The following is a 72,089-nucleotide window of genomic DNA, read 5'->3' as shown; positions in this document are numbered from 1 at the left end:
GTGCTCCAGATGTGTTTAATGAGTGGGGACCATTTTCAACACAAAGTTTATCTGGCAAAGGCTTGATGTGGGTATATGCACACACCACAGTCCCAATTAATAGTGAGTTATTGGGCAATTGCTAACCGCCCATTGCCGTCCACGCTTTTGTTCTAGGGGGACCTGGTCAGCTGCGGGACGCATGTGCAGGTCCCAGAGTGGACTCAGGTGGTGCTGAGGCTGCGAGGCGTTTGAACATGGTCCTGGTGGAGGGTCTGTGGGAGGGCTCTCACCAGTTACCCACCTGCCAGTGCCTCAGTTTCTCTTTCTGTAAACTGGAGATGATGGCAGACTCTACTTCTCAGGCTGTTGTGAAGAGCTGATACATAGATAAGAGTTTGCCCAAAAAATCCCCCACAAAAAACCTGGGTGGAAATACATCTACATCATCAGTGCTCATGTCTGGAATATATTTGTCAAGGTTCCCCAGGAAACAGAACCAATAGGATGCATAAATATAAAGAGATTTATTATGAGGAGTTGGGTGATGTGATTATGGAGGCTGAGGCGTCCCACCGTCTGCCGTCTGCGAGCTGGAGACCAGGAGAGCTGACGTCGTTGTTCCAGCTTGAGTCCAAAGGCCTGTGAACTAGGGGAGAAGATGATGTGAGTCCCGCTCCTAGTTTGAGGCAGAAGACTCTGACCTTGGTTCTATTCCTGCCGCCAACAGACTGGACACTGCTGCCCACATTCGGCAGGGCCACCTGCTTTCCTGAGTCCACCAATCCCAATGGCAGCCTCATCTGGGAACACCCCCACAGGCACACCCAGAGTAATATTTAGCCAAATATCAGGGCCCCTCCAAGACCCCGTCAAGTTGACACACAAAATTAACCATCACGATGAGGTTGCAGGATTACTTTTTCTTCTCTGTTTTCCAAAATTTTAATGATTCTATAATATTTTTCTTTTATAATAATGATAAATCCTAACTTTTAAAATTATGCTTTCCCCAAGTAAAAAATGTCTAATGAAGCCATTCGTGGTATGTGGCCACCCCAGTTCGATCGAGCTCGTCACGAGGAGGACACATGGAGCCATCTCTTGACACCTTGGAAAGTGACCTTCTGTCTCTGGGCCGCCGCTTCCTCTTCTGTGAAGCCGGGAGTGGCGAATCCTGGGGCAGCCGCCTGCAGTTCTCAGGAGAGAGGCAGGGGCAGAAGCAACTGAGGGGCTGCGAGGGAGCGTGCGAAATTACACATGGCGGGAGACGTCTTCTCAGAGGACTGCAAAGTTCACGCAAAACCTGATTAAGAAGGGTTCATGGAAATAGCAATCATGTCTGTAGGATGTTTACTTTGATGCTACATATGCTAAGTGGCATTACGAACGCAACAAAATATATGAAATAAACTATATAGCAGGACTCTCACACACATGAAATAGCAACAGTACGTACATTGATAATAAAGATCCAAATTAAATAGTAGAAGGTGACTGAAATGATACTGGACAATACACAGTATTAAAAGGAATAGCCTTTGATATAATAGCATAAGTGTAGAGGAAAGGTAAGCCCAGAGGAAATAACTTTGTGAAAAAGAAAATAATCTGAGTTATTTAAAAGTAACCTGATTACAAGTCAACCTTCATTTTTTTCCGATGCCCTGAAGTGCGTCTATAAAAGAAGAAGGGCTCACGCTCACGGTCCAGCGTTACGGTCTTCATGGGGTTAACCTGTGAGCATAACAGACAGCTTCTTGCACATGCCCGTATTGGAGTCCTCTAAAGTCTGCAGACATCACTGCTTCTCCTTGCCAGGGCCACCTGCCCCAACTCCTGTGTGGACGTGAGCACCTGCACTTGAGGATGTGCAGGAGGTCACTGTTCAGAAGGGAAGTCCCAACACTGGCTGTGGGCTGGGGATCTTGAGAAGGCTGTTACCTTAAGTGACAAATTGAAATTCAAATTCCAATCCTGCTGGTTACTGACTTGGACCTGGTAAACGTTTTGTGCCTGTGTTTCCTACCTGTGTAATGGGGCTGTTAACCATCTCGGGCCTAACCTCACGGAGGAGACCTGACGTGCAGAGAGAACATCTTCAGAGCTCTTCGTCCTTCAAAACAGGCACTGAACAAGTTGTAGCAGCATCTTCCTGCCAATCAACTTATAATTAGCTCTTCACAAGGGGCTGACTTCTCCAAATGGGTCTTGAGTGGCGTTCAAGAGATGCAAGACTCATCTCAGCTTTTGAAAACACCAAAGGAAACCTTTCTGGATGATTCTTGGAAGGATACTGTCCCAAATCCACAGAGCTGGGGACAAACCGGAGGTAACTCTGGGCACCAGCACTTGGAAGGAACAATTCGACTCATCTACAGAAATGGTTACGGAACGTCAAAACAGAATTCTTCTTGAATAACAGTTTTGTTTTCTGAATAATGCCCAGGTGTCCTCTTGAAATAAAGGAGTTATATCTGAAACATATTAATTATTCAACACATTGGTTGCATGTCTGCCCTGGCCTCAGTTCTCTCAACGTCATTATTGTCTGTGTTTTGAGTGTAGGCCGTCCTTCTCCAACAAGATAACTAAGCTGTCTCCAGAGGAAAAGACCCCGAGACCAAGTGTAGACACTACACTACACTGACACCTTTGTCTAGATGCCTCTACAAAGGATGCAGGGAGGATGAAATAGCAAAGATTCTCCTCCGTGAATGTAAACAGAAGTCTGCATCTTATTCCGCAGCAGGTGCTATGGGAAACAGCTCTGGGGAAAGATTTCAGGGTGCTGGAGACTGAAGGTCAGGACTCCCGTGACAATTGATGACCAGATTTGGAATGAAGACAAGAAGAGAGAAATGAGTGAGTCTGTCAAGATAGTTGGTCTGACAGCTAATTATTGAAATCACTGAGTGGCTGCATTTCACAGCTGGTTACAGGACACCGGCCACTCTGTCTGTTCATCTCTGGCTCTGAGCTGCATCTCTGGAGGTCCGTGGAGAAGGGCAGAGGCTTCTGGAGCGGCATGGACCCGCCGGCAGCTGTGGGTTCAGGAGGACTAGGCAGGGCTGGAATGAGAAGGAGAAATGTGGAACCTGCCCCCGGCCCTGGCCCTCTCAGACAGTGATGGACATAGCAATACTTGCACACATGTTTTCAGGGTCACACTCTCTGGTCATCATTTCCTTGATACAAATTCAGATAACTTGCTTCATTTCTCTCTCCCAAAGCCTACCAATCCTGTCCCCCCAACTGACTCTTCCCACACTCCCCCCGCTCATTCATCCAGGGACCCTCTGCTCATGATTTAGGACGACTACAGTGCCTGGTGTGACAGGAGTCAGGGATGCTTCGGATGGCTGGTCTCTGCACTGACCTCGTGACTGACTGTCGAGGGGACTCAGACAGAGCCCTGGGCACTTAGGGGGCCATGGAGCACGGTGCTGCCCCAGCGATTTCATGGGTCAGCAGGAGTCTCGACTGCGGCCCCGTGACAGCCGCTCTCCCGTGGCCGTGGCTGTGGCCCGGGCAGGACCCTGCTCCCGGGCTGCGCACGCTGGGCCCTCACGGGGAGCCCTGGGCAGCCTCTTCCTCGTGGCTGCTTTCGGCCTGGCCAGAGCAGCAGCTGTCTCAGGAGAGGGCAGGGATGGAGAAGGCAACGCAGGAGGAGAGAGGCGAGGAGAAGAGGGCAGGAAGCTGAATGCGCTGCTCGAGCTTTTCAGAGGCAGTGGTGTTCCATGCAGCAATCAGACATCAGCTCTGCCAACAATACGTACGAGACATTTTCCATTAGCTTAATCCTGCACTTTGCTGCATTATCTTTCCAGACACCTTCAATCTCTCTGGGTTGTTTTCACGGTGAAAGTTGTGTGCATGTTCTTGGTGTGTGTTACAAAATGACACCCAAACACACGGCGGTAATGAGCGACCTATGCTGGACGTGCTGTCAAGTACGCCATCTTAGAAAAGAACAAAGAAAGTGCAGACGTGGGGGTGTTCTTGCAGCTGTGGGAGTCGGTTCTATCATGAGCCGAGCCTTGGATGGGCAGGTAATTGGGGAACTGGTTTCTTTCTGGCAGAAGATATTAAGGAAACTTTCTCTAATTTAAGCAATTATGAAATAATTACCAGAACTTCTAGTTTGTATAGGCACTCTTGAGATCCCCCTGCCTCCCGAAAAAAAAAAAAAAGAAAGTTTACTCATTCAAAGTTGTTGAATTTAATTCCTAGCGACTGATCTGAGTTGCCTGTGATATAAAACACACACACGCGGGCACGTGAACACACAGGAGGCACTCAGCGATTAGAAATGTCCAACACCTGGCATGCTGGTTGGTGGTTGGTTGCAAGAGAGGGAAAGGAAGATAAAAACTTAAAAAATACAAAAAATATAAGTGAGAAGAGGCTGTGGGCCCACATTCATGCTGCAGTAGAGGCTTGTGCGGGGAGGGAACTCTGCCTCTTTGGGATGAAGGAGCTGAGCCCCTTTGTGGCACACACGAGTCATGAAACCCTCTGGCCTGGACCAGCCGCTCCTCCTGCCATCTCTCAGGTCTCCCCACCCACCTGAACCTGCAGCTTCCATCCTCCTTCTGGCTGTTCGGGAAACTCCTTTGTCTCTGCAATTTATTATTTTATTGATTCTAAAATAAGGCATACACAGTCTAGAAAATTTCCAGAATACAGAGACGCGCAACGAGTGGAGTTGTTGTTAATTATAATTCCCCTGCCCCACCAGTCTGCTGGTGACATTTTGTTGACTATCTTTGCAGTCTTCTCTATTTATAGATGTAGAAATGGATGACAATACATAGAAATAGACGTGTAGGTACAGCTCTCTCTCTATGCACTCATTTTTTTTGTAAGTTGAGATATGCAGCACACCCTCTTGCAATCTGAGTTTTAAAACATGGAAGGCACATGCTCTCCGTGGTGTTATGTTCTTCATTGGCATGATTCAACGTGAGTGCATGAATTCCACTGAACGCCTATATCATCAGTTAACTAATTAGTGTCCTAGGATTATAACGTTTTAGTATTTAAACATTTTTGCCGCTGTTTGTAATTCTGCTGTGCATGTTCTCTTAGATTCATCTTTGCCCACACCCTCAGCATTTATCATTTCCCTCCCTCTCGGCATGTGAGCCCACATGTAGAAGCCAGCAAGGATGAGGGTTGCTCCGAGAATGCAAATTCTCTTCTTATTTGAATCCCGCCCACCCCAAGATCTCTGCTGTCTCCTTCTGTGTGTTCACTTTTGATTCCAGAGCCATTGCATTGACTCTTTCTCTGATAAGTAGGCTCAACACTCCCACCTTGTAAGTGCTGTCCGGGATTCTATTCCCCTATAGCCACTGGTTGTCATCTTCCTCTCACAGCTGACCCTGCAGGGCGGCGTCTCTGTCCCTAGTCCTCATGTGGACCTGCATCTCAACACCTATCGTGTCGTATTCCATTTACCTGTTTGCACGTCTGTGTTCCCCACACACCTAGGTCATTCTTTGGAGCTGGGACTCCTTCTTACTTCTCATAAAATCTCATATCCAAGCATAGATTATTCAGTAACCATTTCTTAGATGAGGGACAGACACCAAGACCAGTCCCAATGAAGACAGTCTCTCCCATTAGCAACAACTTCTACTCGCCTCGGGAGCACTGCCAGGACAGGCGTCCTCTTCGCAGATCTTATCCGTGCTTTTAAAAATGAGTATTTACCTGTTCCAAGGGTGAAACGTTATTTGGAATTTATGCCGATGCCCTGGGGAGTCCTGGAACATTGGTTGTGTATTGCAGAATCTATATTTAGACCCTGCAACTTTGGAAAACCCACAGCAGCCTTGTCTTTTAGAAGCGTGGAACAACACACTTTCCGGACACTGGCAGGTTTCCTTTGTTTTAAAGCAGATGCATGAACGGCTTTGCCCTCAGCTCGGGTCTGGGTATTAGAGTGGGGTATTTTAGCTTGACCCCTGCGCCGTTCAGGTTTCAGGTATCGCCCTGTCTTCACTGATCTGCTCACTTTACATCCCGATGTGGCAGAGGAACCATTCAGCCAGGGCCAACGCTGAGGATGCTCATGCGGGCGGCTTGCTGGTGGCCCTGGACCAAACGCAGCCGTGTGCTCCCCGCTTTGCCCTGTGCGCTCCTGGTCACCCGCAGGTGTGGACGGCTTCGCAGAACGCATCCCTGTAGCCATCTCCTTTAAAGAAATTAGAATTTTTCCCTAATTTTCTTTTAAGCACTGGTTTGTTTAAAGCAGACAAGCATTAACTATTTACACAGTTGGTTCTCATCTCTACTCCAATCTTAGGTCGTCCAGATGAACTGGTATTATCGTTATCAGTGGAGACCATGGATGTCATCCGAGGGGAGCTGAATGATTCATTATAAACAGCAACTTGTCACACAGGTGGCTGAGCTGTATCTTAGACGTTTTATGTCACCTGCACAAGGTGACAAGTAGAAGGCAAAATGGAAACGCAAAGCCAGGGCCGCCTGACCCTGGCATCCACAGCGGGGACCTCGTCCAGGTTGCCCGTGGCATATTCACAGTTCCTCTTAGTCCAGAATCCTTCCCGTCTCCTGGCACAGCTAACTTCCTGCCTCCGAGAAGCCCCTCTCTTGGCTACAGGATGGCTATGCCCACTGGTCATCGCGTTTTGTCCCCACCAGCCTGGTGGGTTGGTCTAACGGATGAGAGCTCAGCTCTGTCAATGAGACTCTTTTATTTTATTTTTAAAATATGATGAAGCAAGGCCAGCACATTTTTCTTTCATTTATTTGTCCTTTCTGGTTACTTAGAGAGACAATATAAATCCCCACAGAGGCAGCCAGTTCGCTGCTACATGGAGAAGGCCCATTGGTCCTAGGATGGAAGACACCAGCGGGCAGAGAAAAGAGACGATGATGGATAAAGAGGGAGGAAAAACATGGCAGACCACTCAGAAACAGCTAGAAGGGAGGGAGGGACTGCTGGACCCCCACTGGACACTGATCCTGCTCTGCTCAGGGTTTGTCATGAGAACAATTGTGTACGTGAATCCGCCCGCTTTTATTCCTGAGTGAGTCTCAGGTGGGTTTCCGTCTGTTATAACTCAAAGCTTTGTGGAGGCTCTCAGTCCACAGCTAGAAACCCAGCCAGGTCTGCCCAGCATCCGTACTTGTCAAGACGAGTGACTGACACTGGCTCCATCGCTGTGGGACTGTTGGCCGTTGATAAAGGTGGGGATGGGGCTGGTTGCTGCCCTTGCTGCTGTGTTTCTTTCTGTCTCTCTGAGGAACAGCTGGAGCCTCAAAGCTTCCCACACTACACAGATTCACACCGCCAGGCATCCGTAGACCCAAAGTTCACCTACTTTCAGCAAATCTTTCCTCTTTTGGAAAGAAAGTAGACCTGCTTGGTCCTCAACTTTCGGACAAGCTGGTGCTCACTGCTGGCTCCTCACCCTCTCAGAGTCTGCAGAAAACGCGTGCTGCGCCTTCAGCCAGCGGCCTCACCTCGACGCCTCAGCAGCTGCGACTGCCTGCCTGGAAGTTCCTCAGACTCACCTGGATCCCTCAAGGGTGGGGAAATTACACATGCAGGGAGAGATATTGGCCAAAGAAAAAAGCATTCCTGGCTAATGGGAAGCAACTTGTAAGCATTTCTAAAACGAACCAAAAATGTTCCCTGGAAGAGCGTCCAGACCTCTTCAACAGGCGGAAAAGAACGGGCCAACTGAGAGCGCTCAGCAGCTGTGGTCTCCCTGTTTCGCAGGTGAGTGCAGGACACCCCGTCCAGGCCGGCGACTCACGAGTCTGGAGGAAACCAAAAATACCCTGAAACTGCAAATGCCACAGAAATCACATGGAGCCCACTTCCCTGGGATCCACCAGCGTGAAACCTGGAACCTCACTTCTGACAAGGCGATTAAAAGTTAGTATATTACACACCATGATTACTGGTAATAATAGTATTAATACTTTACATTTACACAGCGTTTTCCTCTTTTCAGGCTGTTTTTATGAGAGTGATGTAATGTCGTGGGTACATCGTAATTCATCAAATGTTCTTATTTTATAAAGTGAGAAAATTCAAACAGAAGTTAGCTACTCTGTGAATGCCATGAAATAAGATGGTGAAGGTATTAATTATTTTAAGGCCGCTGTGCAGAGAAACTGCTTAAACATACATAAAGAAATACATCTTAATAGATTGTTTCAGTAATTTCCATAATAACTCCTGCAAGTATACAGAAATTAAAACCGGAGTTGGATTAATAGCTGTATAGTAACATGCTCTGGGGCTTTTAATCTTGATTTTCTTTTTTCTTCTCTGTAATTATACTGCGACATGAAGATAAAATATACTAATTTTGGTTATGATTATCTACCTCAAATGAAGCAAATATAATTATCTTTCAAAGTGTAATTTTCTACTTTCTAAAATGATTTCTACTACAGAAAGTTTCATAATGCGATGCCTTTAACTACTCAGCGTTCCTAACTGCTAAAACTGTTCAGGAACTCTGGAGGGCGCGCCCAATAGTGAAATACGTATATTTAAAGTATGACGTTTCTGAATCAGTTCAACCCTCAAACCCTTCTTTATAGGCACTTATCATAAAAAGCAAGTTTCTTGACAATTGGCTCCCAGTGAAACCTTGCTGGGTAAGGCGTCTGTCCCAGGCACTCCCCTGCAGCCGTGTCCCCCGACTCCAGCGCTGCAGCCCGGACATGGAGAGCCTGATGGCCCCGCGGAGCCGGGTAGGTGGTGATGGCCGTTGACGTTTAAGACGCGTGGGAGCGCTGATCGAGCAGAGTCTCACCTCGATAAATCGATCAATCGGTGCCGGAGGAAAGGTGAGCCAGGGGCCCTTGGTGCCCCAGAGGTCACAGAGCACATGGGAGCAAGAAGGAAGCCTTAAAGAGGCGGGTGCTTCTGAGTTTCCTTTTCAGTCACCTTTTTACTGGTAGGTTTGTCTTGCTCGTTTTCCGACGGAGATTTAAATGTTAGGAAGACAATTTGGGACGGGGCTGGTGGAATGTCTCCCCTTGAACCGCACGGAAAGCCAGGGCTCGCCAGCCAGCGGCCACAGCTCCTGGAGCCCGAGGGGGCTTTTTATAGCAACCGACTCCACTGCAGGCTCATCCCGTGTGGTAAAAATAACTCCTGGAAACACGCGTTGGGACCGGTTGTTTTTGTTGGTGGAGTGTGAACATGCTATTTGAAGACTGATAATCTCTTAAAGATGTGGGAACCTCAGTTGCACCGTCGCGGACAGCGATTACAGCCGCGTCTGGTCGTCCGCGGCCACGGAGGCAGGTTGCAGGGCTGGCCCCTGGCCGTGCTCGTCTCTCTCCTTCTTTCCTCGCTCCCTGGCACCTGGTCAGCACAGAAGTCAGTCTTTAATTGTTGAAAATGAGTTGACTGTAACCTCAATTCTCATTTAATCCATGTTCCTTCATAAACCGTCACGCATTTTAGTGCTAAAATGGCAATTCAACTCTTAGTGGTACTTTTTCTGGCATTCAAAACCACTTTTTTTCTCTTTTGAATGTATTCTTTCTAAATAAAAGAACAAATTTGGTGAATTAAAAGTCGGTAAGCTTGTGTTTTTGTTGCTTTGCCTCTCTTTTCCTAGTGTGTTTTAGCTTCTGAACACTCAGAAGACGGTTGTACGTATAATCCAGTGTACGAGTTTATGCTAAGCTGACTGGCAAATACAAAGAATTCATGGGTTTTTTTCCTAAGGAGTATTTGATTGTGTGAAAAATATTCAGAATAGTTGATAACGTTGTTGGAGATCAATAAGGCCATGTAGACGCCTGGTTTTCGGAAGAGTTTTCCCTTATCCAAACAATAAATACATTTTCACAGCAACCATGATTGAACTGGTGAGTTGTTTCTCTTCTCTAATTTACAGTTTAATTCACTCCGGGGGTCTTACTCTGTGGGCGAGGGTGGCCTGGGAATCCTGAGTTGGGGACGCACCACCCGGCATGACTTCCTTGGGTGCTGGTGGCCCTGCAGCCTCCGCTTTAGTGCCGGGCGTGCCCAGGGCTCGGCTCTGGGGAGGCCGACCTGGCAGGGTGAGAGGGCTTTCTCGAGGAGGCAGGGGAGCTGGCTGCTGTGGGTGCCACTGAGCTGGCCCATCCGAGTGAGGGCGGCCTCCAGACCCCTCGGAGGTGGCCCCCTGTGCTCAGGGTGGGCCGGGACCAGCGAGCAGGCGCCTTGCTCTGTGAGGAGGAGCTCACAGAGGACCTCCGGGGACCTGCGAAAGCAGAAGCTGGGTTCCAGGCATGGAGGGGTCACGGGGAGCCTCAGAAGGGCTGCACCTCCACAAGAAGCTTCCCCCAGAGGCGGGCAGTGTGAGAACAGCTCGGACCTGATTCCTCCGCCGTCTGTGAGCGGCTGTCGGGGAGGAATCCACCTGAGACCAGGCAGGATTTACTGGGAATGAAAGCTGATTACTGGGCTTCAAACACTTTGGTGGACGGATGTCAGACTGAACAAGAAAAATGGAGAGGAGAAGGTACAACCGAAAGAATTCCACCAGTTCACAGAAGAAAGGGATAAAGGTGTGAAACTTGGGAGAGGAAATGGAATTATCCAGAGGGCTAAGGACTGAGGAGATGCACTCTGTGGATGAAGAGAAATCCGGAAAGAGAGAATAGAACAGATGGATGGAAAATTACAGAGATAATGAAGAACCTTTAAGAACACAGCCCAGGGGCTGGCCCGTGGCGGGGTGGTTGAGTTTGACACGCTCTGCTTTGGCAGCCTGGGTTTGCAGGTTTGGATCCCAGGTGTAGACCTACAACACTCATTAGCCGTGCTGTGGCTGTGACACACATATAAAATAGAGGAAGACTGGCACAGACGTTAGCTCAGGGCCAATCTTCCTCACCAAGGAAAAAATTACAGAATTCAGCCTGGAACAAGAGGAAGATGCTTGAGGCTTCAAATGGGTCCTGGCTTCTTGCTTGCCAGCTGCTACAGTCCTGCCTCCTTGATTACCAACCAAGCTGCCTCCAACGGGTACACCCCAACCACCATCTCCCTGTCATGGAAACCCCTGCTCATCATGTAGGCCTTAGATTCTGGGTCACGTCTTCCAGGAAGCATGCTCCCTTATGCCCCCTGCTAGACCACCCAAGTCCCAGCAAAAGCATTTGTCGGGTTGGACGAGGTGACATTGATTGTTGGAGACCACATTTGTTGAAGGGTTGAGTATCGACGGTTTCCTGTGTTATTGGATTTCCCTCTAGAACACACTGTTAGATTCCAAAGTCATCATGTGCTGTTGGGTTTCCCTCTAGAGTCCATATATAAACTCCAGGGGACTGTGGGACCAACTTAGATTGTCCTCTGATGTGTCCCAATCACCCAGAATTCTCTCTGGGCTAGCTAAGTATTTGTCAAATGAATGGATATTTATTATGAACATTCTTGAAATGGCCTGCAAGGGACCACAGAACACTTCCCATTGAAGTGGGACCAATTTCTGCCCAACGGAATGAGGAGAAGTTCACAAATCCTATGACCAGGCCCGGCCTGTAAACCTTCCTCCCGTAGGTCCCCCTACTCTCTCTGCTCATCACCAGCCGGAGGTCGAGGCCCCCGCAGCCTGGGCGGCTCGTGAGCTGCACCGGCAGAGCCTCTGTCAGTCTGGGCTTTGCACGGCAGGTGCCTGCACCCTGCACCTCGTTCTTCCAAAGTCAGTTTGGTTACTTGTAGCTTTCTAGGAATTTTTCTATTTCTTCTAATTTATCTAATTTGTTGGCATAAAGAACTTGCAGTACCCCCTTTATAAACCCTTTACATTTCTGCGCGGTCGCTGGCCGTGTGCCCTCGTTCATTCCTCGTTTTGGGCATTTGTGAATTTGTGTTCTCTCTGTTCTCTCTTCATCATCATAACTCAAGATGGTAAACTTCTTAAGAAAACAACTTTTACTTTCCTTGATTTTCTTTATTTTTTTCTGTTTTCTATTTGGCTGATTTCCACTCTACTCTTTATTACTTTCTTCCTTTTGCTTGCTTTGGTTTAATTTGTTCTTTAATTTTCTAATTTCATAAGATGGAAGCTTAGGTTACTGATTTGGTTTTTTGTTTTTTTTTCCAACTACAGACTTTTAGAGCTAGACTTTTCCCTCTAAACACTGTCTTAGCTGCATCCCGTAAGTTTTGATATGTTGTTTTCGTTTTTATTCGTTTACAAATATTTTCTAAATTCTTTGGCAATTACTCGTTTGATTCATGAGTTATTTAAAAGTCTGTTGTTTAATTTCCAAATATTTTTGCATTTCTTAAATTTCTTTTGGCTGTTGATTTCCAATGGAATTTCCTAAATTTCTTTTGGCTGTTGATTTCCAATGGAATTTCTTAAATTTCTTTTGGCTGTTGATTTCCAATGGAATTTCCTAAATTTCTTTTGGCTGTTGATTTCCAATGGAATTCCTAATTTCATTGTGGTCGGAGAACAAACCCATATTAATGCTTCCACATTTATTGACATTGTTTTACAGCTTGGGCTGTGGTCTCCACTGAAGACTGCACTATGCGCACGTGGAAAGAGCATGCCTTCTTCTGCTCTGGAGGGGGTCCCCAGCTGTCAGCTGGGTCAGTTTGGTTGATAGTACTATTCAATACCCTGGATGACTTTCTGTCTGGTTTTCTATCAGGTATCCAGAGTGAGGTTATGAAAGTGCTCAACCATTATGGTAGAATTATCTATTCCTCTTTTCAATCTTGTTAGTTTTGCTTCACGTATTTTGGGGCTGTGTCATTAGGTGTGTATGTGTTTAACACTGTTTTATCTTTTTGGTGTATTGACGTTTTTATCATCCTAACCCATCTTTGTCTTTAGTAATGCGTTCTGTCTAAAGTCCACTTTGTCTGACGTAACTATGGCTACTCTGGTTCTCACGTGGCTCCTGTTTGGGGTATATTTTTTCATCAACTACTCCCTTTTTGTGTCTTTGAATCAAAAGTGGGTTTCCTATAGAGAAAATAACATTGGATCTTGTTTTTCTTGTTATTTTGTTTTTAATCCAGTGAAATAACTTCTGGCTTCTGACTAGAGTGTTTAATCTATTTATATTTAGTGGATTTATTAATACGGTTGATTTATTGCTGCCATTTTTATTCTTTGCTTACTTTATGTTCATGTCTTTTTTGTTCCCCCACTCTTCCATTAATACTTTCTTTTGTGTTAAATAGCAATTTTCTGGGGGCTGGCCCTGTGGCCGAGTGGTTAAGTCCACATGCTCCACTTCTGTGGCCCAGGGTTTGCCAGTTCGGATCCTGGGTGAAGACAAATGCAGTGCTCATAAAGCCATGCTGTGGTGGCGTCCCACTGAGAAGAACTAGGGTCCCTTATGACTAGGATACACAACGATGCACTGGGGCTTTGAGGAGTTAAAAAAAAAGAGGGAGATTGGCAACAGCTGTTAGCTCAGAACCAATCTTCCTCAATTAAAAAAAAAGAAGAGCTTTCAACAACTAGACCTACAAAAATAGCAATTTTCTAATGTACCATTTCCATTCCTTTTTAGAGACCTTTTCTCAGGGAAGTACTGGTGTGGGGATGACAGTACACATATTTACTTGTCAAGGTTTGCTTCAGGTTAACACTAACTTAATTTTGGCAAAATGTAGACACTTTGCTTCAACATAGCTTCATTCTCTTCCCCTCTTGTGCTATCGTTGTCCTATGTCTTACATTCATATATGTTATAAGCCCAACAATACAGCTTTCTAACTGTTGCCTTGTCATTATATTTTAAATAACTTCAGAGAACAATAGAAAAATATATTTCTATTGTCTTTATATTTACTTACCCAAGAACTTTAAAGGTTTCTATACTTCTTCACGTGCATTTGACTTATCACCGGGTGTCATTGTTTTCCATCTGAATGACTTCCTTTAGTATGTGTTGTAAGACAGGTGTGCTAAGCAGCAAATTCTCTCAATGTCTGTTTACCTGGGAAAGACTTTGTTAACTTTTGAAGGCTATTTTTGATAATTATAGGATTCTTGGTTGGCAAGTTTTCTTTTCTATTGGCATTTTAAATATTTTACCCCAATACCTTCTTGTGTACATTCTGCTTTAAGGGAAGTCAGCTGTTAACTCATTACAGTTTTCTCATACATGGCAAGTTGTTTTCTCTTATTCTTTTAAAATTTTCTCTTTGTTTTTGGTTTTCTACACTTTGACTATGATGAGTCCAAGTGTGGATCTCATCGTGTTTATCTTTTTTAGAATTTGTTGAGTTTCTGGAGCATGCAGATTTTTCATCAAATTTAGAATTTTTTCAGCTATTATTTCTTCATGCATTCTTCTGCCAGTTTTGACTGAGACTCAAATTAAACATGTATTAGTATATTTAATTTTTAATTTTTTGAGGAACCTCCATGCTGTTTTCCATAGCGGTTGCACTAGTTTGCATTCCAACAAGCAGTGCAAGTGTTCTCTTTTCCCCACATCCTCACCAACACTTGATATTACTCATTTTTTTGATGATAGCCATCCTAACAGGTGTGAGGTGACATCTCATTGTGGTTTTGATTTGCATTTGTCTGATAGTTAGTGATTTTGAGCATCTTTTCATGTATTTGTTGGGCATTTCCATGTCTTCTTTGAAAAAAATGTCTATTTAGATCTTCTGCCCATTTTTAAATTGAATTGTTTGTTTTCTTGCCATTGAGTGGTAAAAGCTCTTCATATATTTTGGACTGTAACCTCTTATCAGATAAATGACTTGGAAATATTTTCTCCCATTCAGTATGTTGCCTTTTCTTTTTGTTGATGGTTTCCCTTCCTGTAAAGAAGCTTTTTACTTTGATGTAGTCTCGCTTGTTTACTTTTGCTTTTATTGCCTTTGATTTTCATGTCAAATCCAAAATATCATCTCCAAGACTGAGGTCAAGGAGCTTATCACCTATGTTTTCTTCCAGGTGTTTTATGATTTCCAGTCTTATGTTCAACTTTTTGATCCATTTTGGGTTAATTTTTGTGTATGGTATAAGATAGTGGTCCATTTCATTCTTTTGCATGTGGCTGTAAAATTTTCCCAACACCATTTATTGAAGAGGGTTCTTTTCCCATTGTGTATTCTTGGCTCCCTTGTCATAAATTAATTAAACATATATGCTTGGCTTTATTTCTGGGCTCTGTATTCTGCTCTATTGATCTGTGTGTCTGTTTTTATGCCAATACCATACTGTTTTGATGGCTATAGCTTTGTAATATAATTTGAGGTCAGGGAGCATAATGCCTCCAACTTTGTTCTTTCTCATGATTGCTTTGGCTATTCAGGGCTCTTTCATGGTTCTATACAAATTTTAAGATTGTTCGTTCTATTTCTGTGGTAAATGCCATTGGAATTTTGAGAGGGATTAAGTTTGTTGATTCTTTATTTGGTCAGTCCAAACACCCTGTTGAGTGAATTTTTCATTTTGATTATTGTGCTTTTCCACTCCATATTATTTTTCGTTATTTCTCTTTTTAATCATTTCTCTGTCCTTGTTGGTAAGTCATTGTCATTATATTTTCCTTTAACTCTTTGAATATGGCTTCCTCAATTCTTTGAATGTATTTATAATAGCTGCTTTCATGTTTTTGTCTGTTAGTTTGAACATCTGGGAGTTTCTCAGAGAGAGTTTCTATTGACTGCTTTATCCCCCTATGTGAGGATCATGTGTTCTTGCTTCATTTCACATCTTGAAATGTTTGTTAAAAATCTGTTATGTTAGGTCATGTATTATGGTAACTAAGGACTATTATTTCCTCTTTCCTTCGAGTTTGTTGTCATTGCTGTTTTTGTTTGTTGTTCTGTTTAGTGGCTTGTCTAGACCAATTATGTAAATTCTGTTTCCCCTGATGTGTATGTCCACTGATATCTCTGTTCAGTTTTCTTTTAGTTCTCGTTTTTATACTCAAGCCTGGTTTTGTAGGGATCACCTCTGGTCATCATAGCCTAGTAGTCAGACAAAGATTGGTCAGAGATTGTGATAAAACACCCTGAGCTAATAAATTTTCCATCCTTTGCCAATGAATCTGTGTGTGAATTGGGTAACTCATTTAAACATTGGGCACTTTATACGACTTGCCTCAATGTTTGCCTTCTGGTATTTTGTTTTGCCCCAGAGATCACTGTTCCATTCAATACCACATGCTGCATGCCACTCCAATTAAGTCACCCACCTCTGGAAGCCAAGCTACTTGTTTCCACTCCCCACCCAGCATGGGGAGAACCATGGACCACCACACTGCGGAAGCTGGGGGTTGGGACAGCTCCAGTAAAAACACTGTGTACCCCAACGTTTTCACCCTAAGTTTGGTAGTGTTCCTTGAATATGTGCTTCTCAATTTTTGATATGCTTTTAATTGATTTCCAGAGTCTTGAAATAATGTTTTTGATAATGTTGTCCAGTTTTGTCACTGCTTTTTTGGGAGATTTGTCTAGTGTCTCACTCCATCATACCAGAAGTCCTACTCATTTAGGATAAAACTAAAGATTAAAAATACGTGTTGGTATTTCCTGGTTGATATTGCCACCACAGCAGAGAGTTGCACAGAAATATTGATGCATTATTGTTTATTCTGAACCATCTTATGACTTTTTGATGATATTTCTCTAGGGAGTCCAATTTTATTCACACTTGTTCTGGAAATGTGATATCATGTTTTAAATCACCAAGACACAGAATATGCACAGTTCAGAATTCCTCAGGTATCGGTACTATTTCTTGGAGAATGTGGCATTATTAGAAGTGTTGCCCTGGAAACAAGACATGAAGCAGAAGTTTTTATCACCCATCTCCAACATTCTCAAGACATGTGCTAAGCATCCCACAGCATTATTTCAAAACAGGATGACCTCAGTGCTGCTAAGACTATTCTTGCCTGGAAGAGCTGCTACTGCATCTTCTGCGACTGCTGGATTTGCCTACAGGTGATACACACCTGTCATTTAATCATCCGTGTGCTGGATGCATAATTCATTGTTGCATTCAAAGTTATGCACAAATGCATTCTCCAGACCTACAGGTGGAGAGCTGAGAGGATGGAATCAATTGTTCATCTCGTCAGGGTACAATCTCAAGTCCTTAGATTGTTAGGAGGGTCATTCCAGTTCAGATTATTCAGCAATCAAACCTCAGCCTTCTTTCCACTGACACACAGAGCTGGAAGAGGAGGCTTTTTTAAAACAGAAGCATGGTAGAAGTAGGATTCTCTTTATTGATTTTATATCTGAATTCAAAAGTTGTGGACAAGCAACCCCTTTCTACAGTTATTCTTTAATACTTAGAGATAGAAAAACAAGTGTTAATGTTTTCATTGACAACTAAATCTTTGTGTATATTTTCATCTTCCTTATTTCAGAAATATGCCCTCAATATAAAAGATTCTGAAATTATAAGCGAACAAAGATGAAACTCAAAATCCGTCCTAATGTCACCACTCAGAGGTAATTCCTGGTAAAATGTTGATGCATTTCCTTGATATTCTATGATGATGTGGTAAATACATTTCTTCTGTCATTCAGATCCATCTTAAACTTGGTGCACAGCATTATATTCTCTCTCAAGAATCTATCACAATCTTCTACTGTTTGCAGTTTTACTCCTGTACATTCTGTTTCAATAACACCTTAGTCCATGATAATTTTCAGGACTTTTGAACATTTTTCAGACTGGATACCTAAACATGGGAGTTTCTTGGTGCAAAGACAGTAACATCAAGGATTCTGAAAGGTGTTGTCCTATTGCCTTCCTGCGGGGCTGTCCCCACCTGCACTTCCAACATATCTATTTGTGGCAGCATAGTTAGTGCTGATTGTTTATTTTTATTTTTCTTGCTGAGGAAGAGTTACCCTGAGAGAACATCTGTTGCCAATCTTCCTCTTTTCTTCCTTGAGGAAAATTAGCCCTGGGCTAACATCTGTGTCAATCTTCCTCTATTTTATATGTAGGTTGACACCACAACACAGTTGACGAGTGGTGTAGGTCTGCACCCAGGATCTGAACCTGCGAACCCAGGCCTGCATGCCAAAAATAAGCACTACACCATAGGCCCTCCTAGAGCTAATCATTTTTAAAATAAACTTTCTTTCTGGAACGGGTTAGATTTACAGAAAAATTGTGAAGTTGGTACAGAAAGCCCCCTATAGCCTACACCCAGTTTCTCCCATTATTAATATTTTCTATTAGAATAGCATACCTGTTACACTTAGTGAACCAATATTGACACATTATTGTTAAGTAAAGTCTGTATTTTATTCAGATTTCCTTAGTTTTTACCTAACATCCTTTTTTCTGTTCCTGGATCCCATCCAGCACCCCATGATGCATTTACTCAGCACATCTCAGCTCTGTGACACCTCACGAGGGATGAGTAAAGCATCACCAACAGATGAAGAGCTTAAGGAAAGTTTTGGCAAAAATCTCATGAACACATTTTTAGAAAATCACTGCCATGTTAAATAAGACGTCTATGGTAGGTTTCCATCAGAGATGGGGCGCTCAGTCCAGTTTCCAGCATCTTTCGTGTGTGCCGAGTGACCATTTTGCTGGCATCTACGTCTGTGATGCTGGTGCTTCAGAATCTCTCCTGTCCGAGGTCTTGAGGTGACAAGGATGCCCGGCTGTTATCTCACAGCTCCCGAGAAGGCTGGTGAGAGGTGACACGTGCAGTGGAACGTGGAGTGACCTGAAGCCTCGGCATCAGGCCAGAAGACCTGCTCTGCAGGCGGCTGCTGGACTGTGCTTGGAAAGCCACCTCGCCTCTCAGAGGCTCACTCTCCTTTCTAGAAGATCAGAGTGCTGGGCACCGTGTTCTTTAAGACCCACGTTCTGTGTTTCTATGTTCTGTCTTCATTCTCACACCAAACCCAAATTCTTGGGCACTGGCCTTTTATACTGACTTACTTTTCAAAACTTTCCAAATGAAATAAGGGCTATGAGCAAACAGGAGGATGACTTGTAGCTGTGTTTCCAGCTGCTTCGGTGTGGCCTGCCGTCCCTGAGAGGCTGCTCTCCTCATCCCTTTCATCTTTGTGTTTGATGCTCCTGCACCGTTGAGAACAGATAAAATGGCATTGATTCCTAGACACGACTCAACCTACTTTGGGTTGTCCTTTATCCTTGATGTTCATCTAGGTAGCAGCAAAATGACTGTTTGATTTGTTCTAATAACTTGCCAGGCACTGAGAATAAGTGAAGCTCTCACAGCGTTCGTACTGTTTGCTCAAAAAAAAAGTGTTATGTTGTCCCTTTAGCAAACATCTTGGATTTTATCTGTCAGGAAGATTTTCCAAAAACACTATTTAGAAGCTGTGTAGTGACATAAACTAATTCCTTCAGGTTTCTTGAGTCAGAGATTAAAGTGTTGAAAAAGAGAAAGAAACAGGAAGTTTTTGTCTTATTTCTAGGATGGTTTCTTTCTTGTCCCTTCTGCCAACTACTGAGAGTTGTCCTCCCTTTGAATCTCAGCAGATGGTTCCAGGTGCACCTTTTTCCCTACGAGAAGGGAAGACAACAGAAAATGAAGCAAAACAATTTTTATGGAGATTGTAGAAGATTTTCCCTCCCTCGGAAATGGTGGAAAGAATTCACAGCCTCATAAAGTAGAAGTGAAAAGTGATTTCTCTTTATTCGCACTCACACATGGCTTGTATCACTGTCATCGGGAATGACTTTTTAAGTATGTTTAAACTGTTTCCCTCCCACACAACGATTGGGTCCCCTGTGCCCACCTGCCTATGAACATGCTGTAACTTCCCGGAATGCCTTTTCTTCCATTCCATGCCTGATAAATTCCACAGTTTTCTGCATAGGAGTTATCCCTCTGTTAAACCTGCCATGCTGCCTCCTTTGTGTTCTCATAAATCGATTCACTTTTGTTCCCAAGTTCCAGCACACGGCACGGCATGTGGTAGGGGCCTGCTAGTCTTTTAAGATTATGAATCGCAATGGGAAACGTTATTGTGAACTCGAACGTACCAGACACATACGCCCATTGTGTGAGATCAGCGTATCATTAATCTTCACCACAGCCCTAAAGTATCGTCCTCGCCTTGCAGATGGGGAAACCGAGGCTTTCCAAAGTCCTTGCCCAGGTCCATCACTCGTCAGGGCAGGACTGGGTGCGAGTCCAGTCACCAGGTGTGACGCGTCATTCTCTACTGTGTCCCCTGCTGCAGGATTACCCGCTCCGTGGCTCCCTGCAGATCTCTGGGTCACTGCTCCAGGTCTCCTGAGTGGGCTCTTCTGCCTCCTTCCCTCAGGTGACCATCATTTGCATCTGGCTCAGGGTTACCCTTCACCCTACTGTCCCCATCCTGTGGTCCTCTGGCAGATGACCCATCTAACACTCTGACATCTTGGTTCCTTGACTTCGTTGTGTCCAGGAACCTTTTCCAGGTTCCCCTCTGCCGCCCAGTCCTGTGTCAGTTGGACCAGGTCAGCATCCAGAGGTCCTGCACTCCTTGATTACTGTTCCATGATTCAGAGACTGTCCTTTGAGGTCGATGGGCCCCCCCATCCCTCAGGCCTCTTCTCTCTCCATTTCTTATTCAGCTTGGATTTCCTGTTCCAGAGTCTCAGCAACACTCTTGGTCACATGTTATGTTCCCAGTTGTTCTTTCTTTTCATTGCAGCATCTGATCAACCATGGACAGGGCGGAACCTGGTGGCCCTTTTCTGTAAGTTTGCCCTGCAATAGCCAGGTGCTCCTGAGGAGAGTCCCACAGCAGGGTGGCTGGTGTCCCTTACGCATTCAGGACTGCTGGCCTCAACTAGGCCCCAACGCCACCCAAGATTCCCCTCCCGCCTCACGGCTGCTTCCTTCTCTCCCTCAGCAGTGCTACTTCCAACCTTTCCTTGCTCTCCAAGCCCATCCCCACAGCATTCCTGCATTGGCTTCAGTCCCAATGTCAGAGACACAGAGGACACCAGAGGACGCCATCCTCGAACAGCAACCAACGGCATGCCCTCTGTTTTGTTTCTGTTCCTGTAGGGAGGTTGTCCTTCTCCCCAGAGAAGTACTCTTTCTACCTGGTTTGGGTCCCACACCCTCTTATTCGGGAGCCTCGCACTGTGGGTTATTTCTTTCCACTCTTGCATACGCAGGCTGTCACTGTGGACTGTACTTTTCTATCATGCTCAGACCTTTCCCATAGTGGTGGTATTAAGGACAGCTCCTGGGACCCACCAGATCCCTACACCTATTTTCCTGTCCTATTTCCCTCCCTCCCACAGAAAATTTCTAGACGATGTGCTTACACTGAATTCTTTCCATTTTCTCACCTTGCACTCACCTCTCCAATGACTTATGTATTGTTTCACCTTCTGCATTTTAAATCAGTTCTAACATCCAGATGTCCTTGATTACAGTGGCCCTTTTAATTTTATAATCTTCCTGTTACAGCTCCTTTTTTTAATATTAAACATCCTGATTTCAAAGTTCTCTTTAGATTGTTTTATGATTTCGCTTTCCAAGGGAGTGAATTCTCCCATCTGCTGACTTTGTTTGAGGACATTTTGCCTGAATGTGCTTGCACAATTTAGTTTTTTGTACCATCTCTCTCCTTCTCTCCATAATTCATTTAGTGATTGCCCCAAGACCCCCAGGTCAAAACCTACACTTCAGGTACACGCTCTCTCAGTCCAAAGGTCTCTGATCAGAACATATCTCCTTCCACGCACCAACCCTCAACAGTCACCCTGAGTGAGGGAGACTGTGATGGACATCTCCACTCAACAAGGCGAGAATGGGAGGCAAAGGCAGTCACCGGTGCCCGGCGCTTCTGACATCCTGCCATGCACATGTCCTTACTCCTCAGAGAGTCCCCTCCTGTTCCCTGGGAAGGAGGCTCCACAGCTCTTGGCTCTCCCTTCTCGGCTCTAGTTCTGCCTTTTCTCTAAGAAGTGGATCGTGGCTGCAGCTGGGTAGCCTGCTTCCTGCATAGAAGTTTGGGGGCTCCAAAGGCGCCTTTTCGCTATGACTATCTCGGTCCTTGTCAAGTAAGTATATTAGATCCTTTAAAAACTCCACGGGTTTTTATGTATCAATTTACAATCCATTCCATTAGACAAAAGGCACGTACACAAGTTTATTGGATATAAAGCCTCCTTTACCATGGGCGCCCTGTGAGGCTGCACAGAGCAGTGCCCTTAAGGGTCTTTGAAGACTGTTGTCTGGCTGAAAGGACCTCTGCATCACGTCCCTAAGATATTTTTTTGTTTAACAGAGAGGGTATAAGACATCTTACCTTGAATCTTTCTGATACTCATTGAAGGCTCTTACAGCTAAGGCTTGAATTCTGTGAGGCTGTGTTTTACTGACAGTGCCCATAATTTGATCTTTGCCCTGTGGCCATCTCTTAACCGAGAACTGTTTGCTGGCTGGAAAGATTATCCTGGATCCTTTACATTTCATGAAAACTCTACTCAAAAACTAAACAGACTATCTTTAGTTCATCTCCGTCCTCCCACATCTGATCATAGGCAACAAGAAGAAGACAGGGGGCACTTTAAATATTCTGCCTGGAAATTTCCTTAGAGAGATCATAATGATTATGGGTACATTTTCTATGTCCTGTATCACTACAGGCAAAAGAGTTGCCAAGTTTCTGCCATGACATAACAAGGGTTTCCTTTCCTCCAGCTTCCAGTAACATTTGCCTCACTCCCCTTCAAGCTCTTCCAACAGCTTCATCAAGGCCATTCAAACTTCTGCCTGGCATCTGGTCTCAAAACCAATATCACATGTTTTAGGTTTGGTTTTGGCAGCATCCCACTGCCTCGGATCAAATTCTGTTCCATTTCTCTACTGCTATGTAGCAAATCACCCCAACACTTAGTATTGTAAAACACAGCCACTTATTATGGTCACAGAGTCTGTGGGTCAGATATTCTGGAAGGGCTTGACTGAGTGCTTCTCACTCAGGCTTCTCACGTGATTGTGGGCAAATGCAAGCTGGGCTGCAGTCATCTGAAAGCTCAATGGGGCTGCACATCCATGGTGGCTCGCTCAAGGCTGGAAGATGATGTGGACTGCTGTCTGGGAACTTGGTCCGTCTGCTGCCTGGAGAGCCTGCACTGATGGCACTCTGTGTGGCTTGGACTACTCACAGCATGTGGCTGAGTTCCAAGGGGGAGCATCCTCAGCAGAAGCATCTGAGAGTGAGTGAATCTACAGATCAAGGCAGAAGCTGTAACCTTGCCTCCCCTGGCCTTGAGAGTCAATGCACGTTACGTCTGCACATACTACTGTTACAGTGAGACCCCACAGCCAGTCCAAAACTCTTCATAGAATTTGTGCTCATCTTTAATTATCTGTCATAGCTCAGCACAATTGTCCCTCTCTCAGGAAAATGTTCTCTGACCTCCTGGGCAGGTCAAATCTGCCATGAGGTGCCTAGTGCCGTGCATCACTCCCTTGAGCCACCAATGAAAGCCCAGGTGTAACTTTACATTATTTGTGTGATTTATTTCCCCAGAAGACTCCAATTTCTTGAAGGCCATGACCTTTACTCTTCCCCCTAACATTTGTGACCTCAGCTCCTAGCAGAGCACTTGGCAAATGTTAAACATTTGAGAAGCGTTTGTGGAAGAATGGATGGATATGCTTGGAAATACTTAGGGAAAAAGTCCTAAAAATATTGCTTGTGGTGTTTTCTCTTACCGCCTTCCGTGTGTTCTATGCTCGACTCACATCTTTATAATCACTGTACAGTCACTATAAGAAAAGTGATTGCATTCACAGATCCACGTCCCTCACTGACTGTGTCTGAGGCATCTTTATTCTGTTAGGGACTCATCCTGTGCCTGACACTTTCAGTAAACACTGGCTGAATACATAATTGAGAAAGTGACTTCATAATATTGCACTATTTAATTTGTAGAGCTTTCTCTAAATAACAATGCTCTTTCTTCACACTATTTTTGGGCTGTAGTAGAGAAAGAAGCTTCCTTCTTTGCCTTTGGGTAACTTAAAGTCTGAACTTTTCTTTTCTGTAACTTGGAGTGTTCCTATCAACAGTGCTGCAAAAAACCCCAAGCCATGGTGCCCTGGACTGTCCACTTTGCCTGATCATCCTGCTCCCCAGCTATCCAGACATCTACACATGTGCATATGCCCATGGAGTCTAAAATGGACTAGCTGTTCCATCTACATCTCTATCTGCATAGTGGATATAGTGCTTTAGTGCTGCACCGGGGGTCCCAGTGTTCCAAAAGACTTCACTTTGAGCTCCTATTATTTCATCTCAATTAATAATCTCTTAAAAACAGTTTATCATAATTACTTCTTCTATTGCAGTGAGTTCTTTTTCTTGGTATGAATGTTATCTTTGCATATTCACTTTTACTAAGATTTCCACCTATCCTTCGAACATCATTTTATTCTGTATATTAAAATCCCTGGGCTATAGGTTGAAATTTTTGTCTATTCTCCCTACATTGTTCTAGGAAAATGCTTTTTCATGAATAATAGTATCAACTGCTGATGAACTCTGTATAAGAGACTCCTGTGAAGTCTTTCATCACTAGATTCTGACCAGCTACTTCGTTAGGATGGTGGAAGGATGCCTCATCCCCATTACTTGTTTGTGGGGGAGGGTAAATGAAAGATGCTGTTAAGAATGCTGTGATATTCCTTAATTATTGTTAACACTTAACACCAATATTATCTTTAGGATCCAGTTAAGTCACTGAACTTGGATCCAATATGGAGATCCTGTTAATAAAAACAATGTTCCCTTGTCCGTAGCCCCATCTCGTTCTGGCCATGAACTCTGGCTATCCTTCTCATACTTTGATTTCATACACATAATATTATGATATATATCATGTATACTATATATTATGTATATTATATATAGTACAGAATACGTATATATTCTGTTGTTAACAGCCCTAGTTATTATATATAATCTGAAATTTATATATAATACCTATTTTATCTATGTCTCTCTATATAGATAATATATAGAGATAAAACAATATAACATGTACATATATATTCTAAAAACAACAGAATTTCTTCTGCTTCTCCCACTCCTCACATTTACACAGTCAAGGTCTCTCCTGCTACATTTTTATGGGTTATAAATGAAGTGTGTTTTCACATTAAAGAAAAGACCTAAATGTGTTTAGCTAATGCACGTGTAAACAAAATATATACCAATAAGCATGAACTACTGGAGAATATTTGCTGATGGTGGTAAGAAATATCACTCGTTGTCATACAAACCCTGTTTTGTTTCCTGATGGGAAGGTAAGGAAATGTGTCACACTGAGGGTAAGGGGAAAATGAGAAGGACAAATCATGAGAGATGATGATTTTCCCTCAAAGTGAAAGGTGTGCTTTGGCATTTTGTACATTTAAAACAAATAGCTTCTGTTTCTATTAATAGGATACCAACAGCTATAATTAGAGCCTTCTTTCATGTTTTTGTGGCACACACATTTCATGATAAGACATATATATCTTTTTCTCTGAAGAAATGAATGCTAGAAAACCCCAAATCACGTATCACATGGATATGACAGGGGACAGCAAATACCCATCTTGTTCTATGTTACTGTGGGGACCCCACTTTCCTTTTTGCGAGAATGTGCGCACTAACTAGTGAACAGACCATGCCTCCCCATCATCTTTCCAGTATTTAGGAGTCCAGCTTGCAACATACAGTTAAGACCAAATTCCAAGTATTTTCAAACAAGTATCTTGTCTAAGACAAACCAAGTGTCTGAAGGAAAGGCATACATCCGGCCAAATTAGTTTTAAAAGTTGTTTGTAAATCTGAACCCCATGTAGTTCTTTATGTCTATGTCCAACTCACGTAGTTCACACATATATCTTGTAACTTACATGGATGTTAAAAAGCACATCCATCAAAAAGAAGAGAAAAACGGGGCTGGCCCCGTGGCGGAGTGGTTAAGTTCGCGCGCTCTGCTGCAGGCGGCCCAGTGTTTCGTTGGTTCGAATCCTGGGCGCGGACATGGCACTGCTCGTCAGACCACGCTGAGGCAGCGTCCCACATGCCACAACTAGAAGGACCCACAACGAAGAATATACAACTATGTACCGGGGGCTTTGGGGAGAAAAAGGGAAAAAATAAAATCTTAAAAAAAAAAAAAAAAAAAGGAGATAAAAACAAACGTGTACAGCACAGCCAGCCTCGCGGCACGTGTCGGCCCCGTAAGGCAGGCCGAGCCCTGGCCCCCGTCCCTGCACCGAGCGGCTCTCCCGGCTGTGCAGTGCGCGCGCGGGGCCAACAGGTGGCACAAACGCCTTTGACTTGCGCCGTTCCCGCCCGCCGCCCCGATCCGGACCCGGCGGAGGGGCGGCCGCCACTGCGCACTCCCTTCTGCTCGGGCCGTGGCCGGGGCTCGGGTTCGGGGCGACGGTCAGCGTCCGGGGCTGGGGCTGGGGCTGGGGCGGGGGTGGGCCGCGGAGCCCAGGCGCGTCTCCCGGCTGCGCGCCCTCTGCTGGCCGCCCGTGAACTCGTCGGCCCAAGCAGGCACGGTGCTCCTGGCCTGCCTGACTGGGCAGGTGTGGGGCTGGGCAGGTGTGGGACTGCACAGGTGAGGGCCCGGACAGTTCGGGGATGGACAGGGGCTGAGCTGGGCTGGGCAGAGCCAGGGCTGGACAGGGGTGGGCGGGCTGGGTAGGGGCGCCAGTGGGATGGACAGGTACCAGGATTGGGGCTTAGCTGGTCAAGGGCTTGGCTGGGCTGGGCAGGAGGAGGGCCTGGACCAGGGGTGATTAAGGTATGAGGCTGGTCTGGGCAAGGTGGGGGCTGGGCCCCAGGAATTTCCTACAAGATCCCCACCACGGACCAACAATATAGAATTGGAAGCTTCTCTTTATTATTGCTATTTTTAATTATTCTAAGACTCAGTCAAACAGCTGCCGCAGACCCTCCCCCACCCGGTAGTACAGGGAGCTTTGAGAACACAGGATTCCAGTGAAACCATCTCGTCTGCCCCTCCGCACCCACTTCTTCCTGGAAGGCTGCTGTCTGAGCCGCTGTGTGCGGGAGGGGAGGCAGGCCTGTCACTCGGAGGTTCCAACTCACTGGAGAGGAGCCTCACTTGAACCTGTTTTTAATGTGTCAAATCACAAAGTCACTTCCCAGCAATAAGGTGTGAAGGGGTTATAGCCTCCCTTGGGTCCTCCAGGAGTCTGTGCCGCTCGAGTGACAGGCTTGCTCCATCTGCAGCAGGCAGCCAGGCAGCGGGCCCAGGCGCCTAATGCCCCATCCCTCCATTGGTGGCTTATGAAGCCTCTATGATGAATTTTACCCCATATTTATCACTGTTAGTGACGCCTCGAATTTGGAGGGCACCTTACAGTTCATCCTCTGCCTGTCCCTGAAAGCCGGGCTGTGGGAGGGGCGCCCTTCAGCCTTTCCAAATGCCCCGGATCATGTACCCATTTCCCCCGATCCCATGCCCAGGAGGTTGCATTATCTGGTCTAGTGGTGTTCTGACAAAGCAGGACCTAAATTTAGACCTCATTCATTTTCTGGCTCTTATTGTCAGGAACACCCAAGATTTGTCCCTTAGTGAGACTCTGGCATCATTCATCTGCTCAAGGGCAGCGAGCATCGCCGTGGTCTGTGGAGAGAGATGCAGAGACGGAGACTGACTTTACTGAGGCCTGTCCTGTCTCAGGTACTAAGACCTGTGTACATGTATAATCCAGTCCTTCATCGCTCATAAAATGGTTCTATTGTCATCCCCATCTTATGGAAGGAAACTGATTTTTAAGTGACTAAGTAGCTTGCCTGGAGTGGATGGACTCACCAACCTGGTATGTATATACCAGACCCTAGGCACTTCAGCAGACTGGATGTCCTCCCCAAAGAAGGGAGGGGCCAAATGGGCACAGAAGGGAGAGGTCAGTCCTCATTAGCCTCATGTTAGGGTACACAGGACCCAGAACGCTTAGCCCCGTAGGCAGAAATGAACCTCTGTCGTCTCTGATGGACTCACACGGAGGTGACTCCCCAGGGCCACTCCTGGCTTCCCTCTGACTGCCGTCTCATTGCCTGCCAAGCCTGACCATGGCCGGGAGTCCAGCAGAGGACCTTTGACAGAAGTAGAGGTCTCCTGACCCCTGATTCCAAGGTGGGGGTGCAGGCGGTTGTTTTAAGATAAGGGATCTATTCTGAGCATGCATTAAATAAACCTTCAGACACTAAAAAGTGATTCTTGATTTCATCTGCACCAAAATTCTAAGTGTTTTATTGTATTTTAACCCAGAATTACTGGATCTGGAAAAAAAGGTGGGTGAATGGAACTTAAAGAGGACTAAGATAAAGAATTTAAAATTTCATTGTTGAGCCTAAATCTGAGGCTTTTTAAGGGCAAGAACTGAATGTGGTTCATTGTGAGACTTCTTGAGATGTGGCTCAAGGCCCACGTGTCTCGTGGCTAAGTGAATAACTGCTGAGTGGTGACTGGCACCTGGTTTTGTCTGAGGGGGTGAATTTATGGGCTTGACATTTTAAGAAGTCAAAATTTTAGCTCATTTCAAAACCAGTGGAACACATCTAAAACAGTGCTGCCTTCTGGTGGCAGTCCGTCCCGGCTGAAGGCTGACTTTGAAGTACCACTGACCTTTTAAATGTCTCTGGAAAATGCAAGGTATGATGCTTGGAGAAAGCAGAGTCAAATCTTTTCGTCTTTAATTGATACCATTTAAAAAATGTTATGCAAGGACTAGAACATTAATTGCCAATTATTTTCACAGAAATTGGTAAGAAAAACATAAAAACCAAATAGAAGTGATATGAACCATCAAATCAAGAAAAGAAATCCAGAACACCGAATATACTTTCAAAAAACGTTCAGCCTCATGGTAAGCAAAGACATGCAAATTAATGAAACAAAAAATCGAAAATAGAGTTTTGCTCCTCGTGTTGACACACAGTCAGCTCTGTGGCAGCAGGCAGTGCTGACAAGAGTCCAGCGAGAAGGGCCCTTTTTGGGACAGTGGTTGGTGGACGTGTAAGTCATTCAACTTGGGTGGAAAGCATGTCATCCCTGCTTGTCAAGATCACTCTGTTTAGCTGCTCTAACCCAGTGATTCCCTTCTAGAAAAAGAAAAAAATCCCAGGGAAACCAGAAAGTCTCACATTTATGTAACTCTCATCCCAGTGTAATTTGTAATCGGGGAAAACTGGAAGCAACCCACTTCTGTAAGATAAGAGCAGGGAGATGCCCAACTCAGTTTCCTGACCAGGTGATAGAATATTCTGGTGGCTGAGAAAGCATTTTCAAGGCTGTTCAAAGACATGGAGACCATCAAGTGCTATAATGATATGAGAAAAACAAGATAGAAATTGTATAAACAGGACACTTACAAATTTACAGAAACCATATATATACACACATACGTATTTATTTATATAAAAATCCACATTTGTATGTGTATACTTTTTGTAAATTTGTGTTCTATTTATACAATTTTATAATATATAAAATAAAATATATATGTATACCCACATATATTATAAATACACATTTTTAAAGGCTGAGAAGGAAAATAAAACAATATGGTAGCTATGGCAATAGTGATGTCTTGGTGAGGAGGTTTAATGGGTAATTTAAAAAGATTTATTATTTTATATGTTCCAAAATTTCTAAAGATAAGTTTTGCCTTCATAATCACAACATGTAATAAAGGTGTTTAACCAAAAAGCGATTGTGACCCCTGCCCTGACAGTATTATTAGGAAAAGGTGTGTTTTAATACTGCAGCTGATGCAGTGTCCTAGGCAACACCAACCCTCATCTTTTGCCTGACAGGCAGCTCACAACACCACTTTGCACCCACCACACTCCCTGAAGGGCCCCAGCACAGGCGGCTGCCTTTCTCAGGACACACTGGGGGCTGTGACGTACAGGTCCCTGCCAGCCGACGCGGTTCAGAGCTGCCTCTATAAGCACAGGAGTACCTGGAAATCAGCCAGATCAATCACAGAGCTGCAGTCCTGTGTAACATTTCACCGAGTCCTGACTTCAAGAGGGGAAAATAAGAACAAAGGGCTGGCCGCAGCTTGGCCGGCTGTATCGAAATGTTGACCAAGAGGTCATCTTTGGAGGGAGGAAGACAAGCAAATGTATTCAGCCGACCTGCCAGAGCGGCTCTATTTTAAAGTATGTTGGGGGTCACATAGCTGCCTGTTGGGGGTTCTACTGCACACGTGCGTAAGCGTAAATAACACCATCAGACTTCTGAGCCCTGAAACATAAAACACGCAGCCAGAGAAGTATGATTCCAAGGACAGGAATCACTGTTGCAGCCCAAGGCCATCGAGGCTGCTCCTGACTACGGAAAGAAGAGAACAGCGGGCATGGGGTTCACTGGTAGCGTCCTTGCTGACATCTTATCAGCATCGCCATTCCCTGAGCTTCTCCACCTCAAAGTCGGGGACAGGACATGCCTCTTGAGCTTCCTGGGAACTGGAGGAGAGAATGCTCACAGGGAATGGAGCCCAGCGCCTGGCCCCTCCTCCAGGTCCCCTGCACACCCCCATGGCAGCCCTTGTCCCCCTGTCCACTGTCATTGGCTTATGTTCCAGTTTCTCGGTAAGTTCCAGGAGGGCAGTGTCCTTGTCCTGTTTGACTGTGCACCTGCGTGTCCTAGCATCATCTCTGACTCCTGGTAAGCTCCCCATAAGTGCTTGTTGACAGCACTGGGAGGGCAGGGACCTTGTCCATCTTACTTGCCCTTGGATTCATTGAGTCTACAAGTGTCTGAGCCATTCCAGGTACGGGTAGAGGCCCCACTCTGTCTGCTGCACACTCCGTGTGAAGCGTGAGTGAGCCAATGAGTGGATGGAGCATTACGTCTTTCCTGGCGACTACTCCTGGTTTTTCCTCTGCAATTCTATGGGAAACTGAGATATGAGCCAGGATGAGAAAAGCAAGCATGAGGCGTGCAGAGGAATTAAGACACAATTAAGAGAAGGTTGAGATCTGTGTGTGTTAATGGTTAACTGGGCTTTCCATCTAGTAGACTGAGACTCCTGACTACCCTGGGTTGGTTCTGGGCCCCTCCATGAGTCAACCTGCTTCTCACACTGGAGGGATTAGCAGTCATGCTCTGAAATTGTGCCACCTGGGCTCAACCTCTCCCAGCCCCTCAGCCCCTTACAGCACTCACTACACTTAATGACCCTGAGACTCGATGGGGACTGTGACATTCACGTAGGATCCATCTTTCTGTCAAGTCGGGCTGGTAACTGGAGCCAACTGAATATAGCTAAGGAACGGAATTATAATAACAAACACCTTAAACGTTCCATTTCCATTTTAAACAAATGTGTGGCACTAACCAGCCAATCTTCTCTGTGGAGCCCAGGTCTTTGCTTTCAGCATAAGATCACTGACTGCAGTTGGGCTGACTTTTACTCTCTTTTTGATGCACTATATGCACAGTACATTGACCTCAGTTTACAAGTTGAGTTTCTTTCAAGTGGGTCATGGACATAAAACACTTGCAAAACAACCTGAGTGAAGAATCCTCTAGACTCCTAAGAGACTGTTTCAACCTTTTACGGTTATTTTATCTGATATTAATTTCACAGTAATTGTTCCAAGTCACTTGTTTGGCCAGCAAGTTTTTCCCAAGCATTTCACTTGATTTTCTTAAAAAAATAGCTTCTCTTTGCATTCCTCAGATTGTATAACATTTAATTAGTTGACAAATTTATGATAGAAATGTGATTGGCATAAGCAAATTTTTGAAAACTAAATACGCCCTTTGGAAAGCATACAAGCCAAGGGGTGGTGACAGATGGACATGTGTGCATGACAGAACAGCCTTTTAACTGTGACAGGGTCCTGGGTAGGAACGTTTTACAGTGCGGGTGGAGAGTATGAGAGGCTAGATCTGGGATCTGGGTATGAGGAAACCAACTAAGAGGGCATTGTGAGTAGAATTGCCTTCCTCTGCAAAACACACTGAAGTCCCAACTCCCAGAAGCTCAGAATGTGACTTTAGAGTTAGTTGAGTTAAAATGAGTTTATTGGGAAGGTCCCTAATGGAATATGAGTGGCCTCCTTCTCAGAAGTGGAAATTTGGACACAGAGACAGACAGACTGTGGGGAGACGATGTGAAGGGAAGCAGGGAGAACACCGCGTGAGGGTGGAGGATTGGAGGGACGCACCTGCAAGGTGAGGATGGCCAGAAATTGCCAGCAAAAGACAGAGGCTAAGAGAGGGGCGTGAACAGATCCTCTCAGAGCCTCGGAAGGAATCAACCCCGCTGACGCCTCAATCTGGGATAACTCACCTCCACAACCGTGAGGGAGTAAACATCTGTCATTTCAAGCTGCCCCACGTCACTGGTTCCTCTTCAGTCCTCAAGGCTCCGTTCTCTGACCTCTTCTCTTTGTCTGTGTTCTTTCTCTCAGGAATATCTCATCCAGTCTCACGGCTTACATAACATCTATATGTCAACAACCCAGGCAGGTACGTCTCCAGTTCAGACCTCTCTCCTCAGATCCAGACCCATAACCAACTGCCCATTTGACGCTCTTTCTTAGCATTCTAAAAAGCATCTCACTGAGCGTGGCCAGTGCTGAGTACTTGATTTCGCCTCCAAATCTGCTCTTCCAAAAAAGAATTGGGAGGAATATCCATGGAATGAGTAGAGTAGAGCTCTGCTGTGTGGAAGTTGGTGCCTCCTGGGAAAGCCCTCCTTACTTCAGCACTTGGGAGTTTCCGAATGTACCACTGGCCCACAACCAACTCACCTTAAGGTGAAGTCTGCTGGCTGGTAAGCTGTGCCCAGGTGTCCCATCCTCCAGGAGAAGGAACAGCCTGGCTCTGGAGGAGAGAGACAACATAGGAAACAAAAGAAACCATTGAAAATAGCTTTAATATTCTCAGAGAAAATTGAAGAAGATATTACATCTTTTAAATAATCAAGAATAGGGAAGTTATGCTAGAAAACAGTGACCATGGACTTTAAGCTTCCGAGAGGAAGTGATTTTCCATCCAGAATTACATATGCACTGGGGCCAACAGCCTCAGTGTCCGCCCACACCCCTCTCAAGGCTCTTCCCTGAGGGGATCGATGCTTCCTACCGCGGCACTTGCTTCCTCTGGTTGGAAGTTCCTGGCAGTTAACACTCTGGGTGCAGCCCTCTCCTAATGCCTGATGGGATTTTCTTGGCTAATTACTCTGATTGAGATAATTTGGAAGATGTGCTATCAAGCAGCCTCCCAGAGGTCCTCACTTGCTCATAGTGGTACCCTCACAATAAGGCATTTTGTGCTGGTTTGTTCTTTCTTCTCTTCCCCGCTTTCCTACATCCCCACGAGCTTCCTGAGCATGCCTCCCAAACAGACTGCTCGCAGTTAATGCCTTGTTTCAGGCTGTCCTTCAGAGGGAACCCAGCCTTAGATACAAATCAAATCATCGTTAACTGTGAGAACAGTAGAAATAGAATGAGCATGTGCAAACATCATTGTTTATGCTTCGTGCACCAACCCTTTGTCAGGATCTTACTCGAAGACATGCCTCAACAAAACAATGGGGAAATCAAGAAGACACGGTCTGGAGAATAGCGCATTCAACTCAGGATGCTGAGAAGTGTGCATCCCAGATGACAGGCCTAGCGAGCAATACGCCCCGAAGAACAGAGGTCTCCCGGAAGGAAGTCTGGGGAGAAAAAAGTAGTGATGGGGGGATTTCTCTGATTTGATAATGCCCTTAAAATATTAGATCTTAAGGACAAGGCAAAAACGTTAACGCAAGAAAAACGAGACAATTAGAAACTCCAGGAAAACCAGAAAGCTGTAAAAGGAAGGAAATACAATTATGGCCTATGATTCCACTTTGCAGTGAATAATATACAAACCCATATTATTCGCTGATTTTCTAAGCTCTAGAATCAATCAGACAGAAATTAATTGTGATTATGGAAGACAATGCAAATGCCATCAAACTTGACGATGTAAAAGTAAAATATAGAGATACTTTGCAAGATGGAAGGGAGAGATGAATAAACGGAACTAGGGGTGGGTGTTACCATCTCATCTTATGAAGCAGGGAAACAAATATTCACTCCATAGTTAACGGAAAAACAAGTGGAACTCCAACGATACAATCTGAAGTGACAAAAGTAATGAACACAGGAGCTAAAAATGGTCCGATGTGGAGTGGAGGGGGGGTTGGGGGGGGGGTAATGTAACTGAGCTAAAGTCACATCTCCCACGGTAGGAAGTCAATAGATAATGCCCCAAATTGATATTTCAGTAAATAGTGCTATAAATAAATTAGTAAAAGATACAGAGGTAAAAATAGCCGGAAGAACCCGTAACAGGACGAATTACCAGTGGCCTTCCCCAGGGAGTGTGTGCTTGGGCTAAAGGAGCGAGAACTCTGCTGCTTTTCTACTGTTTGATTTAAAAGTCAACATTCAAATATGTTGTTTTTCCAATGATTTAAAAACACAATTTAAAATTTTGGTAATTTTATAACCTACAAGATATCTTTTTCCTGTTTTCACCAGGCAGTTCATTTTAAAGCTAAATGTACATCGTTTGTAATTACCTGTCAATCGGGTTCGCTCCTGCCGCTGGCCTTCTCTTATGATGGATAATTGAGAACTAACTCTGTTAAGGGGCAAAGAGCTTAAAATAACTGCTGTGCAAGGGAGTGACACATCGTCAGGACCGGATCACTAATTCCCAATACAGAGCATTTTCATGATGACATTTCCCCTGTGACACCTGCTTTTCAATGACGAGCAGGTATCTAAAAGGGAAGTAAGCCACTGATGGCCTGGTTGGCAACATGGCCTGCCCCTTCTGCTGTCACAGAAAGCCCCTGTGCTGGAGCCTGCCTCTGTGTGGACCCTGCCTCGTCACGCCACAGCTTCACGTAATTAAACCTGACCAGAATTACCCTCATTATAACCATGATGCCTGATAACTCCCAAATTACTCGGCTCCCCAGAATCCCATTGTAAGGAGGAGGGCCTGTCCTATATTTGCCTTCTAACAGATGAGGCACTTTTCCCAAAGTACAGAAATAGACAAATAAGAGATACCAACACAAATCAATCTCGAAAAATCAGTGGGGAAAAGCCATATTCTTTCGATTTTGTGGTATGAAACTTAATGACATATACTAGCACCTAGCTATCTTTGTAATTTGAGTTAGTGAGATCTCCAAGGTAATTAGTTGGGTAGAAATAACCGTTCCTCATCACCGATAGGAAGGTGCTTGCACAGTCACAGACTTAGTGCTGGAAAATAACTTTGAGCTCCTCCAGTCCCGCTCCCCATTTCCGAGTTGAGATGATCAGAGCCCCCAGAGATGAAATGAATCATCTTCCAACCTCATCCCCGGGACAGCAAATCAAGTCGTTTGCACGGTGTCACTGCGGCTGCTAGGAGCTTTATGACTTGTTTAAATTGTGTTGTTAGGGAGTCAGACCAGACATATGAAAATGGTTTATGCTTTGAGACTGCGCTCTTCCAAGTAGTTTAGTGACCGTAACTGTGGTAAATGCTGTGGGCAAAGTGTTCTTTCTCTGCAGCATGGGGTTTCGTGAAAAAACGGTGAAGAGCAAATTGGATACACTTATGAGGCCAGAGAACAGACTTTTTGGAGAGGCGGCGTAGCCAAGTTGTGACATACGTGGCCCTGGAAGTCAGACAGACCCAGCGCCCACCCACACTGGGCCTTGGGCAGGTTGTCATCTCATTAAGCTCACACATGAGACTTACCTCACAGCCTCGGGAGGGCCAAGTTAGGTGACACCAGAAGGCGACTGCTACGCTCTCAGCTTGGAGGGAGGCTATAAAGTAGTCACTGGATATCTGAGAATTCTGTGCATGGTAAAATAGAGGGCAAAAAAGCATTCTGCATCTGTTACCCAGAGCGGCTGCTCACTCGCGTTTGCCCGGACCGTGACTGCCTCCAGGGCAGCCGAGTGTAACACGTGGGCTGGCTTTGAAGGACACGAGGACTGGGATGCTAAATTCTTGCTGAGGGGTCTACTGGAAACCGCCCCCCGTGTCCAGACAGGACATAGAGGGAGAAGGGGTACCAAGAGGCGTCAGCATCTGGGTCAGGACGGCGTACCCTGCAGCAGCTTCAGGCAGGACCGAAGTGGGGGATGGTGGGGGGTAATCCCTCTTCTATTTGTGGGGCATGGGGGGGTGGAGCAGGAGTCATCAGACACACCCCCAAAGCTCCTGGGAGAAGCTGGGCTGCCTGCTTTCTCCTTCTTCCTGGACACAACAAAGATCCTTTCAAAGCAGTGAGTCTAAGAGGAATCTGAGCATCGAGTCGTAATCCACCTCCCACTCATGCAAAAGACACACAAACCGGCCGGGAACTGAAGAACCCTGGTGCTGTCTATGCGGTGAGCACAGGTTCCCTGACTTCCAGCACGCTCCAGAAAATGCTGTCCCTTTACCAAGTTACTGTTGAAAAGACTTGTATTTTTTATTATGAAAAGAATACATGCTCATTACAGAAAATTGAGAAGACACAAAAGTTGTTGAAACCAACATGCTCTTAAGAAATATTTAACTCCAGCGTCTTTTGGATTCATCTCGGTGAGTTTAGCGTCCCGGCCACGGACGCATCACAGAATCCTTCTGGAAGACTTCTCTCTCCCCTGATTCTGCCAGCTTGGAACTGCTGTGTCCTTTAATGGTTTGAAATAACTCAACAGGGGAAAATCCACAACAATTTAGATCCTTTTTTAAACAATGAAAGCATTTACATGTTTACGTTTTCTCTGAATTCAGCTTTTGTCACATCCTACTCATTTTCATGTCAGGTCCTCATTTTACTTTAAAAATTAATCTTCCATTGGAGCTGTATTTTCTCTTTGAATAGTGATTTAAGATTTTGGTCTTTAAATTGCATACGTCTGTTATCTGTTTCTAATTTTCTTTTATTATTTTTAAACTGTGGTGCAAACGCATCATTCCATAAATTCATTAAAGATGTCTTTGAATAGTGGCATTATTTTCTATAAACGTTTGATTGTTATTCTAAGTGACAGAGAAGTGTTTGTCTTTGCAGAGCAGTTAGCTTTATAGCTATTAATTTACAATTTCTTTATCATATTTCACAGATCTCATTGTTTTTCTCTGCTTGATCTGTCGAAGGCTGCGAGATGCGTTCACCTCTGATAACACTTGAAGTAAATTTAAATTTCTCCTGTACTTCTCAGATTTCCTTACTGTAGCATCTAACTAAGGTTGACGAGCACTGTTTCTTCTTTGTGTATTATGCATCTTGTCTGTTTAAAAGAGCCCCTCTCCCCGGTTGGATGGTTTCGGTCCTGCGTGTGACTCTGGCCAGTTACTATGGACACCGAGATGTGGCGATGGGACGGCTGCCCCGTTCTCCATGCCCTCCTGTAATGGGATTGTTCTTTCTACACCCAGGGCCGCGTCTCCTTCTCATGTCTCCCAGTAGGGTTAGTGGAACAGACACTTGTGGGACCATTGACCCGGGCTCGGCCCGTGATGCGTGCTGGAGACTGGGTGTTCAACTTCACGGTGGAGACAGACCTCAGCCCTCAGGCCGAAGCAGAGCCCCCAGCTGAACAACAGACCTGAGCAGGGCTTCCATGCTTGCATTTTAAACTGGTGAAATTTTGAGGTTCCTTAAGTGGCATTATGTCACCAAATGTCTGACTAAGACACGATGCTTTCATATTATGTAAAGACCTTTGCAACAGACTGTCTAAATGTTAAGTTCTTCTTGCTGGGGAAGAAAATTCTCACAGATTCAGAGCTTGCGTAAAAGAACCCCAGATATACTGGATTTTTAGATACACCGTTTCAGATTTTAAGAAAATTTCATTAACTTAGTTGTAAACAAAACCGGTGTTTAAGAAAATCGGTGGGTTTAATTTGAGTTACACTAACTGACACAAGAAAAGCTGAATGGTGCTGCTTCTAACTTCCCAAGATGCATAAATGGAATGATGATAGCTGCAAGTTGTACTTAAATCCACAGGGAAATTTAGGATTTTACATTCATAACTTTCCTAAGCACGTATTCAAATATTAAATATTACTTTAAACCAAGTAATGTAAACAGTGTGTTTTCTGCACAAACCCACCCTTGATAACACATGTCCGCATGCAGCCACTGAAAAGAGCCCAGGACGTGTGTGTGGGCTGAAGTGATGAACATCCAGTTCTGACACTTGTAAAATTCTCTTATGCCTTTGAGGCAGGAAGCTCAGGAGTGGCTCTGCTAGTAGACATACAGGGCCCTCTTGCTGTCTACACCACTATTTCTGCAATGCTGGGCGTTGGCAGACAAGCTCACACCCACACATGAACCGTGACCACACCTGGTTAGGGTGGGTGAGGGATCAGTGGTGGGGACTTTTAATTTTCCCTTTATAGTCAAAGTATTTTATTCTGACTTTTAAAAACATGTTCATGCATTCCTCTAGGTTTTTTTTTTTAGGTTTGACAAAACATTTCACAGATCAAAATAATTTATTTACTTTCCTCGACTTAAATAACGTTTACTTCCCACTTTTGTCATCTCCCTTCTTTCCTTCCTATTAAATAATGCTCTACATTTTAAGCCTATCTCTAAAAGAAAGAAGAAACACTGCTTACGTGAGTAGACCATGCAATTTATCACCCAAATTGGGACATTTTCTCAGGTGAGAGATTACCATAACCTTTGGGGGAGCTTTGTGAACAGGACGCACTAGTAGAAATAAGCGCACAGACGAAGCTGGATTTGCAGATCCCCAGAGCTCGGGTCCGGTGGCCGGTGAGCACGGTGTTCTGTGTGCACACGAACCCGGTGCCTGGAGAGCTGCGAGGGAGGAGTGTGGTATGTCAGCTCAGCTCCAGACTTTCTCAGCGACATGTTCCGGGAGCAGGAGCCAACAGAAGAGTGGAGTGGCCTGCTCTGTCTCCTGGGGCGGTTGCAACCCCTCACGATTTCCTACCCTTCAACCAGCCCGTGGTGCCCATGCCTGGAAGTGAGAGGAGGATGGCAGCCTGGCTGGGTGCTGCCACCCTCCTCTCTGCTCTGGCTGTGGATGGTGACAACGGGCAGAGATATTGACAAGCAGTCAGAACGGCATCAGAGGTCAGATGGGGTCTGAGGGCCCTTTAAAAAGTGAAATAAAGATGTTTTAATGTGGGAAGAGCTTGCTCTGCTTCTGTGAAATGAGAATTATGAGCAGGTGCTCCCAGGGTGCCAGCTGGGTGCCCCAGTCTCCAGCCTGGCTGATTCGGACATGAAATGTGTTTAATTTTTACCAGCAAAGTTCTAAACCTGTGGCACGTCCAGCAGAGATAAAGCACTTGAGGAAGCCGCTGTCCCTTCCTTCTCTGTTTCTCTAATATTTTATGTTGTCATTTTCTTTCAGACCGTGACTGAGGTTGACTGTTTAGAGTTATCAGTGTATCATGCAGGACTGTCAACAGGATGACAAAAATAATGTATTTGCGTTCCCCTTAAAACCACCGGAGAAGGCTTTGTGCGGATTTCCAGTTTAGTTGGAAGCTTTATTTTGTGGCTACACTCACGGCCTTATTCACCCAGGGTTTGTGAAAGCAAGAGTGATAATCTGCCAAAACTTAGGAGCCAAACACAAACTTTTAGAGTAATTTTCACTTGAAAGAAACTTCAAGCAGGTTACTTTCAGTTCCTAGCACTTAACTAAACTATTTGCATTTGACCAGTTTCCATTATCTGTTTGGTGACTAGTAAACCATTAATTCAAGGAGGTTTGGTTGAGTTTATTTCTTCAGTGCTGTCTTTAATCATTTCACAATTGTTTTGATCGTTCATTTTACAACTAAAGTAAGTTCTAGAAGCGAATGAGGCGTGTCCACTGTGCAGGAAAAACCTCAGTGCCCCCTTCCTGTGTCTCTCCCCTATTTTCACACAGAACACCTCACTTCTGTCACCAAACATGGGTTTTTTCCCCACTAAGAAATCTCCAACACCAGGTGGGTGCCTTACAATTTAACTCAGTTCTGACACTGCCTACCTGGAGTTAGCGCCCATTCCGCAGGCTGAGAGCTCAGTCCCGCGAGGTTGCTCCCACTGCAGATGCCATTCACAAGTAGGAGGTCCCAGGTCACCACAACTTCTATCCTATTTGGCTACAATCTGGAGGTTCCCACGACCCCCTCTTTGGGTTCCATCAATTTGCTAGAGCAGCTCACAGAACTCAGGCAAACACTGACCTACCGTGACCAGTTTATTAAAGGACATGATAAGGACACAGATGAGCAGCCAGATGAAGAGGTACCTGGAGCCAGGTCTGGGAGGGTCTCCAGCACAGGAGCTTCTGTCCTCGTGGAATTGCGGTCTATCATCCTCCAGATGTGAATGTGTTCACCCACCTGGAGGCTCACCGAATCCTGTATATTTGGGATTTCTATGGAGGCTTCATCACATAGGCGTGATCTATCCTTAATTCCATTTTCAGCCTGTCTCCCCTCTCTGGAGAATGGGAGATGGAGTAAATGTGCCACGCTTCTAACCATGGCTTGGTCTGTCTGGTGGTCAGCCCCCATCCAGAAGCATCCAGGAGACTCCCAGAGTTGCCTCATTAGAACAAACGAGGCTCCTAGTCCTCTTGTCATGTAGGAATTTATAAGGGTTTCAGGAGCCTGGTGCCAGGAACTGGGGGCAGAGACCTATATATATATTTTCTACCTCACACCCACTTTCAGAGTGAGGTCTCTATTCATCCGCCAAATGTAAGGAGAACCAATGAGCTCCTGGCTTCTCACAGCCGGCTGTGGTTTCTCACCCCTCAATTCTGCGCTTTTGAGTCTTTCTCCCAAACACTTGTCAATCACTTCCTCTGACTGTGCAGACGGCAGAGTGAAACCACTTCTCTAGTCATGAAATGAATCATTAATTCTTTGCAAAAGTCAGTGAAAAAACAAATTTGAGAGAGTAATAACATGAACCAAATTCGGACATGGATACAAAAATAATAATCAATCATGGATTATTTTTAAAAACTAATAATATAAAAGATAAAAAATATTAAAAGAGATACGTCATAGTCACACATGGGACAAGGAAGAGGGAAGAATCATCATTATCTTGTGATTATTATTATGAGGAATAGTTTTTTTAAAAAAGTCAAGTCTCTCCTCTTAACAAAACTGTCATTATGCAAAAATATTGACAAATGCTAGGCTTTGTTTTCTGTATGTCATACAGGGAAGTTGTACGCATGTCTGCGAAATTGTCATATAAATCTCTTATCTGGGATAAGCATTAATTAATGTAGGGAAATACGGCATTTTGTTCAAATAATTGAATGATTAGTGTTATTAACAAATACAAACAGAAGCCTCGTGAGTTAATATGCTAAATATTCTTCATTGTCGCAGACATCTATCTGTGGTGTTTAATTTTAACATAATGTAGCAAGATAAGTTGTTTTCATGAAAGATGTGTGCTAGGAACTGGGACGAGACGGAACCTGGCAGCACATACCTGGGGGACTTTGGTCAGCAAAGACCTAAAGGAACATGCCTGTGAGTTTCTACGAGGGTTCTCGGTCTCCCCTTCTGTAAAGTGTGGACATTTAACTCCCATTAAAGAGAACAAATAATGCTCTCTGTTGCCCTTTAACTGAAGAAGGAGGCCGACAGAGGAAAGTTTCTTTTGTCAAATATTCTACCCAACACTGTGGCAAGTGCTCGAGTTTAGAATAACTGTCATTGGAAAAACTTATCAGCTAGTTGTCAACATCACCGTGAATTTCACAGTCCAACATGAAGCTAGAGAAAAGAGATCTGATAGAAATATGATCTGGAATGATCTGTCTTTCGAACATGTGTCCCCCGTCTGAAATGAAAATGAAAATGATGAAGTTGGCGCCGATGAATGAAAATGCGAAGGAAGCGGCTGGACGGGGGAAGAGGTTTCTCCACCCACACTGGTGCCAGTGGAATACCGCTTTAAATAAACCCAGGAGAGAGCATCAAACCCACTTCTGTAAGCCTGCATTTCTTTCTCCTTAAGTATTATTGACAGATGATCAAGTAGACAAGGTTTCTTATGCATTAGATTTTTTCCTCTGTCTTCTTTATACTCATTGTATGTTTTTCGATCTCCTCTCTACTCAGATGGGGTGGGTATTGCCTGATTTAAGCAAAGATACAGCTAAAATGAAAGGATGCAAGGTGCACCTGCCTTCACGAGTCAGCACTCGCCCAGCTGTCCCGGCTACAGAAGGGCCATGTTGTGGAGGATGCTCTGTCTCCTCAGTCCTGGGAGGCTCCCTGCTCCGGGGGAGCAGATGCCCTCACACTGCCTTCTGCTCTTCTCTGCCCACCTGCTTGTCATCTGCACCCAGCCACTCCCCAGACCCCGGATCATTGTCGTCTGTTCACTACTGGGGCTTCCGTTGGGGCATCCACTTCTGATGGAGTAAGTGGGGGCCCTGATGCTGTGAATGGCTGTTAGTTTAAATGACACACATCAGCTTTAACCAAGGCTTATGAAGCCACCCTGGATTTTTACAAGTAAGATGCTCTGAGGACATCATTTCGGGTGTGACATTAGCCTGTGGGCGTGCTTCAGGGAGGGCCTTCTCTGTTTCTGAAAGCTCCCCGTGTAGGTGATGGGTTCTGTCTGCACAGGAGCTGTGGGCCCTGCCATCAGCATTCCTGACACAGTTCTCATCTCAGCCCCGAGACACGGCCCGTCAACCTCACCCCAGTGCCACGTGCCTCCGTGCAGTTCACCCCCATGAGAGGGCTGCTCTCCGTCCACCTGTCTGAGTGTTCGCCGAGACAGGGCTGAGTGGAGAGGAGGGAGCCTCGCAGACCTCAGGGCATCCTCAGCGTTCAGACTCGGCCCGATGGAGTTAGTCTTCTGTCCATGTGAAAAGCCAGGCGAGAGAGGCGATGGTGTTTATTGCCGGTGGATGTGTGCTACGGTTTCCACCACCATCCCCGCGAGCAACAAGTTAACTTCATAGGCACTAGCTGTCACCCGGGAGATGAACAGAAGAAAGATAATGGTGGAAGGAGCTCCTCAGACTCATCCTCCTCCAGAGAAGGAGCATAACCCTGTGAAACCAAAATTTAACCCCCAACTATTGAAGGCCATGGGGAGCGACTGAAAGCAGGGGAATGTGGTGTGTCACCCGTCTCAAGAAGGAAGCACGCTTGGCTTTCCCCTGAGGGAACGCCCTGTTCTGCACAGTGTGGGGCCCCCGGGACCAAGAGAAGGCCACGGGCTTTCTGGGGTTAAGAGTCAGTGACAACTTGGGGAGTGCGAGAGTTACTAAAGGGAGAGCGGGGCATTTCCTAAAGGAGGGAACGTTCAAAGGGCTCCCCCAAAGCTGCATTTAATGTGTGCGGAAGTTTGTGGCTTACCCTCAACCTCACAGGGCTGGAGGGGCTCCACGATCCCCTGCAGAGAAAGAGCTGCAAGACTGAAAGAACTGGGTAGAGGTCTCAGCTGCCATCCACTGACAGGTGGACAGAGTTGGGCTGTGAACCTGGCCAGAAAAGACAGCTTCCCTCATGGGAGAAGCCGACAGGATCCCGAGTCTCTGTAGTGTATGACTCACAATGTCCAGTTTATGGTGAAATACTGGGCATGGGAAATTCGACCCACACCCAAGACAAGGACCAGGTTATAGAAACCAAAGAAGAGAAGACCCAGACGTTGGAATTAACTGACAATGACTTTAAAACACCAGCTAGCAATATGTTTTAGGACTTATGGGAAAATGTGGCCGGAATAAATGAATTGATGTGCAGATGTGGAATCTCAGCAGAGAAAGGGAACTTTAAAGAGGGAATGAAGGAGGAACGCCAGAACTGAGACATGTAATACCTAAAGTGAAGGATCCACTGGATAGGTCTGACAGCAGTTGGAGACGGCACGATCGACGCTCATCAACCTCAGGGTAAATTAATGGAAGTGTCCTATCTGGAGAACGAGAGACGGACGTTGAAAATCCCGCACGAACTCACAGACCCGCAGCCACTATCAGTCAGCCTGACGTCTGCATTACTGGACAGGCAGAGAATCAGCATCAAATTTTAAAAAATAATGACCCCAAATTTTCCTAAATTTGGTTTAAAACTCCTCATAAACTTACAGATCCAATAGTCTAGCAAACTTCAGGCAGAACAAATAAAAAGAAAACCACACCAAGGCGCAACATAATCAAACCGATTGAAACCAAAAAAGGGAAAAAATCTTGAGGGCAGCCAGATTTCAAAGGTGAATACAATAGTGTTCTGTTGATGCCGAATGACTCATCGCGGTGTCAAACAAAAGCATTAAACAGTAAAATTTATCATCTCTCAGTTCTTTATGCTGGGGTTCCACGTGGGCTTCCCCAGCTGAAATCAAGGCGTCTACAGCGTGTCCCTTCTGAGGCTCTGCGAGGACCTGCTTCCCCTCCTTGGAGGTGTCTGCAGAGTCCAGCTCCTGGGAAGTGGGGCTGAGATCCCCGTTTTCCTGTTGGCCATCAGACGAGGACCACTACCAGCTTCCAGGGGCCGCCTGCCTTCCCGGATCTCGGCACGCTTCCCCAGCTTCGAGGCCAGCAGGGGTGGGTCCATCCCTCTCCTACATTGAATCTCTCCTCCTTGTTCCACTCCATCCCTCTGACTCCCTCTTTTGTCTACCTCTTCCGTCTTGGAGACTCACGTGATTAGATTGGGCTGACCAAGAAAATCCAGGATAATTTCCCTATTTTAAGGTTGGCTGATTAGCACCCTAATTGCATCTGCAAACTTCATTCGCATTTGCCATGTGGCATGCCATATTCACAGGTTCTGGGGACTAGGGTTAGGGTTAGGATGTGGACATCTTTGGGGCTGTCATTCTGCCTACTACAAAATATTACACACAGCTAACGATGCTATAAATGACAACTGACTTCAGATCCATGGAAGGGACCAGAAGACAATGGAACAACATCTCTTTGTACACTAACTTGGCTTTCTATTGCCTGCCGTCTTCAGGAAGGAAACTTAGCTGTGTGACCTTCAGCAACTTGTTTTTAAAAATTTTTCTCTATTGTTTCTATGTTTTCAATTTTATTGGTTTTTGCTATTATCTTTATGATTTCCTCCCTTCTGCTTGCTTTGAGTTTGTTTTGTTTTTCTTTATCTAGTTGTTGAGATGAGAGCTTGTGTTATTGATTTGAGGCTTTTCTTCTTTTCTGACATATGCGTAATTGCTATAAATTTTCCTCTCAGCACTGCTTTAACTGTTTTCTACAAATTTTGGTTATTTGTATTTTCATTCTCATTCAGTTCACTTTTCAAAGCAATTTGTGAAAAATATATCACATGACCACTGAGGTTTAACCCAATAATGCAAGGTTGGTTTTCATTTGAAAACCAATTAATATAATCCACCATTTTAACAGAGTAAAGGAGAAAAAATATGACGTTCTCAACAGATGAGGAAAAAACATTTCACTAAATTTAGGCCCTGCCTATTTAGGTTATAAAAACCCAGGGGCCGACCTGGTGGCATAGTGGCTAAGCTCATGCACTCCCCTTTGGCAGCCCAGGGTCTTCGGGGTCAGATCCTGGGCAGGGACCTATGCCCCACTTACCAAGCCATGCTGTGGCAGACTTCCCACATTTAAAATAGAGGAAGATGGGCACAGATGTTAGCTCAGGGCCAGTCTTCCTCAGCAAAAAGAGGAGGATTGGCAGCAGATGTTAGCTCAGGGCTAATCTTCCTCAAAAAAACCCAAAAAGACCACAGCAAGCCAGGAATAGAAAGGAACTTCTTCACTCTGATAAAGGGCATCTATAAAATACAAAACATCATAATTAATGATGAAACAGTAATTATTACCCTCTGAAACTTAGAACAAAACAAAAGTGTCTGCTCTTACCACAACTTACACTGTTTGATTCCAAGTAAAACAAAACTATAACAATCAGAAAGGATGGAGTTAATGTAAGGATAGAAAATTGCATCCATGCAGCAGAATGGTGAGCCTAGAAGTCACTCCATGCCTACGTAGTCAATTTATTTTTTGACAAAAGTGCGAAAGCAATTCAATGGCATTAAGCTAATGAGGTATCTGTATGGACAAAAGTGCAACTTGGATTCTAATTTGTATCATATTGAAATATTAATTTGAGATTCATTCTAGACCTAAACCCAAAAGCTATATAATTTCCAGAGAAAAGCTTGGGAGAATATCTTCATGACCTGAGTGTATACTAAGATTTCCTAGAAAGGACACCAAAAGCAAGAAACAAGAAAGAAAATGATACAGGGGCTGGCCCCCTGGCACAGTGGTTAGGTTTGGCATGTTCTGTTTTGGTGGCCTGAGTTCATGGGTTTGGATCCTGGGTGTGGATGTATACCACTTATCAGCCACACTGTGGTGGCGACCCCATATAATCTGGAGAAAGATTGGCACAGATGTTAGCTCAGGGCTAATCTTCCTCAAGCAAAATAAAAAGAAGATTGGCAATACATGTTAGCTCAGGGCTAATCTTCCTCAGCAAAAAAAAAAAAAAAAAAAAGATATATAATCACAATACAGCAAAATATAAAAATTTAGCTTATCAAAATACATCACAAAGGAAATCAATAGATGTGCCAGAGACTGGGAAAATATTTGCACAGCATACATCTGATAGTAGACTAGTATCCCTAACACGTTAGGAATTTCCACAATAAAACAATAAGAGACAATAACCCAGCAAAAAAAGCCAAACCCCTTGAAATGACACTTCCCAATAATCACTTGGCCAATAATTACATGGAAACATGTTCAACATCATTTTTTATCAGGGATGTGCAAATGACATCCACAATAAGATAACACCACACAGCCTTTAGAATGGTGAAAATGAAAGAAAAGAAGATGACAGTAAAGGCAGGAGCAACTAGAACACTCCTACAATGCTCTTGGCATGTTAAAATGGACAATGTCTTGGAAAAAGCTTTGGCTGTTCTTAATAAAACTAACCACACAATTACCCATTACTTAGCAATCACATCAATACATATTTACCCACAAGAAATACAAGTTTATTTTGACAAAAGGACTTGCACAAAAATGCTCACAGCAGCTGTGTACATAACAGCCTCTAATTAAAAGCAATCCAAACGTCCATAAAGAGAATAGTGGATAAAGAAATTGCGTGTATTCATACACTGGAATAAAAAGCAGTAACAAAGTAACAAACTGCTTGTACAAGTGACGGTGTGGACGGAACCGACAAACATTGTGCTGAGCACAAGAAGTCAGAGATGGGGGCCAGCCCAGTGGCGCAGCAGTTAAGTTCTCACGTTCTGCTTTGGCGGCCTGGGGTTCGCTGGTTAAGATCCCGGGTGTGGACATGGCACCACTTGGCACGCCATGCTGTGGTAGGCGTCCCACAGATAAAGTAGAGGAAGATGGGCATGGATGTTAGCTCAGGGCCAGTCTTCCTCAGCAAAAAGAGGAAGATTGGAAGCAGTTAGCTCAGGGCTAATCTTCCTCAAAAAAGAAAAAAAAGGAATTGAGAGATGAAAGAGCACAGACTTTACGAATCCATTACACCAAGTTCTTGAACAGGTGACACTAACCTATGGTGACAAAAATCAGAAAAGTTTGCCTTGTGGTGGAGGGTGCTTGACTGTGAGGCATAGCAGGGAGTTCTTGGAGGTGATGGGCACGCAGTATTTTTATGGCTTACATGGGTGTGAGCCTCTGTCAAGCCCCATCAAAATATACACTTAAGATTTGTGTATTTCACTGTATGCAAACTGTTAAGTAAAAACGAAAAACCCTGCAAACCGTGGACTCTGGTTACAGGCTTGCATTGACCACTTTCAGGGCTTAGCATATCTGAAATTATTTTCTGTGTATTCCTGGCCTCAGCACATGAGTAAATATCTTGGGGATAATGGGAGCCTGTGCTTCTCACTGTTGTAGGAAAGAGTCCCATATATTGAAAAGGAAAAGACTGGAATATTCTGTGTTTTTGGATTGGAATTAGAGGTATTATCAGTAAACTCATGCCTTTATTTTTACGGATGGAGAAATATGGATATATATGTATGCACATTTCTGTACCTATACCTGTATCTATCTCTTTCCCAGCCGGGTCTGCTGAGACAGTCTGAAAGAGATGGCACCTCAGTAGCAATGAACTCCCCTCCCACCCAGATCTTAGTGTCTAATCACCTTTCTCCCCTGAAAGGAAACGGGCTCTTAAGAACAGACAGATGCAGGCTGAGGCAGGGAAAGCCCAGGGCATTTTGGTTTCCAGAATGTAAGAACAGGACCCCCAAAATACAAGGCCTCCTACAACCCCCAAAATGCAAGGACTCCTCCAATTATGTATTACTTTGTAACAAATCATCTCAAAACTTGTTGCCTGAAACAACTAATTATGATCTCCCACAGTTCTGTGTGTTACTGGCTACGCTGGAAGGTTCTCATTTGTGGTCTTTGATAAGATGTCAACTGGTTGCTAGCTGGGGTTTGAGATGATTTGCTGCAAAGTAATACAAAGACTGCCTTCCAACTTTACTTCACTGTGAAAACCAAACGATGGACTTAACAGTGACTCCAAAACACATGGCTTTGTTTTCTCATGTGGGGAGTGGCCAGAGGCGAGCGGTGGCTGTCATGGCCTGGGCAGCCCCAGGATGCCCTGACTAGATTTTCTTCTCATGCTGCTGGACTCACTGTCAGTGGGCAGTGGCCAGAACTGCAGGAAAGGGAGAGGGAGGGACGTGCCGGTGAGCATGGGCCTGTCCCTTTTCTAAGATGTCAGAAGGCTCCTGGAAAGCCCCAGCAGCACTCCTCTCCCATACGTGGGCCAGAACTGGTAGCAGGGAGGGCTGCGGCCACAACGTGTCGATAAATAGAGTCCCCGCCTTAATCAGGATTGGGGAAGAGAGAAGGCAGAATTGGAAATGACATTGAAGCTGATCAACCAGTGGTTCCTGTCTCACCTGACAGGAGAAAACATTGATAATGTGAACAATAATAGTATTAACGTATTTTTGATAAAAATTTTCATAGGTAAAATCGGTGTGCATTTGGGAGCCAGGTGCAAAGGGGTGGGTATAAGAATAATTAAACGCTTGCCTCCACGTTCTCTCTGTTCTGCAGGCAGCGCTCATCAGCCTCAGTGTCCCTCCAGCATCCTGCAGAGATGGCTCGACAGACACCTCTGAACGCAGGCTGGGACCTTCCTGAGGCACATGCAGGGTTCTGGGAAATTGTAGAGAAAGTTGCCACCAAACATTTAATAGTTGGACCCTAACTGCTAGATCATAAGGTAACCTAATAAACAGGTTTTTTTTCTACCCAATTTCCATCCAATTATCCAGAAGGATCAATTCATTCTCTTTTTCTAATATTTCACTTTGCTCTTCTGCTCCTAGATTTTCCTTCCCTTTTCATTCACCAAGAAAGGGAGAAAATAACATGAGGCAAGACCAGCTGCCATGGCGTGCAGCCGTGTGCGTTGTGTGAACCTCTGATCTCGCCATGTCGCTGGTCCTGTCTTGTTTTGCTCTTTCTCGTTCCCCACGTCTCTAAAGGTCACTCTCTGCTGTTCCCGCCTATCCTTTGCTGATTCGCCGGTTCCTTCCTCCCTGAAGCTGAGGAAGAGCCGTAAACTCTTCAAGACTATCCTTCAGCCCAGCAGGTGTTGCCCACCCCCAGTTTCCGTCTCTTCTCTGGCTTCTTCTTATCTGCAGTGTGGGTGTCCTGCTGCTGGAACAAGTGACCACACCCTGGGCAGCTTAGAACGTAAATTATTCCCTCTCAGCTCCAGAAGCCAAATTCACTAGGCTGAAGTCACAGTGTCGGCTGAGCTGGAGGCTCTGATGGGTAACTCTGCTCCCTGCCTTGTCCAGCTTATGGTGGTTGCCTGAACCCCTTGGCTTGTGGCTACTCCCTCTATCTCCAAAGGGCACCAACCCATCTCTGCTTTTGTGCTCACATCTCTCCTCGCTGACCTCCTGCCTTCTTAAAAGGACCCTGTGATTTCGTGCCCACCAGGATAACTCAGGAAAAGCTCTCCATCTCAGGATCTTAACTTTATCACATCTGCAAAATCCCTTTTGCCATACGAGGTAAGAGTCCCCACTTCTGGGGGTTAGGCTGTGGGCATACGGGGTCCCAATTCAGCTCACCACACTCTGCATGTTTCATAGATTCTCCAACTGGTGAACCTTTGCTTATATATTAATATATCATTCAGATATCGTTGTCTCCATAACTCCTTCCCCAATAGGACCGTGCCCAGGCAGAGATGATATGTGTCTCCACAATCCACCATTAGTATTTGCTGTCACAGCTGTCACACAGCAAAGCTCTTGCCACAGCTGTCTGGTCCACGTGTGGGTGGTCTAGGATCGAGGGATCTGGGCACACAGGCATCTAGGCCGTGCAGCAGTGGCAAGTATTTGCTGAATAAAAAGCACATAAGTGAGTCTGCAAGTTTTTCTTAAATGAACTCTAGACAAAGTTTCCTGAGCAGCTCTGCAAGTTTTACAAGCAGGTGTGGCCAGATGGGAAAAGTCGCAATGGCAGCTCAAGGCTGTTCATTGAAAAGACGCGTGCTGGAGTCCCGGGCTCTGTGACTTTGGATAAGCTAAAGTGAAAGTAAAAATGGGCAGAAGATGTGCACAGGCATTTCTCCAAAAAGACATACAGGTGAGCAACAGGTTCACGAAAGGTCCTCAGAACCTCTAACCATCAGAGAAACGCAAGCTAAAACCACAGTGAGATAACACCTCACACCTGTTAGGATGACTGTTATCCAAAGGATAAGTGATGACAAGTGTTGGTGAGGATGTGGAGAAAAGGGAAACCTTGTGCAATGTTGGTGGGAACGTAAACTGGTGCAGCCACTATGGAAAACAGTGTGGAGGTTCCTTAGACAGTTAAAAATGGATCTCCCATGTGATCCAGCAATTCCCCTTCTGGGCATATATCCAAAGGAATCGAAATCAGTATCTCAAAGAGACATCTGCACCCTCATGGTCATTGTAGCATCCTTCACGATAGCCAAGATACGGAAACAAACTAAGTGTCTGCTGATGGATGAATGGGTAAAGAAAATGTGGTGTTTATAAGCAATGAAATATTATTCAGCCTTAAAAAAGAAGAAAACCCTGCCATCTGTGACATTGATGAACCTGGAGGACATTATGTAAGTTACATAAGCAATATGCAGATGACAAATGCTGCTTGGTCCCATTTACGTGAAGAATCTTGAACACCAAACTAGAAGCAGATGGTGGAACGGTGGCTGAGGGTGAGGAGGGAAGGGGGACAGGAGGTATTGGTCAAAGGAACAAAGTCCCAGCTACGCAAGATGAAGGCCCAGAGATGTGCCTCACAGCCTAGCTCCGTGGTTAACAACACTGCGTTGTTCACTTGAACGTCTGCTAAGAGGGCAGATCCTGCAAGTGTTCTTATCACACACGCTGATAATGATACTGAGAATGATAATAATAACGATAATAAAGAGGCTAAGAGGAAACTGGGAGGTGATGGATGTGTCAATGGCATGGACTGTGGTGATGGTTTCACAGGGGTACACTTGTCTCCAAACGCATCAAGTTGTATATATTAAATATATACAGCTTTTTGTATGTTAATCGTACTTCAATGAGGTGGTTTAAAAAAGAAAGTCTCGTGGTTTTCTAATGATTAAAGTACGAATAATGTCAGTACCTGCTTCCTACAGCTTCTGGGAGGGTCACATGAGTTGATAGCTGTGAAAACTCCCCAGATTAGATGAGGTTTTAAGAGGTGAATGCATAATTTTTTAGATAATTCACAATTTAGACAGTCTGTTTTCTACATTGATTGTCTATGATCTATGTCTCCACAGTATAATCGAATCTACTGCTGTGGCATGGCAGCTCTGATTTGAACACAGAACGCAGTCAGAAAGACACATCCAAATTCAAACACCACTCACACGTGTTTTTTGAATATTCGTTTCTTCCTCTGAGCTCATCTTTGTTTTTGATGCATGACCAACTGTAAAATCGTGACATTAAAAACTCCTGGTATAGCACATCATGAATCAAAACCAAAGCAAAACAAAAAACACATTTAAGAAATACACGATCGTTTTGAGCGTTCCTGGAGACTGGTTTCTCCCAAGATGCATTCTGTGGTCTTGCAGAGGAAAGCATTTCTTTCTTTCTTCCTTTCTTTTTTCTATTACTAATTTGAATGCCGTCTTATTGTCTACACTCCCCCAAACACCTTGAGCTCTCTGGAAAGAAGCTTCTGTGGGAATGAGGAGCCCATACCTCCATGCCCGTTGGGGGTGGGAGGGGCTGGTGCTCGGGACTCACCCTAGTTCCAGGTGTGCAGATCGGCTTTCTTATATACCTGTCTGAAGTCGGGATGCTGAGCCCCGTGGTGCCGGGCGTGCTGACCCCTGAGGAGCCGTGAGGTTTTACTAGCTCACCTTTGAACCCCTTTCTTGATTCGATATGGAAGCACTCTGGGTAATAATTTTCACAAAGAACACAGAGTCTAGCTATCGGAGCATTGCGAAGTCTCAAAATTGCTGGTGCAGCCACATCCGCTGCATGTGCAACTTTATCTTTGCTCTGATTTCTAGTTACCGTGTCCCGCAGTGCTCAGAATTCTACTTCTCCACATCTGAGGGCAGTCTCACCTGTTTAGACGAGGTCTTCACAGGGCAACTGACAAAATCAGCAACAGAGCGTGTCTGAAGGCAGCAAAAGCCAAATTCAGAAATAACGGTGACTCCAGAAGGACTAATTTTCTATTGTTTCTCCAAGTGGAAATCTTTTCCTCTTGGAAGTATTATTTTTGATCATTTTCTCCTTTTTTAAAAGGAAAAATCTGTTATGTGTTATTTGTGATTTAATACATTTTTCTTCCTATGTCAGGTGGCTTAAGGAGATGGCACCCCAGATGCCTCTGCCCAGCCCGAAGTCCTCATGGAGCCGGGCTGAGAAGGGCTTCAGGTTTCCCCCTCCACCTCGCTGGAAGCCCAGGGATTTCCCAGACTGAGAGCTCTGCAAACATGTCCTTGGGGCAGGCCCCGCTCCCAGGGACCCCCTGCCAGCCGGCGCTGCTCTGAGTTAAGCCTTTCAGCAAAGTCTAAGAAGACTTTCTCATCTCCTGCCTCTGAATTCCTTGCACAGTCCGCCTGCCGGGCCGCGGGGAGAGGACGGACTCTACATGAAGGGGCCTGGCTACGCAGGTCCCTGGACCCTCAGGGGGTTTCTGTCAGGAGCCGCAGTGGTGTCTGTTTCCTTTGCATTTCACATCACGCCCACCCAAATTCATTAGACTTTGGAGATTAAGACGAGTTTGCTCTTTTCAGAGAGGTTTTAAAAAATACACAAGAGGACTCATTTCTTCTTTCTTTTTCTTTTCTGCCTAAAAAATTGACAACAGAATAACTCAAATTAAAGAAAAAAGAAAAGCAAGAGAGAGACCCCTGCCCCCGCAAAATCAACGGAACTCCAGCTGCTCCCCTGGTGTGAGGACAGGCCCGGTGGTGCCCGTCGGTGGTGAAGTGAAGCTGAGATGCCCGTCTGCCCTGGGCTGATCTCAGCATGCGGCTGCCCCCTCCCACCCTTGGCCTCCGTCTGAGGGTCACTCTGAACTCTGTCCCAGGACTGGGACCGCCTTGTCACTCTCCTCACCAAGGAGAGATTGTCGGACCAGATAAAATGCAAGATTTAACTCTACGATATCTGCAATAAACAAACTTTTAATATAAAGACATCAGTAAGTCGAAAACACGTGGATGAAAAGATATATGAAATTTGAAAATACTAACTTTAAGGTAGGTGGTGTGGCAATAGTAACACCACACACGTTGATCTACGGAGCAAGGTGAGGACGAAGAGAGACACCGAAAGGGGCAAAGAGCACATTCCTTAAGAGGCCAGAACAGCCCTAAATGGGTACACACTTCACAACAGAGCTTCAAACTGTGTGAGCCCCAACCTGACAGAGTTAAAGGAGAGGCAGACAAGCGCGCACTTAGATTTGGAGATGTGGCTGTTCCTCTCTCAGTAATTAGTAGGACACAGGACAGAAAGTCAATAAGGACGTGGACTATGCGAACAGCACTGTTAACTGACTTCATCTTCTTGACAAATTAGAAGGCCTCTCCCAAGATCAGTCGGATACGTGTTTTTGTTAAGAACATACAGAACGGTCACCAAGAGGGACCATGTACAGGGGCATAAAGCAAGTCCCAGTAACTGTGAAAGAATCAAGTCCTTTAGAAGACAGAGGTCCCTGCTTATGCTCAGGGGAAATGTCCCAGGACCCCCGGGCACGCCTGAAACCTTGCATAGCACCCAACCCCACACACACTTTGTTTTTTCCTATACATACATACCTATGACAATGTTTATAGATTAGGCACAGTAACAGATTAGCAACAATAACAAATAATAAAATAAAACAACATGCTGTAATAATCTTTTTCTTTCCTTATTAAGTGAAGGAGTCTTACCTTTTCACTGAAAGGCAGCACTTTACAGCTTCTCTTTGGCCTATCTGAATCTCCAGCATTGCTATTCTCGCACTCTGGGACCATTATTAGGTAAAATAAGGGGTTACTGGAACACAAGCCCTGAGATAGCATGACAGTTGATCTGATAACTGAGACAGCTCCTGAGGGACTAACAGGCGGGTGGCGTGTTCATTGCGGATCCGCCAGACAAAGGGATGAGTCGCGCGTCCAGGGCTAGACAGAACGCTGTGCACAGTTCATCATGCTGTTCACCACAGCATGCGATTTAAAACTTAGGAATTGTGTATTTCTGGAATTATCCTTTAATATTTTCAGACTCTGGTTGACCGTGGGTAACTGAAACTGTGCAAAGCAGACTGTGGCCAAAGGGGGCCTACGGTATGCACTCTACCCACAATAGACATCAATTAGAAATTCTTACAACTCAAGGAAATAGCAAAAACACAACCCCTATAGTGGGTAAAATACTTGCGAAGCGTTTCACAAAAGAAGGTATACAAATGGCCAGTAGGCACACATGAAAAGATCGTTAGTCATTTGCAAGTGTAAGTTAAAACCAGGAGATGCCAGTATGTATCCAAATAACGTGTCACAAATGGAGAGGACTGAAACCTCGAGTGCTAGTGAGGACGGGAACAGCCGCCGTTCTCAAATGCTGCTGGTGGGAGTACAAAATGGTTCAATGGTTTTCAAAAACGGTTTAGCAATTCTTTCCACACTTGAACATATACTTACCAAACCTTCTAGTATTGCTATCACAGCCACTCATCTAAAAGCAGTGAGAACACACAGTGTCACAAAGACTCAGGCAGGAATCTTCCTAGAAGCTTTGGTTGCAATAATCAAAACCTGGAATCAACTCAAGCGTTCTTCAAGAGATGAATAAATGAATCACGGTAGAGACATACAATGAAATACTATTCAGCAATAGAAAAAAATGAACTGCTAAGATAGACAAGAGAATGGATTAATCTCAAAATTATTATGTTGAGAGAAAGAAACCAACCACAAAAGAGTACATATAAAATTCTAGAACGTACACTGTAATTTATAGGACATTAGTCAGTCAATGGTTTCCTCTGGCTGGGGGAGGGGACAAGATGGATTGAGAAAAGGCTAGAAAGAAACTTTTGGAGTGGTGGAAACATTGTATCACTTTATTGTGTAGTGGGTGCACAACTGTCAAAGTTAACTGAAATGTATACTTACAATTGGTAACATTTGTTGTATGTAAATTATACCTCAATAAACTCTAACTTCAGTAAAGCTTTGCTTCACATTTTAGAGTGTCTGCACTAGTAACAACGAAGGAAGCAGGCAGGCAGGTCGTCCTCAGCCTGAGAAAATGTGGAGCAGCCAGAAGGGCTGAGAGCGTTATCAGGGACGCAGAACTTGGTGGCCTGTCATGGTTAATTGCTTCTTTTTGTGCAGATCTTTCAGCAACAGATCTTGAAGAGATGGAAACCAAAAAAGTCTCAGTATGTTTCTTTATGTTTTTCTCTAAGGCAACATCAAGGAATCAAAAGCCGTTGGCCCACAGGTTTCTCACCTTTCTCCTGGTGAACATTCTTTTCTTGATTTCAGAGAAATCTGGGTGGGGAGACCCCTGAACTGAGGAGGAGCTTCATCTATGAGCTGTCAGAAACACCGACAATTATCAAGCCTACAGCTTTTCCTCCAACAGAGAGCAGACACGATAGGACCTGTTGATCATTTCATGCCTCAATTTCTTTCTTTTGTTGTAACTTTTCTAAGTTCCCTTTGGGGATGAAGTAGCCCGGATCTGGACACCATGCTCTAAGAGTCTTTCACTTTCTGGAGTAAAGGGCCAATATATGGCAAGTGGGCATGAATCCGGGCTTTCCTTGGGCAGGTGAATGCCATGGCCTGACCCCTGCCCTGATGCTGGACATGGGGGAGGCCAGCCCTGCCTGGTGGGGGAACGGGGCTCCTGCTATGCCCACGCCTGTTCAGGATGCTGAGTGCTGAGCACATGTTATGGATGGGCTGAGGTCCTCGGGGCTCTGACTGAGTAGGGCTGGGGAGGCAGGTGCACCCTCCCCTGCTCCCTGCCTGCCCAGGGCCCCTGACCATGGGGTCCCATAGCTGCCTCCAAATGCAGTTAGTGGAGCTTTTGGATAAGAATAAGCCAGAGAACTTCTTAAAACCTGCCATTGAAGGGCCTCGTAGTTCCGATTCAGTAAGTCGGCCGCAGTCTCCCCGAGGATGCTGAGCCGGTGCAGGGTTCAGGGGCTGCAGCCCTCTACTCGCAATGGTTTTGGATGTAAGGACTTATTCTTCTTAACATCAAAACTTGGGGGGATCCCAAATAATGATAGTTTACTGTTAATTTCCCCAGCAGGGAAAATGGGTAAAAGTGTATGTTGGGTCTCTCATCAATCTTTACAACTGCAGGGTGAGTGTACAATTATGTCAGTAAAAGTTTTGGTTAAAAATGGATGTTGATTGCATCAAGGCTGGGAAATGTTACTCTGAACTCTTCCTTCTCCCCTCTGCACCCTCCACTCCCCATTCTCAGCTCAAAAGACAAAGAAAACCACGCTTCTTGTGCAGAGCTCCAGGCCACAGCCTCCTCCAGCACAGCAGGCTCCACTCGGACAGAGCGTCCACAGGAGAGGCTGCGGCCGCGCTCCCTGCCGTCCTGACGGGGACGGAAAACTTCAGCTGAAGAGGAGAAACGTTTCAGAGTAGAATTTGAGCGGGTCACTGGGGAAGTTTATTTTGGGCAAAGGGTTTTTCCTCCTTTGACATCACATCCCATTAATTGTCTGTGTTCTAACAATTTCCTTTAAGAAGCCCTCTTGGGAGAGTGATCCTGTGACCCCCTATTTCAGTAATCGACCATCTTCGTTTTACAGAAATTCTTCTGAGCGATTCTTGTCACTTCTGCCGCAGTTCCTGTCTGCTAGCCACCGCCTTTGTTAACATTTCCTGGAAGGCATCTGAGCAGAAAATGTGGGAAACCCTCAGAAAATAGTCATGTGGCCCCTGGCTTCCTTTACGACCCTCTGGAGCTGGCTCTGCCAGGCTCTGCCCTCCAGGAGCACAGATGGGGAGACTGGGGAAGGTGACCCTCCCCACTGGTGACAGCCACACAACCAGTCCCCTAACTCATGGTATGGACATTGCTCTCTGGCGTCCAGGAAATGATGCTTCCCAGGAAGAAGACTTGCCTTCCATGCTGGAGCGTTGGCAGGACCAGTCTCTCACCCCTGATGAGACCCTCCATTTAGCATCCAGCTGTAGCCTAGACGACCCTCTGCCCATGTCTGTCTTTCGGGGGTCCCAAAGGCTCCCTCCCGGCTGTTACCTGCCTGTGATTGATGGCCTTGGTCTGGATGACCTGAGGTCATCTTGTTAGGACCCATAACCTGGAGCTGCTGCACTGTGCAAAGATGGGAGCTGTCCTGGGGTCACCAGACACAACTGCCCCCCATTTATCTCTCAGGACCTGGACCTGTCATCCAGTCGCCGTGGCATCAAGCACGTCCGCGTAGCCTGTGGTGTGTAAGGACAATGGAAGTGAGTGTACTTCATGCCACCTCCACTGTGCATCCCCCTTACATGTCACCCCTGCCTGCTTCTGAACACCTCCTCCAGCCTCTTGCTCACCTCTTAATTCTTAAAGCACCTAACCTGTCACTTTGCTCTTAATATCTGCGGAATAAGTGTTTATTGCTTAGATTGGGTGTTTTTATTTAGAATACTTTTGCCTGGACCAGTATTTGATGGTAATGGAATATTCTGACTTTTCTAGAGAGAGTGGTGCCTGGCCCATGCTGTGCATTCTTGTATCATTAAAACCCCATGATAAGCCATCATTCCCGCTGATCTGAGAGCCCTGGGGCACCTGCTTGCCCCGTGTGGGTCTGGCCACGCCTGCTTCTCTGCTTGCCTGCCATTCCATGGGCTGCTCTTGCCACCTTCCATTCCTCCTGCCAGTCACTAGCCGAAGTGGAAGCTGGTTTTCTCAAAACATGTATATTTAGGGGCTTTCCAGAAAACAGAGGCTGTGAGAGTAAAATCAGAGGGTGCTGAGCACAGCGCATGGCCCAATCCTGCTCAGCTCACTCCCCTTGTTTGAGGACAATTGGCTTGGCCATCACGAGACTAACGACACTGAGGCATTCCTGTATCTCACGGGCTGTCAGCATGTCTTACTGAAGTCTAGACACCCGTTGCCTTGTAGAAATAGGAAAAGGGATGCCGTGTAGTGTGAAACGCTGCTCACCAATTTCAACGAAGCAGCACAAGTGTCCTGGTCAAGACGAGACTCAGGGCTCCACCCCCAGTTCTTAGCTGTGAGGTCGGACCAGTTCCTTGCCCTCTCTCGCCCTGCTTTCCCGGCCGCACAACGGGGATCATGATGTGATCTACCTATAGGGTTCTGGTGAGGATTATGTGAGTTAATCCAAACAGAGCGCCTGAGACAGCACTGACACGTAGCAGGCGCCCCATGACTTTTGTCATGATTGTTTTCTTCCCTGCACAGGGTCGGAGCCATCTAGAAGGAGACAATGGTCAGCCCGTGGTGCGTGTTCACTAAGCTTTCTTGTTGGGCTGTTTGCTTGGGAAGACTTCCTCTTTACAAAAGAAGGATTTGCCGAGGTGCTTCTGAGAGCTCTGACCTCCTGCTGCTGGAGCTTCCTTGACGGTTTTCACCTGTTTCTGTGGTGTCAACGCATTTGCTTGTTGTTGAGTTAAAGAGGATGGACTTCCCTTTGACTACATAATCTCTCACGGTGCCATCAACACGTGATTTCAGATGATCTGATTTAGATGAGTCCGGGGACTTTCATAACGTTACCCTTGTTCATTGCTGATGAAGGTTTCAAAGTCACCTTGATGTGGCGCCCCGGGCCTTCCATGCACTGGCTCAGCTTCTTTTGTCCAAGCGAAGCTTTTGTTGTTAGGACGTCACCACGCTCTCAAAACATAAATGGGAACCGAGGCCTCACCCAACAGGATGCTGAGCCACGCCCCCTCACATGGCACCCACGGACGCGGCTCCCCAAGTGCAGGTGCAGCCTCCGCTGATGTCGGCTCTACGTCTGAGTGTGTTTTTTGCTTTTTAGTGGATTCTTTGAAGGTCCTTTTGCCCACGGTGTCCCCTCGTCATTTTCTCCCTCGGTTAAGTGGGGAACTCACAGCTCATTCAATGGTCTTGGACAATACTCCTGGACTGTGATCAGAGTTTGGATGAATTTCATTTCTGTCCTGCTTCTTAGGAAATGCGTGTCGAGTTGGGTTGGGAAATATGGTCGTGAGGGACAGACGCCTCTCACATCGTCTCGGCTTCTCTTTGAGGAAAGGCGATGGAGGGAAGGCTGGAGAAGGGAGCAGGGCAGGTAGATGGCTGGCGGAGGTGGAACCAGGGTCAGAACCCGCCTTTCCTGGTTTCTTCTCAATGCCGCTCAATGCCGCTCCTCCCACTGCAACTGCCCAGAGGTTTTCCATAAGAAGCGTGCCACAACATTTCTCATTCATGGCCGGCGTTAGATCCTTTCCCGTCGTGTCTTATCCATGGCAGGCACTGTCTGTGGCCATGGGGAGGAAGGGCTGGAGGTGGGTGGGAGCACCCTGACCCCCATCTAGAGTGAAATTAACAGGAAGCCGACAGACAGGCAGACTGAGGAGCAGAGCAGAATATGAACAGGGCCGGCCTCGCTCATTGGAAACCTCTAGGCAGGTTCCGCAGGCCTGGGCGCAGGGGAGAGGAGGTGGGGGACCCTCTTTCCCTCATCCCCTCATGCTTGTCCCATCTCAGACATATGTACCCATGGGGTTCCATGTCAGAACCCCCATCTCCTGTCCTCGGGTAGATGCTGACGGGGAGGGAATAGCTGCTCACCACCACAGCCGAGCCAGAGGCCCCGGAAGCGGCCTGACCCCCAGTGTGGCCTGGAGCGCCTTCATGTCTTGGCTCCAACTTGACCATCCACAGTCCGGAACCTGGTCGCTGCCTGCTCTTGGCAGCCTCCACAGTGTCTGCACTTCAGATGTCACCAGTCTGGTCTCCTCTCCTCCCAGCCTCGGGCGAGACGGGCTTCAGTGGTTTCGACATCGGGAGGTCTCACATGCTCTCTGCTGGTCCCAGAGGGTCCTGCCCCTGCTCTTCTCCAGCTCATCTTCCACCTGGTCTGGGGGTGGGGGTGGGGGGGGCGGCCTGGTGGCCTGGTCCCCTTGGATAATGTCTTCCAGTTCTGACGCTGCACGGCTCAGGCTCTGAGGTCGGGACCTCCTCTGTCCAGACAGCCTCATGCTTACATTCTTCTCTTCTGCCCCCAAGCCGGTAGCTGCAATAAGGACTTTGTCTGTTAAACCCTAAACCCTCTTTGGGCTTCTGGACAGATGTATCATTGTGTGTAATGAGCCCCTGCCTGCCCCTGAGGTGCACAGACGGGACCGAGGGACCTGGCAGCCCCGTCCACGACCAGCAGCCTCTATTCTGTTTGACTGATCTGAGCCCTTTCTCCACAAAGACCCCTTTCACACCTCCATGCTGCCTCCCCTACTTCCACCGGCACCCATAAGCAGTCTGCAGCACTGGGCTGTGCGAGCCGTGACGGTGGGCCCCCACGGCCTGGCCTGTGGGGACCCCCTGGTGCTGTGACTGTTTCCGTCTGATGCCGTGTTTGGGGTCTGCCTGGGGAGCGGGGCTGCCCGACTTCGCTGTGCCCCTTAGGCAGCTCCCTGCGTCGGGGGCTCCTTCTCCCGGTGATGGGCAAGTGGGCAAGTTTTTATAACTTCACAATTCACAAAATTCCACAATTTATTCTTAATTATACATAATAAAACTATGATATATTCAACAAAATAGAGTCACACACAACTTTTGGTGACTAATATCCTAACCCTAAGTTAACTCTTTATAAGGTGTATTTTAACAACTTCCCACTGACCGTCGATTTAGAACAGGAATACGATTTTGCCAGATGATTTCTACATGTCCTACAACCCTCAGAGAAACACTGTATTAACTATAAGAAAGCTCGCTTCTCCTCAGGATGAAACAACTTAAAGCCATACACTGATTTTAGAACATCACCTTTATAGTTTTTCAGAGAAACATGGCTAATTTTTATACAAATTCAATATTTTTTGATTCATAGGTGCTTAAAATGCAGCATATCTACATTTCTATTAAAAATATGCTCCTGATAAATGGAACTTGTGGGGCCAGCTGTCAACAACCACTTTCTAGCTTGAAGACCAGGGCCACCAGGGCTCGAAGCTTTAGGTGTCGCACCTGTACTTGGTCTGCCACAGTCTTCCTGCCCACAGACCCTGGGTGGCCAGCCTGCTGCTGTGATGGGGGGAATTTCAGGGTCTGGGGGCCTGGGTGACCTCACGTGGAGCCGGGGGAGACTGTGGCTGCTGCATTAAAGCCACAATGGACCACACCTCTGGGACCCAGGCCTGAGTCCTCTCTCTCCGGGACTTGGGCTGGGGGCTCCCCAGCTTTGGGCAGACGAGCATCGGCAAACCCAGTGTGAGGAGGGGCTGGTGCGCCTCTGGACACTGGGCTTACCCTCCTGGAGTGTGGCCCTGGGAGTGCATGTGTGTGAACCTGGGCTGGCCTCCAGGGGGAGAAAAGGCCAGGTGGAGGGGGCCGGCCAGACCTGGACTCCCACCTGACCCACCAGCTGAAAGAGGCCCCGGGAGGCAGTTCCAGTGAGAGCAGCAGGAAAGCTGAATCACCACTCATCAGAGACAAGCGTGTTGGCTTTGAGGTCCAGCGTTCTGCGTGGTATGTTATACTGCAATAGATAATGGGTACGGTCCACGTCAAAACTTAGTCAGTGTTTCAATAAGGTCTGCTGGATAAAAGCTTCAATGGTATTTTTTGTGGCCATTAAACAGGATGAATGCATTACAAAATCTGAATAACATTCCAAAAATTAATTTAAATTGTAATTGAATTATTTTAACTTTGGCTGGTTTTTGTATATTTTTCACTAAAAATCACAATAAGGGGCAAAGAAAATTTAGACTGTCATGTCAATGTTTAGGGAATGCCTAAGTCAGTCCTTTTATCTTTAATCTCTAAAAGCCAAAAGGATTCTGAAGCTGTTACAGAAAGAGAGAGGCTGGTCACAGAGCTGGATTACTTGGATAGTAGACCAAATTGTAGCCAAAAGGATAAGAAAATCTTTGTTAAAATCATGCATTAATAGATGGCAATGGGTGACAACACCATTGCCTTAAAATCTTGGTGAGTTTATGTGTGTTTCTCTCAAGGAAAACTGCCTTGGTTAAAACCCAAAGTATTAAAACTATCTATTTGTCATCTGTTTCAACCCGCTACTGAGCCGAGGGACAGCATAAAAACTCTTCAGTCATTGGCGATTTTTAAGGCCTAGAGATCATGGTTCATCTATCACTATCTTCTAATTAATGTGAAAATTATATAGTTAAGCTGCTAATTTATTTGCATTTCTTACTCCAACTCAATTCAACTGAAACAAACGTCCATTGTGAAAAGCCCACTGAAGGTGAAGAATAAATTGTTGGGATTTACATCGTTAGCATTTTCTCCGAGTTGGAAATGAGAACATGCCGTATCATGGGTGTAATCTATTGGGGCCCGGGGATGCTCAGGCGGCTATGACTTGTGAGGCAGCACAGAAAGACGGAGCACATGCCAGAAACTGCGGAGGCAGCTTCCTGAGTCTACAACGGCCTGAGACTGGAGAAAAAGCTGTCACCAAAAGGAAACACTCAGAGACGTGCCTGGAACTCACACAGGACCAGCAGGACGTTGTGTTCCAGCAGGCCAAAGGGGGACACCTCTTAATAGATGGACAGCAGGTGGAGTCCTCAGAAGGCATTACCCCAGCAGTGGGGACGAGTTAGCCCCATGCTGAAGGCTCCCCTGGATGACCCTGAGAAAGCTCAAGTCTCACAAGGACCAAATTGATGCCAATTATTTAACTGCATCTCAGAGATGTTAAAAAAACATTAGCAACCCAAGGCCAGAACATTTAAAGAGATAATAGCAATAATATACAAAATTTAACATCTAATGATGTAAAAGTCACAATATCTGGAATTTGACTTAAAAAAAAAGTCACTGGACATGCAAAGGACTGGGAAGATATGACTCATAACTAGGAGAGAAGTCAATAAATAGGAATGGATTGAGAAATGACAGAGAGGGTGGAAATGATGCAAAGGACCTTAAAACAGCAATTATAAATATGCCCTGAATATCCAAGAAACTAGGAGAAAATGGGTAACTTACCTCATTAGGCGAGATCTATAAGTTACAAAATAAAACTCTCAAGCAGAACATCTCAGATTTTTTTTATATGCAGCATTTTGTCTATTTTTCTTTCTTTTTTTTTTTAATAAATATTGGCACCTGAGCTACCATCTGTTGTCAATCTTTTTTCTTTCTTCTTCTTCTTCTTTTTCCCAAAGCCCCCCAGTACATAGTTGTATATTCTAGTGGTAGGTCCTTCTGGTCCTGCTATGTGCCTCAGCATGGCCTGATGAGTGGTGCCATGTCCCTGCTCAGGTCCAAACCAGCCAAACCCTGGGCTGCTGAAGTGGAACACGTGGACTTAACCACTCGGCCATGGGCCAGCCCCAGAATATCTCAAAATTAAAAGCACGGCATCCAAGAGGAAAAATGCATGGAATGGGACTAACAGCAGAGTGATAGCAAACACTCTTAGAAGAAAAGTTTAGTGAACTTGAAAATAACAACAGAAAGTATTTTTACTGGAAAAAATGAACAGAGCACCAATAAGCTGTGGGAAAATATTACATAGCTTCAAATGCATATAGGATGATGATGGGGTTGTCGCAAAATACTTTAAAAATTATGGTTGCAAATTTTCCAAATTTGATAAAAAATATAAACCCGCAGAAGAAAGAAGCTCAGTAAACACCAAGCACAAGAAACATGAAGAAAACTTTGCCTAGTCACATCATGACCAAATTGCTGAACCAGTGTTAAAGAGACGCATTGTATGCAGAAGGACAATGGTAAGAGTAATGGAGAAAACAAATGAGCCCGGAGACAAGGGACTGAGACCTTTCAAGTGTTCAAAGAAAAAGAAACTGTCAACCGACAAAGCTTATTTCAAAAATGAAGATGATGTATTGCAAATGTGTGAAACCACCTCACAAAAGAGGTGGGAGAGAAAGGAGCTTCCCCAGTAATTTTGGAAATGCTAGTCTGTAACCTTCAAAGCAAATGAACTGCACATAAGCACTGTCCTCTATTTGATAAAGTTGTTACCAGAGGAGCACACATGAATAATTGTGATCCCACTACACATGCATGCTGGAATTTCACAGTTAATTAAGTGAATGGCAGATGGTGGGAGCCATACCTCTCCTGCTGGCAAAGGAGTTTACAGATGGAGGAGGCTAGAAGGATTCATGTGGCAATCAACTAGAGTTGAAGACATGGATGTGAGCTTATGGTTTGAGCACAACTCAAGCCAAGATCTTTATTTATAACAGCATTCTCAATAAAAGGCACCAGGGCTTCTTGGAGAAATGGCAGATTCATGAACTCTGGCATAGAATACACAAGATGAGCCCGAAGTGTCTTGTACTGCCAGAAAGTAAGAAAGCCCTAAAAAACAACAAAACCAAAAGCCAAAAAAATCCTACAATGATGGGAGTATGTCAAAAGGACACAGGAAACAACTGAAAGAGCTTGCATTAGACAAATTGGAAGATTTTGAACAATGAAATAAAGTAACATTAGATTATGACCCAAAGTATAAAATAAATATCCATGAGTCTATACTGATACAAATAAATGGTTGAATCCATAGGTAAATAGGGAGGAAGAGACAAATCTTTCATGCAGAAGAATTCAGAATAACATATGTAGCTACTTTGCCCTCATGGAGGTGAGCATAACTTCCCTCCTTAAGTGTGAGGTGTGTGGTGACCTCTTTCTAAAGATTATTGTATGAAAAGGGGAAAGAAGAGTAACTTTACAGTGGAGAGACGTGACAAGCACAACCTGTCAGCTGAGTGATCAAGGTCAACATCGGCAGCGATAAGCTATGTGGTAGTACACACGCTTGATATAATGTGATGAAATTGTCAGTTTTCCTCTGTGGTCTTCTTCCCCCAAACCCATAACCCCAGTTTAATTATGAAAAAACAAAATGGAATCCCAATAGAAGGACATTCTCTCAACTACCTGACCAGTGCTCCCCAAACTGTCAAGTTTATCAAGAACAAGAAAAGTTTGAGAAACCATCATAGCCAAGAGGAGCCTGAGAAGATGCAACAACTAAACGTATGTGGGACCCTAAATAGAATTCTGGAACAGCAAAAAGGCATTATGTAAAAACTAAGGAGATCTAAATAATGTGTGCACTTTAGTTAATAATGTGTCAATATCGGTTCATTAATGACAAATATACCATACTAATGTAAGATGCTACTAATATGAGAATCCAGGTGGGAGGTATGTGAGAACTCTGTACTATTTTCACAATTTTCTGTTAGTCTAAAATTGTTCTAAGATAAAATATTTATTTTAAAATGTGGAAGGGGACTTCTACTTCCTGTCAAGTAGGAGTAACGTGGACTGGATTTACTCTTACACCAGGAAAAAAGCCAGATAAAATATGAAATAGAAGTTTCAAAGCACAGTGAGGAAGACTGGCCCCTGAGATATGGGAGACGGATTATAAGCATACAGATCTAAGAATGTCATCAGACTGTAGTCTCAAGACACTGAGGAGAGCGACACAAAGGCACGCCAAAATCAAGAGGCTCAGTTGCAGTGATGAAGAGAAAATCTCAAAAGCAGCCTACAAAAAAGACACGTTATATACAAAGAAACCAAGAGGAGGAAGACTGACAGCCTCTCACTGGAAACACCAGGAGCAAGAAGACAAGAAGCAACATCTCAAACGTCTGAAGGAGAAACAAATCAATCCAGAATTCTATACCAAGCAAAATTACCTCTCAAAATAAAGATGAAATGAGGTTTCAGAAATATAAAAGTTGAAAAGATTTACCACCAGCAGCCTTGAAAAGCGAAAAAGAAAAATGTTAAAATAAGTCCTTTAGAGAGTAGATAATGATACCAGGTGGCAATACTTGTTCACGCAAAGGAACGATGAGCGTTGAAAATGGTAACCATATCAGTAAACGTGTGAGATCCTTTCTTATTATTTGAATCTCTTGACAAAATAATTGGCTATTTAAACCAAGATAATGGCAATGTATGCAGGTTAACAAAATACATGAGTAAGATATATGAAAACTATAAAACAACATTTGCAAGGCAAGAAATAGAAGTATACTATCGTCCATTTCTTATATTACACATTAAGCGGCATAATATAGTCTGAAGGTAGATTGTAATAAGGAAAACTATACACTAAAAACCCTAATCACCAAAACCCAAACAAAATACCAAAGCTGTACTGAATAAACAAAAGAGGTAAAATTGATTAATTTAGAAGCAGACATAAAAAGAGAAAAAAGGCAATACATAACAGATGGGACAGCTAGAAACCAAACAGAAGATGACAGATTTAACCCAAACTATGTTAATAATCCTATTGAATGGAAGTGGTCTACATATCCTAATTAACATGCAATGACTTTATGATTGGATATAAAAGCAGGCCTCAAGTATATGCTTTCTAGAAGAAACTGTTTTAAATACAAAGACTCATATGAGTTAAAAGTTAAAGTATGTAAAAGATATACCACAATATCAATTTAAAAAATTGATATTGTGGTGGCTGTAGTATGTCAGACAAAGTAGAATTCAGAGCAAAGAACGTTATGGCTTCATGATGGTGGAGGCATCAATTCATCAGAAGGATGTAATAACCCTAAGGACGTGTGCACATGACAGCTGTGCTCCAAAATAGATAAAGCAAAACCAAATAGTAACTGAAAAAAGAAATAGACAAACCCACAAATATAGTCAAAGATTTCAACGCCCATCTCTCAAGAATTGATAGTAAGAGTAGACAGATTGTCTATAAGGATACAGAAGACTTGAAAAGTACTGTCATTTAATTTACCTCATTAACATTTACCAAGGTAGACCACGCTCTGGGCTGTAGAACAGGTCTTAATAATTTAGAAATGATTCGAGTCATAGACAGTATCTTCTCTGCTCTCAATGGAATGAAATTAGAAATCTATAGCAGAATTAACTCTTGAAAATTCCCAAATACTTGGAAAGTAAATGACTCACTTCTCTATAGCCCACGGGCTAAAGGAGACATCAAAAGGGAGATCAGAAAGGGTTTTGAACTGGAAAGAAGTAAGACCGCAGCGTGTCAAAGTTTGTGGGATGAAGCGAAAGTGGTTGGGGGCTGGCTGTGTGGTGTAGTGGCTAAGTTTGTGCTCTCTGCTTCAGAGCCTGGGTTTGCAGGTTCAGATCCTGGGCGCAGACCTACCCACCACTCATCAGCCATACTGTGACAGTGTCTCACATGCAAAGTGGAGGAAGATTGGCACAGAGGTTAGCGCAGTGGCAATCTTCCTCAAGCAAAAACAGGAAGGTTGGCAACAGATGTAAGCTCAGGGCCAATCCTCCTCACCAAAAAAAAAAAAAAAAAAAGCACTTGGTTGTTTATAACACTAGATGCCTAAGTGGAATAAAAGAGGACCTCAGGCCTATGAGATCAGTCTTTATGGCAGGAAACTGGAAAAAGAAAAGCAACTTAAACTGAAAGTGAGAAGAAGAAAGGAAATAACAATGAGAGAAGAAATCAACATAATAAGGAACAGAGAAACAGTAGAGAACTTAAATGAAACCAAGAGCAGTTCTTGGAGAAGATCAGTAAGATTGATGAACTTTTGCCCAATGGTGAGGAGAAAAAGAATTCACACTCGCCTAGTATCAGGAACAGGAAAGGTTATGTCACTATAGATCCTATAGACAGTAAGAGAATAAGAAGAGAATAGCATAAAACAATTTCTTCCAATAAATTTTATAACTTAGATAAAATGGAAAAAACTCTGTAAAGTCACAAACTGCCAAATCTCATTTGAAACTAGACAAACTGAAAAGCGCTAAAAGACGCAAACTCCTGATCCAGGTGGCTTCACCTTCCAATTCTACCAAAGATTCAAGAAGAAATAATACCAATTCTACAAAAACCCTCATGGAATATTGAAGAGGGAACGCTTCTGAACTTGTTCCACGAGGCCCGCGTTACTCTGACAAACACATTGCAAGCAAACGAAACCACACACCCGGGACCCTCGTGAATGTGAAAATGTCAACTGTTACAAACAGTCCAGAAAACACTTTTATAAATTTTTTGACTTTTATCTTATTTGTTTTTTATCTAACATCCCTTAATGTATTTTCTGAGCCTATCGATGATAAAGGGTTATTGCAAAATAATAGAACTGTTTTTAAACAAAATGTAAATGGGTTCAGATCATACAATAACTGACAAAACCACAAGAGTAATAGCTAAGTGTGCAACTGTTACACAAAGGTTATATTGGCAGGCTCCCTAGGCAATTCTGTTCTGCCTCTGTTTTATCCAGATGTTTCACATGTATTTAACATGTAATTTCCATTTTTCCCACTGACCTAATGGACTGGCAGCTTGTGTCTCATTCTTCAGCACAAGCCGCACCACTCTGGGGGGCACACTTGGTGGACAGGTAATGGTGTCCCTAGACGCTCCCATCCAAAGCACGTTCTTTAAAGTGAGCAGCCACATTCTGTCCTTGAAAGAACAGTGTGCTAACGTTGCATCAGAAAAGACTGCAGAAAGAGAAACAAATTTTAGCGGGTGCTAAATTGCTTCAAACGTGTCCTGCACACAGCAGAAGCCAGACAGCAAGCCCGCCTCAGCTCGTGAGAACGAAGCTCTAACGGGATACTTCAAAGTTACAAGTCGCAATCGTACATTTTATGCTTCTGTTGCATTTTTAATCTTATTATCTTTTGTTTTTTGTTAACAGGTGAAATTTCCTTAAAGGTCTGATATGACATATTTCTTTTTTCATCTTATATGACATATAGTAATTTATTAATTAATGAAATAATCAATCAAGAGAAGACAGCTTTTTCAATTGATTTAAATGCTTCGTGATAGTGTGATAGAAAATTGAAATAGCTGAATTTACTTACCTAAGAGCACTTATGGATCCCCTAAGATATTACATACATTAGTAATTGATGCCTGGTTATAGCACAATATTTAGACGAAGAAAAGTGACAGTATCATTAATGTTTTTCAACTGAATCTATTCACTTTATTGTTTTATTTTTTAAATTGTGGTGAAAAACACAAAAAACCAAAATTTTCCATCCTAACCATTTTAAAGTGTGCAGTTTAGTAGTGTCGTGCATTCACATTGTTGTGCAAATAGTTGTTATAAAAAGTTAAACACGTCCCCAACGTCTGATTCAGCCCTTCTACTTCTATGCACTTAACCCAAGAGAAAAGACAACACGCGTCATGACAAAGATGAACACAAACATTCACGTCAGCTTTATCAGTAATAGCTAATAACCTGAAACAACCCCAATGTCCACCAACATGTGAATGGATAAACACTGATGCGTCTCTACAGCGGAATACTGCTTAGCGATATAAAGAAGAAAAGAACAAGCTATTGAGACACACAACAGCATTGATAAGTCTCAAAATTATTACGCTGAGTGAAAAAAGCCAGCCAAAGATTAATGCACAACTTATTGTTCTAGTTATAGAATAGTTCATATAACTAATTAAAACCAGTTATAGCTACGTAGCTATTTAGAAAATTAGAGTCATGTGCCACATAGTGACGTTTTGGCCAATGACAGATCATATATGCGACGGTGGGCCCATCAGATTAGTACCATAGAGCCTAGGTGTGTCATAGGCTATACCGTCTAGGCTTGCGTAAGTTCACTCTGTGATGCTCCCTCAACGATGTATTTCTCAGAATGTGTCCCTGTAGTTAATTGACACATGACTGTAGAGAAAATGCAGATGAATCTCTAGAAAGCAGGTCAGAGATTGCCTAGGGATGGAAAGCAATGGGAGCCAGAAGGAGTGATTGCAAGGTAAAATTTTGAGGAGATGGTTATGTTCATTATTTTGATAGATTTGATGGTTTTGCATTAGTGACGTATATTGTAAACTTTAGAGAAACCATTTTTAAAAACCCAGTGCTGGGGCTGGCCCCGTGGCCCAGTGGTTAAGTTCGCACGCTCCGCTACAGGTGGCCCAGTGTTTCGTTGGTTCGAATCCTGGGCGCAGACATGGCACTGCTCATCAAACCACGCTGAGGCAGCGTCCCACATGCCACAACTAGAAGGACCCACAATGAAGAATATACAACTATGTACCGGGGGGTTTGGGGAGAAAAAGGAAAGAATAAAATCTTTAAAAAAATAAAAACAAAAAAAAAAACCCCAATGCTGATTTATAAATGACATATGAGCTAACATAAATGTAATATATAAACACATGCATACTGTGTTCTAGTAGAATTTCAAGGAAATTGACTCTTCAGCAATGAATTGATGGGAGGAGTCATCAGAATTTTCTCCTATAACCCTGCAGACTGAGGAACAAGCCAGCTTCAATAGGAGACAGACTCCTGGGATGAAGGATCACTGATACGTGGCCTTCATGATGCCTTTTCAAATGGTAGGAAGCCACCTGAAAGTAACAGAAGGTGTCCCATGGCACTTAGAGACCTAAAGCGAGGACTGACCCCAGGAGGAAAGATTTGTGCGAGGGCTCCCCCACCGTGGGCTCGTGGGGTGGTCTGACTAGGTTCTCTCTCCACTTACGTGCTCTGTCTGCTCATGTATTCCGGCGCGCACGCCTGTGTGTGGGTGTCTGTATTTCGGTCGCTGCTGGGCTGTCTATCGTTGTTATTGCTCCCCAACAGTTAATAACACGAACTTCTTTGACACGTTTAATATGCTGCTTTGTTTCAATTTAGCTTATTCCTTACTGCACACTTGGTCATAAAATATTTTCATACAATGAAATTGCACCGTGTTTCCATTGAGTCCAAAACATTTTCCACTCCTCCATAGAGTGTCCAGTGCCAACAAAACCCGAGACTTCCCACACAGAGGAGACAACGGACGAGGGCTGGGCCACAGAAATGCTGATGTCCACCGATGGGGAGAAAGACAGGTAGGCTGTTTCAATGTGGCTCCACCCTAGTGCGTTTTCCCTATCACAGGTGGTAGTGGGTGAACTATGGGGTGTCTGAGTCACAGCACCTTGGGCCAGTCACTGAGAGCGGTGGGACATCCCAAACACAGCCTCAGCTTGACACAGTCCTGATCTGCCCACTGCTGTGGTCTGGGGTCCAGTTTCTGACAAGGCTGAAGCTCAGGGCAAGGAAGTCAAGCCAGAAGTGTCACCACTTGCCCCAAATCTCTGCATTCTATGTCTGAGCAAATGGATTTTCAAAGAGGACAGACTGCCCTGGGGTCGCCTAGCTGTTTACCGCGGAGCTGGTGCTGCAGTCCGTGACTCTGGGCCTCTTCTGAGATCCTATAGCCAGAAGATGCTGAGCACATTTCCATCTGTGGGTGGATCGCTTCCTCAGAGGGCTTTGGAAAATGGTGGCAGGATGGTCATCTGTGCTTGC

The sequence above is a fragment of the Equus asinus genome, chromosome 10, assembly GCF_041296235.1.
Source record: "Equus asinus isolate D_3611 breed Donkey chromosome 10, EquAss-T2T_v2, whole genome shotgun sequence".
In the NCBI taxonomy this organism is placed as follows: Eukaryota; Metazoa; Chordata; class Mammalia; order Perissodactyla; family Equidae; genus Equus; species Equus asinus.
The sequence above is the reverse complement of the archived record's forward strand: the minus strand, read 5'-3'. Positions refer to the sequence as shown.